General features: G+C 29.7%; 3 protein-coding genes, 1 long non-coding RNA gene and 2 other non-coding genes across 8 annotated transcripts; 3 read left to right on the top strand and 3 right to left on the bottom strand.

Annotated features, from left to right (window-relative positions):
- The first annotated feature begins 42,596 nt into the window (after window positions 1-42,596).
- On the top strand, window positions 42,597-42,675 carry LOC112292483 (small nucleolar RNA SNORD34). Its single transcript, XR_002972760.1, has one exon. It is a non-coding gene; the product is annotated as a small nucleolar RNA SNORD34 (small nucleolar RNA).
- A 1,556-nt stretch (window positions 42,676-44,231) lies between these two features.
- Window positions 44,232-45,945, bottom strand: LOC112291162 (60S ribosomal protein L17-like). Its single transcript, NM_001378776.1, has 7 exons — window positions 45,879-45,945; window positions 45,576-45,612; window positions 45,408-45,448; window positions 45,018-45,248; window positions 44,782-44,884; window positions 44,592-44,659; window positions 44,232-44,444 (listed from the first exon to the last, which is right to left on the bottom strand). The coding sequence occupies exons 1-7, from the start codon at window positions 45,879-45,881 to the stop codon at window positions 44,364-44,366; spliced, it is 564 nt and encodes a 187-aa protein (NP_001365705.1). The 5' UTR covers window positions 45,882-45,945; the 3' UTR covers window positions 44,232-44,363.
- A 1,770-nt stretch (window positions 45,946-47,715) lies between these two features.
- LOC112286874 (phospho-2-dehydro-3-deoxyheptonate aldolase 2, chloroplastic) lies at window positions 47,716-51,569 on the bottom strand. Of its 3 annotated transcripts, none has more exons than XM_024529222.3 (4): window positions 51,251-51,569; window positions 49,784-50,021; window positions 48,525-49,651; window positions 47,716-48,405 (listed from the first exon to the last, which is right to left on the bottom strand). In XM_024529222.3, the coding sequence occupies exons 2-4, from the start codon at window positions 49,974-49,976 to the stop codon at window positions 48,115-48,117; spliced, it is 1,611 nt and encodes a 536-aa protein (XP_024384990.1). In that variant the 5' UTR covers window positions 49,977-50,021; window positions 51,251-51,569; the 3' UTR covers window positions 47,716-48,114. The 3 variants fall into 3 exon arrangements, with proteins under 3 accessions (XP_024384990.1, XP_024385000.1, XP_073388317.1); XM_024529232.3 differs by having other exon boundaries at window positions 50,975-51,301; XM_073532216.2 differs by lacking the exon at window positions 51,251-51,569 and adding an exon at window positions 51,223-51,249.
- Window positions 51,570-52,199: 630 nt separating this feature from the next.
- On the top strand, window positions 52,200-52,923 carry LOC112286885 (uncharacterized). The gene is made up of 2 exons (XR_002971163.3): window positions 52,200-52,475; window positions 52,696-52,923. It is a non-coding gene; the product is annotated as an uncharacterized LOC112286885 (long non-coding RNA).
- An 11,493-nt stretch (window positions 52,924-64,416) lies between these two features.
- On the bottom strand, window positions 64,417-69,105 carry LOC112290675 (uncharacterized). The gene is made up of 13 exons (XM_073532214.2): window positions 69,030-69,105; window positions 68,818-68,894; window positions 68,399-68,508; window positions 68,134-68,226; window positions 67,898-67,962; window positions 67,540-67,594; window positions 67,373-67,453; window positions 66,810-66,916; window positions 66,482-66,624; window positions 65,966-66,150; window positions 65,777-65,865; window positions 65,359-65,458; window positions 64,417-65,112 (listed from the first exon to the last, which is right to left on the bottom strand). Exons 3-13 carry the CDS (start codon window positions 68,447-68,449, stop codon window positions 65,071-65,073), a joined length of 1,011 nt encoding a protein of 336 aa, XP_073388315.1. The 5' UTR covers window positions 68,450-68,508; window positions 68,818-68,894; window positions 69,030-69,105; the 3' UTR covers window positions 64,417-65,070.
- Window positions 69,106-70,289: 1,184 nt separating this feature from the next.
- Window positions 70,290-70,392, top strand: LOC112281657 (U6 spliceosomal RNA). The gene has a single exon (XR_016506509.1). It is a non-coding gene; the product is annotated as a U6 spliceosomal RNA (small nuclear RNA).
- Window positions 70,393-72,089: the final 1,697 nt, after the last annotated feature.

Raw genomic sequence — 72,089 nt, 5'->3', positions numbered from 1 at the left:
ACATATTTGATAGAAATTACTTTAAAAAAATTGAATCAATAATCAATGTTGATTTTATTGCTTGAAGATATAAATACTTTAGCATCAAAAATATTATTCTTTATTAATCAAAAGATATATATATATATATATATATATATATATATATATATATTTGATATAAGATAAAAATATTTTAAAATAGCATGTAATAAACCTTGTTGTTTTATAGATTGATAAATAATCTTTAAATCAAATCTTGATAAAAATATACTCCAATAGACTTGGCAACAATTTAAAATATGTATTGACATGAAATACTCAAGGTTCTTATCATTTGTATACAAAATTATTGAACTTGAGGCACCTTCTAAATAATGATGCCATTCTTAAAATGAATCCATGATTACAAAAAGCTCTTTGTTATGGATCTCATAGATAATCTTGACTACTGAAATTTCTTGGAATAAAAAGCTATTAGGTGGAGCTTATCATCTACTCCTATTTATGACAAAACAATACCTACAACAAAATTTGATGTGTCTATTTTCATAAAAAATACCTTGAAAAAATTGATGTGATATAAAATTGATGCAAAAATATATGTTGTCTTCAAGACTTCAAAAGATGCTTCAATTTCTTTGCTCTATTGAAGTTTATTTTTACATGTAAAACCTATAAGAAAAGCCACAATTTGAGAAAAATTCTTGATAATTTTTTTGAAATAATTGGCAAATTTTAAAAAGCATTGCACATCTCTTATTGTTTTTGAAATCTTCCAATCTATGATATTTTGGACCTTCTTTAGATCCATCATTAGACCTTTGTTGGAAATGATGTATCCTAAAAAGTCAACTTAAATAGTATAGAATATACACTTTTTCATCTTTGGTATATTATCTTGCATCTCTAAATTTTTGTAATATATATCAAATATGAAGTTCATATTCTTTTATATTTTTAGAGTAGATTAGAATATCATTTAAATAGCAAATAACAAAATCATCAAAAAACTCATAAATTTTTTTATTTATAAAATATTAAAAAATGATTGGTGTATTTGTGAATCTAAAATGTATGATATTATATTCAAAATATCCATACTTAGTTCAAAAAGTAGTCTTTTATTCATATCCTTCTTTGATGTAGACTAAGTTGTATACTTGTCAGAGACATACATATTTATCTTGATAATTATGTAGATAATAAGAATAGGTAGAAGTAAGTTAAAGTAGATAAATTTGATAATATCTTGTGGAAAAATTTCTAGAAGCTTCATAGATACTACTTTGCCTTTATACATATCTATAGATGATTGGTAGGTTGAAAATTTAGCCAATAAGGAGGCCACATGTCAACATGTTGACCACTTGTAGTACAAGTTAGACATATCACGTACACCTAAGAAACTTGCCTTGCAAATTAGACATGAGTCTTGTAAGTTGGACACGTATTAGAGGTCTTATAACATGTTGTCACATATTCCTTAGTTAAGTAATATATAAAAGCAAGAATGAAGCCTCCCTTACTTTTGTCAACTCCTTTCTTGGTTTTTAGTCTAGTTTCAAGAGTCTTATGTTTTTTAGTCTTTGGCAATAGCCATTCTAGTTCTTCCTTGAATATACATACTTTCTTCTATTTTGTCACTTTCCTTTTGATACAGATTCCACGACTTTATGCATCTTCTTCCAATTTGTGTCCTTGACAATACTTCTTGTAGATTTATTTTTGTATAGATCTTTGCTTGATTGAGTTGATCAAGAAATATTAAAATTAAAAGTAGAGAATACTTATTTTTGATATTGAACTTGTTAAATCTTCAATAATCTATGCATATTCATAAAGATCCATTATTTTTCTTTATAAATAGGATAGAAGCTCTTGCTAGAAATTTTAAATGGAGTACGATGTTTTTAGCTAATTTTTCATTATTATAATATTTTAATGTAATTAACTCATTTTACAATAAGCTGTAGGTTGGTCTAAATGGTGGTTGATCTCTTTCTTGAAAATCATTTGAATAATCATAAGATTGATGTTTTAAAAGAAAATTTATATTTTTTTTTCAAAAAAATCTTTAAAATCTTGATATTAGCTAAATATATTACTTAACATCTTTCTACTATTAGAAATAGATGTGGCATACATAACAAAAGATGATCTTTCTTTTGTAATATATATAAAAGTTATTATAGCTATTAGTAAGAGTTTAGATATATTAAACTTATGTATTTTTACTTAATTAAGCAGATTTTGGATTAAATTACTAAAAAAGTTACGATTATAAAAAATCTAATTTATTTGAAGGTTATATTTTTTTTAACCACAATATTTATGAAATAATTGGATTAGAGGAAGATTTTATAACATTAAATATTATGATTCTATTATGATCTTTAAATATTACATCTAAAAGAAAAAATTCACAGATAATATCTCTAAAAGATAATAAATGACCATTTATAACTTCTACATGTAGGGATTTAATTTTCTTAATTAAAGTTATTTCTTATTTTTTGATAAATTCTTCAATTATAAAATAAGTTGAGGCTCTTGAATCTAATAATGCAAAGACTTTGTAATTTTTAAGTCCTAAATATACATCTATTATAAAATAATTTGAAGGATTTAAGAAGAAAATAAGATCTTTGTTAAGTGTTGCATATAATTCCAGCCATACAATCTCTATTGTAACTAGAGAAATTCATTTTTTTGACATATTGACTTTTTTGGCAATTATACTCTTTATTTTGTAATCACATTGCTTCTTTGGAAAATTTTGAATAATTTACTTAGCTTCTCCATAATATAAGCAAAAATCTTCTTGACAATGTTGAGTCTTTTTTTACTCTGAGAAGACTTGAAAACATATTGTATCAATTTGCATTGATTTTGATATTGATGAATAAGTTTTTAAAAACTTGGGAGCTATCATTATTACTTGATTTGTTCTTCTTTAGCCAAGTCTTTATTCTTGATATCTTTCAAATAATCAATTGTTACATGCAATAGCTTGAGCTATAAAATATTTCAAAGATTTTACTTTTAATATTGTCAATTAGAAATCTTTGATATTATCTTTTAATCCATATTAAAATTGATTAATAAGGAATTTATTATTCTAATCTATATTGCAAGTGAGATTTTAGAATCAAACAACATATATGGTGGCTGATTGTGATCCTTATCATAAATATAAGAACTTAATTTCTTTTTAATCACTTTCTTTGAATATGGCCGTAAACACTTTTAAGAATGAATTCAAATCATAAAGAAGTTGTGAATCTTTTTCTATCAAAGGTGCAAACCAAAAGAGAGCACTTCTAAATAGAAGGGTGCTTATAAATTCAACTTGAGTAAATCTATTAGGATATTGGAAGAGATACAACCTTAATTAGAGCTTGACTTATTGCAAAAATCTTCAAAATTTTGATCTTCTTCCATGAAACTTCTCAAGCATACTGATCTTTATTTCTATTATACTTCTAAAAATAAAACTTCTTAAATTTGGTTGTAAGGTCAATCTACTTATTTCTTTCAACTACATAATTTTTTAATATAGATTTTGAACTTCTTCTACAAGCATAGGATTAGGATTTTTGTGGTTGGCACTAGTCATGTGTGAAATTTCTACCCTAAAAATGTTGACAAGTTTGTAAAGATCTATAATAGTTACAAATCTATTTTCACTTCTATTAAGTATAGCATCTTTGATTTTTTCTTCTATTTTAAATAACTTAACAAATCTATGAGTCAAATTAAAAGAAAATAATCTATAATTATTAATATCAAATTAAAATTTCTACAAAGAAAGATAAATTATTTTTCATAAGAAAAAAATTAGTGTTAAAAAATTAGATAATTTATTTAAAAGTGGATAATCTGCAACCTTCAAAATACAATAATATAAGTACAATGATCCACCTACTTCTAAAACAAGACAAGAATAACAAGTTAGAATTCTTGTCAAATTATTAAGTACATAAATCTCAAAAAAAAAAATCTCAATACATTCTTGTGTCACTCAAAAGAACTGAAAAATCACTCAAAAATGATAATATATTAAATTAGAATGGCTATTGCTAAGGACAAAAAGACTATAAAGTCTTGAAATAAGACTAAAGACTAGAAAGGCATTGATAAGAGTAAAAAAAGCTTCATTCTTGCTTCCATACATACTTTCTAATTAGGAGTTACATGGCAATATTTTATAGGATCTCCAACATATGTTGACTTTGTTAGATATATGTCTTAATTTGCAAGATAAGTTTTTTGTATGTATGCCACATAATTAGCTTCTTATTCTACAAGCTACCAATATATATGGCTTGTGCTTAATTTGTTGATGAAGTTTCTAACATATCAATCAACTACAAACACATGTAAAGTCAAAATCACATCTATAAAGCTTTTAAGAAGCTTTTTTGGAAGATGTTATAAAATCAATCTACTTTTATCTACTTTTATTTAATCATATAAGTAATAATTGGAGTAAAAATATATATATATATATATGACAGTTGTACATATTGGTAACTTGTGGTAGAAATTTTCTATGTGATGCATATATAAAACTTTTCTTATAAATTAGATATGTGTCTTGCAAGTTGATATCAAATACATGAATCTTCAAGAATTGAAGGATCAAAACACTCTTGTATCATTCAAAAAGACAACATAATCACTTAAAAATGATATAATATTAAATTAGAATGATTATTGCCAAAGACAAAAAGACTGAAGTCCAAAAAGGCATTGAAAAGAGTGAAGAAGGCTTCATCCTTGTCTCCATATATACTATCTAACTAAGAACTATGTGGCAATATTTTATAGGACATCCAACACGTGTTGACTTTACAAAACATATCTTAACTTACAAGGTAAGTTTTTATAGGTACGCCACATAGTTAACTTGTTCTATAAGCTATCAATATGTATGATACATAACTAATTTGTTGACCAATTTTCAGCCTATCAATCAACTACAAATATGTTTGAAATCAAAATTATGTCTATGAAGCTTCTAAGAAACATTTATAAAAAATATTATAAAATTCATCTACATTTATCTACTTCTACCTAATTATATAAATAATTATTGAATTAAATATGTATGTTTGTGATATTATCTTTTTTTTTAGACACAAGTTTCATAAGCAGTGGTCATCATCTTTCATAGATCTTATAACTTTTCATCTTAATATTGATAGATATTGTTGATAAATAGTCTCAACCTTCTTTATTGCATTTGCAAGATTCTTTACTGGCTTCCATATATATTCAATAATATCATATTTGCACTAATGAACTAGATATTTCAATCTATTTTGGTGGTGCCTTAAATTTAAGACTTCTTCTATTCTAAATTCTTGATAATTATCTACTTCTATAAGAAGAGGTGGTATTTGTCTTCATCTTGGGATATTCACTGTCTTATATGGCTAAAAAAGAGACACATCAAATATAGGATGGATCTTTATAGAATTTAGTAGATATAATTGATAAGCAAGAAGCTTGATTTTTTTATAAATAAAAAAAGATTTAAGCCTATAATATTCCAATTTGTCACCAAAGTGAATAGTCTTGATATTACAAAAAAGTAACCATACCTTGATACCTATATTGAATTATAGTTATTTTTTATAATAGGCATCAATATTGATCTTTTATCTTTTATGAACTTCCTTTAACTATGTTTTTATTGTTGAATATAGCTCTAATAAATGATTTGTCAAATCTTTTGCTACAAAATTATTAGCATTTAAAAATTCAAAAGTATCAAATTATGGATAATAATCATAATTAGTAAAGAATTTTTTTTATTAAATAGAAGAATATACCAAATTATTTTATTCAAACTTTGTAAATAGTAACAAAGTTTTCTAATCAACTTGATGATAGTTGATTGTATACCTCAAACACTCTTCTAGAATTTGATTCATCTATTTCATTTGTGTATTAATTTGAGGATGAAAGGCCAAAGAAAATTTTATATATATCTTCAATATCATGAAAGGAGTTCTTTAAAATCTTGATACAAATTTTGTCCTTATATCTAATATAATATTTTTTGAAAATCCATGATAACAATAGATGTTAAGAAAAAGTTTGGTTATTTCTTCTCTAAAATAGATTTTACACATGATACAAAATGTGCCATTTTATTGAAGTAATATATGATCATAAATATAATATCATATGAACTTGAATTTGAAAGATTTAGAATAAAATGTACAAAAATAAAAGACCATAGTTATTCTAATATAGGTATTATTGGAAAAATCCATAGGATCAATAACAAAGAAGTTTTCATCTTGAAAAAATATCACATGATTGCACAAAATCTTTTATAGCCTTTCACATTTATTGCCACCAAAAATCTCTAGATATAAGCTACAATATCTTGTTTTATTCAAAATATTAAGTTGCTAGAAAATCATGACATACTTGAAGAACATATAAATTTACTTTTCTTTTTGGAATATATAGGCAACCTTCAAAATAAAATAGGTTTTTTTTGAACTCAAACTTGAAAGTATCATGAGATTTAAAAGAAGCATTCTTAATATTATAAAAAAGAAGATCAAAGAACATACTTGATTGAATTTACTTGATAAATATTGAATTAATGGTCAAAGTTGATTTTATTACTCAAAAATGAAATTATTGAGGCTTCAAGTTGATTATTCTTTATTAATTAAAAGCCACACCTCTTTCTATTAATATAAGTTAAGAACGTTTAGAAAGTGTGTCTGACAAATCTTGTGATCTTAAAATCAAATTATTATAATAATATGCTCTAATAAGCTTGATAATAATTCAATACCTATGTTGACATGAAGTACTTGAGGTTCTTATGATCTATATATATAATAATTAAACTAAAAGCTATTCATAAAAATAATTTTATGATATGATGTTATTTATAAAAAGAATCTATAATTGTGTGAGTTATTAAATTGACTTATTAATTATTTTAGAATAAAAAGATTTATTTAGAGTATTTAGAATCACAATATATGGTGAATAGTATAAAAATATTTAGACAAATAGAAAATTAAAATATTAATTGTAGAATTAGAGTCTTAGTAAGTCTTGGAAGCAATTATCTTAGTTGGTTTAGTATTTTTTACATCTTATTGAGTATTGAGGATTATTTACTAAGGTCAATATTTATATTGGACTTCTTTCTATACATACTAATTATAAAAAAACTATAAATATTAGTTAGTAGTTAGAAGAAGCATGAGAAAGAATTTCATGTCTTTTTAGTTATTTATATAAGAAGTAGGATTTATAGTGGATTTAAATTGATTTTATAACTATAAAAAATCACCAAGATAGGAAATTATAGCTTTGAATTGATATTAGAATTATAAAATTATTATAGTAATTTTTAAATTTTATTTAGAATTTATTTAGAATTTTAAGGAATGTTTAGAGCAATTCTAAGATTTTGGTAAAAATGAGTTTTACCACTTCGGGAGCCATTATGAAGAAATGAAGCAAGATTTGAAGGCTGCTTTAGGTTCCTTGGCTAAGTAGGTATTTCTAAACCATTGGTGAAGTCAAAAAAAAATTTATTGGTTTTATTAGTAGAAAATAGGAGGACCAGCACCTAATATAATCTTTATAAAAAAAGAGGTCTACAAGTTCTATATGGATTGTAGCACCTTGAAAGTAGTTAGAAGGATAAGACTAAGGCCTTGTGGCCTCTCTTAGATACCCATATATACTACTTGTGAGCCTTGGTGAGGCTTAAACTCTTGATTTCTTAAGCAAGTTATCATTGAGATAAAATTTATTTACTTAATTTTATATTTATTTACTTATTATTTTTAAACCTTCATAACTTATTTATAGTAACTTAGATTTATATGTTTCTTATACCATTGGAAAGATAAAAAAATTTAATTTCTAAAAATATAATTTTTACTTTTATTTTTTACTTTTTAATGGATAAAAACTCAATAAACAGACTATGATTAGTTTTATAGTATACAATTACTTGTTTGCTCTTGTTTCACTTGTTTTTGTGTTTGCTTCTTTTATTCTTCTTTTTGCTACTTCTATTTCATACCACCAATTACAAGAAAATCTTAATTAAGGCCGTCTTGTAATTTGGATTGAGGAGTGAATTTTACACTCACAAATTGCAAAAAGTTTTTTATTATAGATTTTATAGTTGATCTCTATTGCTGATTTTTTTTGGAATAGAAAGCTATTGAATGGAATTTATCATTTACTTCTATTTGTGATAATATTACATACAAGATAAAATTTGATATATTTTTTTCTATAAAAAATGCCTTAAAAAATTCATTGCAATACAAGATTGGAATAGAAGTATTTTTTTTTTAAGCATCAAACAATACTTTGAATTCTTTATTTCACTCAAGTTTGTCTTTATAAGTTAAACATGTAAATGAGGCTATAACTTGAGAAAAGTTCTTAATAAAAATTTGGTAGTAATTGACAAAGACCAAAAAAAACATTACACATTTTTTATTGTTATTAGAATCTTCTAATTTATGTTAATTTGAATGTTCTTTGGATCCATAATTAGACCATTTTAAGAAATGATGTATTCTAGAAAGTTGACTTCATTAACGTAGAATACACACTTTTTCATCTTGGCATATAAACTTGCATCTTTAAATTTTTGTAATACATGACAAACATAAAATTTATATTTTTCTATCTTTTTAAAATAGATTAGAATATTTTAGGAATAAATGTATATATATATATATATATATATATATATATATATATATATATATATATATATATATGTATTCTAATATTTACTTATATGATTAATTAGAAGTAGATAAAAGTAGATTTATTTTATAATATTTTCTAAAGAAGCTTCATAGATGCTGCTTTGACTTTACATATGTTTGTAGTTGATTAATAGATTAGAAACTTGATGAACAAGTTAATCATGTATAGGTAGCTTGTGAAACAAGCTCAATATGTAGCATACCTATAAAAAACTTACCTTGCAAGTTAAGATATGTGCCTTACAAAGTTGACATGTTTTAGAGATCTTATAGGACATCGCCATGTAGTACTTAGTTAAGAATATAAATAGATGCAATAGTAAAATCTTTTTTAATCTTGTCAATACCTTTCTAATCTTTAGTCTTGTTTCAAGACTTTCTAGTCTTCTTCTCTTTGGCAATAGCCATTCTAGTTTAATATTAAATTATTTTTGAATAACTTTCTAATTTTTTTGAATAATACTAGAATTTATTAAGGATTCTTTTTTTTAAGATTTATATTCTTAATAATTTGATAAGAATTCTAGCTTATTTTTTTGGCTTGTTTTAGAAGTGAGTAGAATATTTCACTTCTATTATTGTATTTTAAAGATTGTAGATTATTTGCCTTTCAAAAAAATAATTTTGTTTTTTGAGACTAGTTTTTTTTTAAAAAAAGTGGATCATCTCTCTTTTTAGAAATTTTATTTGATATTAAAGGTTATAAATTATCCTCTTCTAATTTAACTTTTGAATTTATTTGAACTATTTATGGAAGAAAAGTTTATGGATACTACTCTTAATAGAAGTGAGAATAGAATTGTAACTATTGTAACTCTTCATAAGTTGTCAAATATGTAAAAACAAAAAAATTATATATTTTTAATGTGAATCATGGATGTACTATTCCTACACATATAAAAAAAGTTCAAAGTCTATACTAAAAAATTACATAGTTGAAGAAAGCAAGTAGATTGACCTTAGAACCAAATCTAAAAAGTTTTGTTTTTTCAAGTATGACAAGAACAAGGATTAGTATGCCTAAGAAGTTTGATAGAATAAGATCAAAATTTTGAGGATTTTTGCAATAAGTTAAACTTTATCTAAAATTGTATTCCTTCCAATATCTTGATGGATTTACTTAAGTTAGATTCATAAGTACATTTTTATCAAGAAGTGCTCTCTTTTAATTTGTACCTTTGATAGAAAAAGATTTGCAACTCTTTTATAATTTGAATTTATTCTTAAAAGTGTTTATAGCTTAATTTGGAGAAAGTAATCAAAAAAGAATAGTATAGAATAAGTTTTTATCTTTAGAATAAGGATTACAGTTAGCCATTATATATGCTGAATTCTAAAACCTTATTTGCAACATGGACTAGAATGACAAAGCCTTTATGAATTAATTTTAATATAGAATGAAGGATAATGTTAAAGATTTATTATTAAAAATATCAAAGGTAAAATCTTTGGAATAATTTATTGCTCAAGCTATTATATGTCTTAATTAATTATTTAAAAGATGTCAAGAACAAAGACTTAGTTGGAGAGGAACAAGTCAAATAATGATGGTATCTTTTAAGTTTTTAGAAACTTATATATCATGGCTAAAACCAATACAAATTGATATGGTATATTTTAAATTCCTTATAGAGCAGGAAAAGACTTGACGACATCAAGAAGGCTTATGCTTATATTGTGGAGAAGTTAAATACATTGCTTAATATTGTCAAAACAAACAACGCAACCACAAAATAAGAAGCATGGTTGCCAAAGAAGAAAATGTATTAAAAATAAGTTTCTCCAACTACAATAAAGACCATTGTTATATTGTAGTTTAACTATGATGTGAAAATATTGTCTTTATATGTTTGATATACAATTTATTAAGTAACATGGTAAGAGCCATGTTAATGGATTTTAATTGGTTATGAATGTAGTTAGATTATTACTTTAAAAAGAGGATGTTTAAAAGAATTACTATTAGAATTTATATAACTTTATTTTCTTTTAATAGTAGCTTTTAAGATTAATTTTGGTAGATAGTAACTTTTATATATTTAAAGTCATATTTATTAGACATTTGTGATCCTTGAAGTCTTATTTTGTTTCTTTTATTTAATATTTAGAGCATATATTATATAAATTTTATTAAAAATAAAATTAGAGAGGAATCTTGATAGCAAAAATAAAAGTTAAGGTATCAATATGGATGAATGGAAATGGATGATAAAAATCTCTATTCTTATTGGCCAAAAATCATGTCCAATGGCCTTCAAGGAGGTTGCCCAAGGCCTTATTAGGGATTAGAGTTACTCTTTAGAAGCAATTCAAACTTTAGAAGCTAAGATTAGCAAATTGAGGATTTTGGCTATGGTTTTAGTTAAAATTTTAAGTGATTTGGAGTTTTTATGAAGGAAATATAGATGCTTAAAGTTAAGGTGTTGATTTTTTATCTAATGTCATTTTTTTAGATATAATATGCATGTTCAAAAAGCAATGAAGGATCAGTGACTTGACTTGAGTTAAAGATTTTTTTTTTTTTTTTTTTTTTTTTTTTTAAACTATACTTATTGTATAGTGCATAATAAATTCTAAGTTGGAATGAAGGATATATTGGAGGTTGAAGTCAACACTTGCAATCTAAAGGTAGTAAATGCTCCAATTACTAGTAGTTGTATTTTAAGCTATATCTTGAGTAATTTGATAATATTTTGGCTAAATTTTTTCAAAAATATATATAGTCATGTTAATAAACTTTGTGCTTAAATTTTATAGCATTTGAATTTTGGATTTTTGAAATATGAAGAAAATAATGTTCAAGTACATGTAAGTTAGGATTTAGAGTTCTTGCTAGGATTTCTAAGATGCCAAAAGATTGGTAGCAAATTTATAGTTCATTTTTTTTGTAGTAAAATTTAAGAGTAATAGCTACATTATATAAAAATTTAAGAAAAACTAAATGATTAGATCAAAAGATACAAGATTGCAAATTTTGGAGAAAAAAAATCCTTTGTAGAGAATGTATATATATATTAAAAAGATTTTACTAAATTTTGAGCTTTTATACAAAATAAAGGAATTTTGTAGAAGCCAAGACTTTGCATGTAAGTAAAAAGTGGAATAAATCTTTTATTGGAGCTTAGCCAATAAGTCATAACATAACTAAATTCTCTACAATTAGTTACCCCGTTGATTCGTAAATTATAAATTATACCATACGACCCCATGCAACTAGAATCTTATGTAACTTCTTATAAAGGTCATATTCTCTCCTCAAATCCTTATTCTTGTTTTATAATAGAAGTTTATTTAAGACAAGAAAAAATACAAAGTCTTTACTTTGTTAGATTTAGGAGCCTTAACTTGTTTTTTAGACAAAAATTTTGTCAAAAAAGAAGAGAAATTATTAGTCAAGAAAATTAAATCTATATAAGTAGAAGTCATAGATGATCGTTTGCTATCTTCTAACGATATTATACATGAGACTGATCCTTTAGATATAGCAATTAAAGATCATAATAGCATAATAATATTTAATGCAATAAGATTTCTATCCAATTTGATTATTTTAAGATTATCTTGATTAACAAGTATAATCCTTAGATAGATTAGATTTCTTGTAATTTTAATTTTTTTGATAATTTAATCTAAAATCTTATTAGTTAAGTAGAAATATATAAGTTTAGTACATTCAAATTCTTACTCATAGGTATAAGAACTTTCATACATGATGTGAACTCTCAATTATGCTTTAAAATTTAAATTTTTATTATTTCCTTATTTTATGATAATTAAATAAATTAGATTAAGATTAATATAAGTAAAATTTAGTTTTATAAAATTTTTAGAATTACAACCTTTGATGGTATAAATCATAGCCTAATTCCTTAAATTAGATTAATTAGGATCAAAATAATAAGAATTAAAAAATTAGAATAGCAACTTAGTTAATTTTAATAATTTAGAGGTTGTTAGTCACTACTATGAGGGTTGACTAAAAGCCTATGAGTTCACCTACAATAATTTCATATGATTTAAAGTGAGTTCGAATTATAATTTTCTAAAAGATCTACTGAAGATTAGTAATGATAGTTTTGAGATTTCCTCCAAATTCAACAAATTCAAGTAGCATGGTAGTTCTTCTAATTAATAGAAGCCTTTTTAATGCAATGGTGGCACCGGATTCACCCCATGGAGTGAAGAAAACAAGATCAGCACCGTCTCCTTCAAAATACAAGTAGAGCAATGAAATTCTCATTTTAAAGAATTTTACAAGAATTGCCAAGATCCTTGTAGGTAAAAAATTTCATAAAAATTACAATTGAACATGAATTGAGGCATGTAGATAGTCTATCTTAGCTTAAAAAGGTGTTTTGAATACAATGGTGAAGTTATATTTATCAAAAATTACTTACAAGAGCCATCAGCCTTGATAACAAAATTGACTCTTAGATGAATGAAGGCCATAGATCTATATTAGGGATCTTAGAGATCAAAGGTGGAGATATAGCCACCCTTCTACAAGCCACCACTCAATTGTATAAGAGTAGCTTGGTTTTCCAAGCCCTCTCTCTCTCCTCTTTTGATGAAGGACAAAGCCATACCAAATTTTGATCTTGAATCCTAAACTTAATTTTTATTTTTATTTTTAATCTCATTTTGAATTTTGTGGTTGTATATATATGGATCTTTAGTAGTAAATAATAGTCATTGGATTTTTAAAATATAATTTATTGTGGTAGATAGCTCCCTCGGCCTCCCAAATATCCTAAGGATTCAAGAGGCTTGGATTTTCTTCAATTTGTTATTCAATTTTTAGATTTTTAATGTATTTTTTTTAATTATATCTTTTAGTATTAGCTTCCTAACAAGATAAAGGTTGCTTGATTTAGAGTAAGGAAAAAAATTTGGTGGAATTTTGAGTATATAGAGGTTGGTTGCCTTGGTAGTTTAGATCACCCACTTTTGAAAAAGCACTTCGTAGTGCTTCTTGATTGGATTATTGTGAAATTTTGAAATTAAGTGCATCATTAAGCTGAACTTCTAATGGAATAAATTTTACTAAATATGAGGATGAATTTAGTTTTTGATTAATTTTCAAGTGGAGAGAGGTTGTCTGCCATAATAATCTTAGTCACTCAACTTTGAAGGAACAATTTTAGTGGCTTAGTTATTAGATTGAATTTAATTTTATTAAAATACAAGCAACTTCAAGTTAACTTTGTAATAAGCTAAAAATCATCCAATTTTGAATTAATTAAAAATTTTGAAAAATTTTGGAATAGAAAGGATTTGCTGCCCTCAATTCTTAGGCATTATCAAGGTACCTTTGCTATTATCTCTCTTTAGCCCCACTTTTACTTTTATCATTATAATAATTTGTGACTTTCATATTTCAACTTTTATATTTTAATTTTTAATTTTTAACCTTTCATCTTATTTCTTTTATTTTTATCTTTAATTTTTAACTTTTATTTTTAAATTAATCTTTAAGATTTTTTACTTTTATTATAGATTAATAATAATAATTTGATTAATTACTTTTACCATTACTTTTTTAAGAGATAATAATTATTCTATCAATCTTCAAGAAGAAGCTCAATCACCATTTGGACCAATCTATAGCCTATCACAAAACAAGTTAGCTATACTCAAACAGTTTATTGATGAGAATTTGGCTAAGAATTTCATATGCCATTTTAAACCTCCAATTAGGCTCCTATCTTATTTGTGAAGAAAAAAGATAGATCTTTATAGATGTGTAGACTATTAAGGAATCAACAAGATCACCATCAAGAATAGGTATCCTCTATCTTTGATTTCAAGACTTTTTTATTAATTCAGTTAAAAAAAGATCTATAAAAAAAATAGATCTATGAGAAGCATATAATTTGGTATGCATTAAAAAAAAGATGAATAAAAAATTTAATTTTGAATCAAGTATGGATATTTTGAATATAATGTCATGCCTTTTAGAGTCATAAATACACTAGTTGCTTTTCAACATCTAATGAATGATGTCTTTTGTGAGTTTCTTGATGACTTTGTCATTTGTTATTTAGACAATATCTTAATCTATTCTAAGAATATAAAAGAACATGAAGTTCATGTTTGTTGTGTGTTATAAAAACTTAAAGATGCAAGATTATATGTCAAGTTAAAAAAGTATGTATTTCACACTAGTCAAGTTGACTTCCTACGATACATCATTTCTAACAAAGGACTAATGATGGATTCAAAGAAGGTCCAGACTATCATGGATTGGAAGATTTTAAGAATAGCAAAAGATGTGCAATATTTTTTAAGCTTTGCCAATTTCTATTGGATCTTCATCAAGAATTTTTCTTAAGTTGCAGCTCTTCTTATACGTTTGACTTATAAAGACAAACTTGAGTGAAATAAAGAAGCAAAATTATCATTTGATGCTTTAAAAAAGAATTTATTTCTACATCAATCTTATATTGTATTGACTTTTCTAAGGCATTATTTATGGAAATAGATGCTTTAGACTTTGCCTAAAATATAATATATTCACAAATAGGAGTAGATAATAAATTCTATCTTATAGCTTTTTATTCCAAATTTTTTTTAGCAATAGAGATTAACTATGAGATCCACAACAAAGAGCTCCTTATAATCATGGATTCATTTCAAGAATGACATCATTATTTAGAAGGTGCCTTGAATTCACTTATTTTATAAAAAATCACAAGAACCTCAAGAACTTTATGCCAATACATATTTTGAATTGTTGCTAAGCTTGTTGGAACATGTCTTTATTGAGATTTGATTTTAAGATCACTTATTGATCTAAAAAATAATAAGATTTATTGGACGTCTTTTCTAAATATTCTCATCGTGTATCAAAAAAAGAAAAGTATCTTTTGATTAATAAAGAATGATTTTCTTGAAGTCAGAGCATTTTCACCTTGAAGCAATAAAATCAACATTGACTATTGATTCAACTTTTATTAAGCAAATTCAATCAAGTATATTCTTTCATCTTCTTGTCCATGATATCAAGAATAATTCTTCTAAATCTCATGATGCTTTTAAGTTCAAGTTTAAAAACAACCTATTTTATTTCAAAGAATGATTATACATTCCAAAAAATGAGGCACGATTACATATTCTTCAAGCTTGTCATGACTTTTCAATAATTGGATATTTTGGATACAACAAGTATTTGAAGCTAATATTAAGAGATTTTTAGTAGTCTCAAATGTGAGAGGCAATCAAAGACTTTATATAATTATGTGATATTTTTTCAAGATCCAAAACTCCTTGTCATCAATCTTATGGACTTTTGTAGTCATTTCCTATTCTAGAACAACCATGGTCTTCCATTTTTATGGATTTTATTACGGATCTTTTAATCTTAGGCTCATATGATTCTATATTCATGATGGTAAGTCGTTTTACTAAGATGGCATATTTTATACCATGTATAAAATCTATCATAACTGAAGAAATGGCTAAGTTTTTTTTAACAACATCTATTGCTATCATCGATTATTCAAGGATATTATATCAGATAGGAGGACTCAATTTATATCAAGATTTTAGAAAATCATTTTTAATATTTTAAAAATTGATATAAAATTCTCTTTAGCTTTTCATCTTTAAATTAATAGACAAATTAAAGGAGTGAATTAAATTCTAGAGCAATATTTGAGATGTACCATCAATTATCATCAAAATGATTGGACAACGCTTTTACTATTGGTAAGGTTTATTTACAATAATTTTAAATACTCTTCTATTCAACAAACACTTTTTTTGCCAATTATGGTTATCATCCATGATTTGATACTTTTGACTTTTGAAAAGTTTATAATCTTACGACAAAAGATTTGACAAATCATTTGTCAAAGTTATATGCAACAGTGAAGGTGCAATTAAAAAGAGCTCAAGAAGAACAAAAGATTAATGCAAATGCTTATTGTAAGGAACAATCACAATTCAATATGGATAAAAAGATATAATTATTCTATTATAATATGAAGACTATTCATTCTTGTGACAAGTTGGATAATTATGGGCTTGGACCTTTTTCTATTTGTGAACAAATTAATCATGTTGCTTATTGATTATATCTACCAAAGTCTATGAATATCCACTCTCTATTTCATGTGTCTCTTCTTGAGCCATATAAGATAGTGAATATCTTGAAAAGAAAACAAATACTACTTCTTCTTATAAAAGTGGATAACAATCAAAAATTTAAGTTGGAAGAAATCTTAGATTCAAAGTACCGAAAAATTAAGTTGGAATATCTTATTCATTGATTTGGTTATGATATTAGTGAATATACATAGAAGCTAGTAAAAAATCTTGCAAATGCAACAAAGAGAATTGAGGCTTTTTATCAACAACATCCATCAAAATTAAGATAAAGAATAGTAAATCTTCACTATAAAAGAACTAAGATCCAAGAAAGATAGCATTCTACCTTCTATCCATATTTGTAGCTTCTAAGTATTTGTGACATTAAAGAAATAGAGAACTAACAACCAACAAATTCAATTTAAGAGCTTTCATTTATTAACTTATAAAAAAAGACATTGCAATTGTCACAACCTTCAAGATGATGTAATCAAGATAAAGATTGTCTAGAATAACATGTCCTACTTCAAAGAGAAAAAAAAAATCAAAGTTTGTGGCAAATACAATTTTCTGCATTTTAGATTTTTTTAACATATGAAGATCATTCCTTGTGGAACTTGTTCTTAGAAAGAGACGTAATACCATGGACATACATATTTATTCTAGTATTTATCTATATAATTAAATAGAAGTAGATAAAAATAGATTTATTTCATAATATTTTTTAAAGTAGCTTTCTAAAAGCTTCATAAATGACGCTTTGATATTACATGTATTTATAGTTGATTGATAGATTAGAAACTTGATCAATATATTAACCACAAGCCACACATGTTGGTAGCTTGTGAAACAAGATAATTATGTGGCATACATACAAAAAACTTAACTTGTAAGTTAAGACATGTGCCTATAAAGTCAGCACATATTGGAGGTCTTATAAAATATCACCATATAGCTTCTAATTAGAAAGTATATATAGAGACAAGATTGAAGCCTTCTTCACTCTTGTCAACATCTTTCTAGTCTTTAGTCTTATTTTAAGACTTTTTAGTCTTCTCATCTTTGGTAATAGCCATTCTAGTTTAATATCATATCATCTTTGAATAATTTTTTAGTTCTTTTGAATGACATAAGAGTGTATTAAGGATTTTTTTCTTGAAGATTTATATTCTTGAAAAAATATTATCTAAATAAAAAATAACAAAACCATCAAAAAATTCACAAAAAATATCAATCATAAGATGTTAAAAAGCAGTTAGTCTATTCATGAATCTAAAAGACATGATATTATATTCAAAATGTTCATACTTAGTTCAAAAATCATTCTTCCATTTATTTCTTTTTTTGATGTGGATTAGATTGTATGCTCTTCATAGATCTATTTTTATATAGATCTTTACTTGGTTGAATTAAACAAATCATCTTAAAATTAAAAGTAGGAAATACCTATTTTTAATGTTCATCTTGTTAAATTCTTGATAGTCTATACACATCCATAGCGATTCATTGTTTTTCTTCACAAATGAAATAGAAGATCCTACTAGACATTTTGAATGGCATATGAAGTTCTTAGACAAATTTTCATCAATATATTTCTTAAATGTAGCCAATCCATTCTATAATAAGTTATAGATTGGTTTAAATGGTGGTTGAATTCTTTCTTGTAAGTGAATTAAATAATCATATGATTAATAATTTGGAAGAATATTTCTATTACTCATTTCAAAAACATCTTAGAAATCTTAATACTAGTTAAGAATATCACTTGACATCTTTTTACCATAAAAAATAGGCATGGCATATATAAAAAAAGATGAGTTTTTTTTTTACTGCATGCATAAAAATTCTTGCAGCTAGAAATAAGAATTTGAACATACTAAACTTATATATTTTTACTTGGCTACCAAAATTTTAGTTTAAACTATAAGAAAAGTTAAGATTACCAAAAATTCTATCTATCTAAGCATTACATTTTTTAAAACATGATAATTCTAAAATAACTAGATTGAAGGAAGTTCTTATGACATTAAATATTATTATGCTATTATAATCTTTAATTGCTACATCTAAAAGAACAGTCTTATAGATAACATCTTCAAAAGACAACAAACAACCATCTATGACTTCTACATATATAGGTTCAATTTTCTTGACTAATAATATCTCTTATTTTTTAATAAAAGCTTTATGTATAAAAAAAAGTTAAGACTTTTAAATCTAATAAGACTAAGACTTTATGATTTTTTGATTCTAAATATACTTCTTTTATGAAACAAGGTGAAGGATCTGAGCAAAAAATAAGATCTTTATTAAGTGTAATATAAGATTTTAGCTCTACAATTCCTATTATAGCTAAAGAAACTTGTTTTTTGATATATCATATTTTTTGGTAACCATGCTCTTTATTTTGTGATTATATTGCTTCTTTGGATAATATTGAGTAATTTATTTGGATTTTCTATAGTATAGATAAAAATCTTTTTGATGATAATAAATCTTTTTTTATTTAGAAAGAAGTATAAAACATATCGTGTTAATTTACTTAGGCTTTGGCTTAAATGAATAAGCTTCTTAAAACTTCAAAGGTATTACCATGGCTTGACTTATACCTCTCTAATCAAATCTTTGTTTTTATTGTCTTTTATAGAATTGATTATTGTATACAATGCCTTGAGTAATAAATTACTTTAATAAATTTACTCTTGATACTATCAAAAATAAATCTTTGATATTATTTATCAATCTATATTAAAACTAATTGATAAGAGCTTTGTTATTTCAATCCATATCAAAAATAAGATTTTAGGATTTAGTAGCATATGTAGTGGTTAAACATGATCCTTGTCTTAGAAATACAAGCTTGATTTCTACTACTCTTTCTAGATTATTTTTTTCAAATGTAGTCATAAGCACTTCTAAGAATGAATTTAAATCATAAAGTAGTTGTGAATCTTTTTCCATCAAAGATATAAATCAAGAAAGAGCATTCTCAAAAAGAAGTATTCATATGAATCCAACTTGAATAAATTCATTAACATATTAAAAATAATACAATCTTAGATAGAGCTTTATTTGTTGTAGAAACCCTCAAAACTTTGATCTTATTCCATCAAACTTTTTTGGCATACTTATCCTTCCTTCCCTTATACTTATAGTAGCAAGGCTCTTCGGATTCAATTCTAAACTTAATCTACTTGCTTTACTTAATACACAACTTTTTAAGCATAAACTTTGAACTTCATTATTAACTTCTTCCATATGCATAGGAATAATACCTCCATGGTTCATATTAGAAATACATGAGGTTTCTACTCCTAGAGTATTAACAAGATCATGAAGATATAGAATAGTTACAAATCTATTCTCACTTCTACTGAGAAAAGTATTCATAATCTTCTTTTTATAGACAACTCAAAAAAAATTTAAAAATTAAATTAAAAAAGAATAATTTACAATCTATAATATCAAATAAAAATTTCTACAAAAAAAAGTAATATTAAAAAATTAAATTATTAATTTAAAGATGAGTAATTTATGACTATCAAAATATAATAATAGAAGTAGAATAATCCATTTGCTATCAAAAATATGAACATTAAAGAATTAAAAAGTCAATATACTCTTGTATCGCTCAAAAAGACTAAACAATCACTGAAAGGTGATATAATATTAAAGTATAAAGACTATTGTCAAAGAAAATAAGATTAAAAAGTCTTGAAAAAAAATGAAGGACTAAATAAGTATTTACAAGAGTAAAAAAGGCTTCACTTTTTTTTTATATATACTATCTAAGTAAAAGCTATGTGGTCATGTTTCATAAGACTTTCAATACATGTTAACTTGCTAGACATATGTCTTAACTTGTAAAGTAAGTTTTCTATATATGCACCATATAATTAGCTTATTCCACAAGTTACTAATATATATGGCATGTGGTTTACTTGTTGACCAAGTTCCTAACTTATCAATCAACTACAAACATATGTAAAGTCAAAATTATATCTAAGAAGCTTCTAAGAAGCTATTCTAAAAGATGTCATGAAATTAATATATATTTACTTATTTCTATCTAATCATATAGGTAATTATTGGATTAAATACATATATTTGTGACATTATCTTTTTTTTGAGACAAATTCTATTAAGAGCAGACATCATCTTTTATGGATCTTATTATTTTTATCTTGATTTTAATAGATATTATCAATAAAAAGCCTCAACCTTCTTTGTTATATTTGTAAGATTTTTTACAAGTTCTCATGTGCATTCACTAATATTGTATCCATGCCAATAAATAAAATATTTCAATCTATTTTAGCACCACCTTGAATCTAAGACTTCTTCCACCTCAAATTTTTTATCATTATTCACTTTTATAGAAAGAGGTAGCATTTGTCTTCTTTTTAAAATATCCATTGTCTTATATGGCTCAAAAAAAGATATATAGAATACAAGATGGATTTTTATAGATTTCTATAGATGTAATTAATAAGCAACAAAATTGACTTTTTGAAAAATAAAAAAAAGATCCAAGCCTATAATAATCCAACTCATTACAAGAATAAGTAATCTTAATATTATAATGAAGTAATCATATCTTGATAACTATCATATTATAAATGACATTCTTTGCAATTAGTATCTACATTGATTTTTTTTTTTTTGAGCTTCTTTTAATTAGGCCTTTATTATAGCATGTAGCACTAACAAATGATTTATCAAATCTTTTGTTATAGAATTATCAACTTTTGAAAAGTAAAAAATATCAAGTTTTGGATGGTAATTATAATTAGAAAAAAAATTAAATAAAAGAATATATCAAATTATTATACGAAAACTCTACTAATAGCAAAAAAAATTGTTCAATTATCTTGATGATAGTTGATGGTATATCTCAAATACTACTCTAGAACTTGATTCACCTATTCCATTTATCTTTCAATTTGAGAATGAAAAGCCAAAGAGAGATTTATATACATCTTTAAAATCTACAAGAAGATTCTCTAAAATCTTAATATAAATTGAATCTTCTTATCTAATATAATATCTTTGATTAATTTATTGAAGATCAACAAGATCTTACATAGTTGCTACTATATAGAATTAAATCATAGTAAGTTACTAGTAGTCAAAAGATAACAAAGAATTAAAAGATATTACTATAATAGTAGCTAAATTAAGAAAAATCTAGAATTTACTTGAATGTAGGAAAGAAGGATGAAAATAATTATAGATGAAGTTCATCTATAATTAATATAAATGCTATTTATAAATAAAGAATGTTTGAAGTGAGAGTCATCTTACTTTGTACTTCACTTTATGTACAACCTTATTGATGCTATATGTTGTGGCTTCTAACTTCTCTTTCTTCAATAGGTTATAGATCCACTCATATTTGCTTTTGAATTTTGAAGTTATACGAAGTCTTTATTGTTGTATGGAGTAGATCATGTTATTTTTGCTGGTGTTAAGATTTAGAATTTCTTAATTTTCAAATTCAAATCTAGATCTAGATCTTGGTTTGCTCGTATTTATTATTAACAGTATTTTGAATTTAGAATATACTTTATATCTTAAGATAATATAATAGAACACTTGTAATATGTTTTTTTACTAAGTTAGATCTTTAATGGACTAACTTTGTAGTTTCATGTATTCAAAAAGCTTAAAGTACATAAAAGACCTTTTATGATACCTAGAAGTGATTTAAAAGCATAAAAATGATATAAGAGTTGGAAATCTGGATTGAGACATTTATATAATTCATTGGACTGGTAGAAAGTCCTAGAAGTAAAGTTAAGAGTGTTGAGAGTGAAAACACTAATTTATTTATAAAGAGGGTATTTTGAGATTTTAAGGTAGCAACACCTTTTTGTTGATTTTGAGAGCTTTATTATTATTTTTTCTTTTAAATATAGCTTCAAATGATAGTGAAGGCTTGAGAGCAAATAAAAAGTTTAGAAGTAAAAATTTCTACCGTTGGAAGGTCAAAATGGAGCTTTTGTTGGCTTCTTTGGATTTATGGGACATTGTAGATGAAAGTGAAGAGTCTCCAAACATACATGTTGATACAAAAGAGAAGAAAGACTACAAATATCATAAAAAGAAGGCCTTTGGATTGATTGCATGTAATATTAATGAAGCCAACGTCTCTTATATTATCTTTTGTATAGGACTAACAGAAGCATGGAAGACTCTTTACAATATCTATGAAAGAAAGAATTTATCCAACATCATCTATATAAGGAAGAAGTTCTTTACTTATAAGATAGAAGAAGATAAAAACCTCATAACACACATCAATAAGATGAAGGGACTTGCAAAGCAACTTGCAATTATTAACAAGTCCTTAGAGGAGGCAAATGTTGTCACAACTCTACTCATGAGCTTGCCAAAATCCTACAACTATTTCATTGTAGCTTTGAAATCCATTAAGATGAAAGAACTCAAAATGGACTATGTGATAGCAAGACTTAGCCATGAAGTGACCAAAAAAAAAAAAAAAAAAAAAAAAAAAAAAAATCAAAGTGTAGATTCAACACTCTACTCACAATTAGACAAAAGCAAATATTCAAACGAATAAGGCAATGCCAAAACTTGCTTCATTTATAGCAAAGTATGACATTTTACTTTAAATTGCTACAAAAAAAAAAAAAAGATAAAAAATGAGAATGCAAATAGTATATAAGATGAGTTTGGAGGATAAGATTATGCATTTGTGGCAACAAACAAGACCTCTATGGCTGCCATGTCAAGATAGATAGTAGATTCACGTTGTTTTAAGCATATGATAACTTATAAGTATTCATTTGATACTTATAAAGCTATTTTAGCATCAAATATGATTTTGGCAGATAATAGTATATGTGAAGCTATTAGAATTGGTTTTATTATGAGGTCCAAACTTGATACAAAAGGTACAAAATGTATTTTTTTAGGATATTATAAAGGAACCAAGGCATTTAGACTAATGTGTTTGGACACCAAAAAGATCATCAAAAATTATGATGTTAAATTTTTAGAGTATGAGAATGCTTATGAGCACTTGGAGATGTATCCAAGTGGGAGTAATGGTGTGTTTGTAGTCACATCTTTGAATTCAATAAAAAAAACAAGAAGATGAAGACAATAAAGATGGTAGGGGTGTAAATAAAGATGGTGGGGGGTGTGAATAAAGATGAAGAGACAAAGAAGATGAAAAAGAAGGCCTTATGAATTCCTAAGATCAGTAATGAAGATGTTAAAGATTATAATGAGGATGATGATGATGATGATGAAGAGTATCAACTTTTAAGTAAGAAAAGATAAGCTTTAAAGAAGAAGAAGTTTCAAAGAGAGCTTGGAATAAAACAAGCTAAATCTTCTTTAAATGATAGAAGATATCTCTTGAAAAAAAAAATATATATATATATATATATATATATAGTGAATAATAAAAGAACCACATCTTTTTTTAAATTTGTGAAGAATATGCAAATATTATATTCCTTGCTCATCTGTTGTCTTTATGTGATGGTATAAATTTCCAAAATGTAATTAAATGAGAGAAGGCTATGAAAGAAAAATATCAATTCTTTATAAAAAATGATACATGAGAATTGGTACTTCTTCTAGCAAATCAATCTAGTGTTGATTGTATGTAGGTGTTTAAGACTAAAAGAAATGCAATATGTATGTTGATGAAGCACAAAGCAAGATTAATTCCCAAAAGTTATTCAGAAGTTTTTAGTATTGTCTTCAATGAGACTTATGTAGTTGTTGCCAAATTTACCACCATTATGACCATTGTAAGAATTAAAGGAGCAATAGACTTTGAAATGCACCAAATGGATGTGAAGATGGCTTTTTTGAATGAAAAATTATAAGAAGATATTTACATGGATGAACTTCAAGGATTTGCATAACAAGGCAAAGAACACCTTTTATGCAAGTTGAAAAAATCCTTGTAAGGATTGAAATAATCTCCAAAAATATGGTACCAATTGACTTATTTTTTGTCAATAAAAGATTTGGATGGAATGAAGCTAATTATTCATTATATGTGATAGAATCTAAAGAATTTTTTCTGATTAAAATCATCTATATTAATGATTTGATCATCTTGGTTAATAATATAAAAAAGATGGATTGAATGAAGACCATTTTTAAAAAGAACTGTGAGATGAGTGATTTGGGAGAACTCCACTATCACTTAAGAATGGAATTTGTATGAAATCATGATAATAAGACCATTACAATGAACCAAAGCAAGTATATTAAAGAAGTATTGAAATAATTCAATATGAAGGATTACAAATCCATTAGAATACCTTTGGACGCCAATTTAAAGTTGATAAAGCTCACGGATGAAGAGTATGTTTAGGTTAAAAGTAAAATATAAATTATTTTATATAAAGTAATAGTATGCTCACTTATATATGTAATAGTGGCTATAAAAGTAGATCTTATATTTAGTATGAGTGTTATGAACCAATACATGTCTAAGAGAGGACCTTTGCATTGGGCAATGATAAAAAAGATATTAAGGTATTTGAAAGATAAAAAGAACTTTAAATTGTGTTTTAGTAGTAAAAACATTAATTTTTAAGGTTATTGTAATGCAAATTGGGTTGGAGATGCAAATGATAGAAGATCCACAATATGATATATATTCTTTATTAAAGCCATTTTATGGAATTGTAAGAGATAATCTACAATTGCAAGATCAACTATGGAGGCTGAGTATATGGTAGCAAGTCATTATATAATGGAAGCATGTTGGATAAGATAAATCTTAGAAGACATTAGACTAGTGCAATTGGAAGCAATTCCAATAATGTCTAATAAGCAAGGATGTCCTATATTTACTAAGAATCCAAAGTACCATTCAAGAATAAAATACATTGATATTGAACATCATTTCATATAAGAGAAAATTAAAGATAGAGTAATTAGTATGAAGTATTGTGCTATAAAAGATATATTTGCTGATATTCTTACAAAAGTATTTGTAAAAGATAAATACCACGAGTTGATAGAAGTATTATGCTTAAAAGCCTTTTGATAATTAATAAAGTATGAGTGTTGAAGATCAGCAAGAGCTTGCATAGTTGCTACCACATAGAATTAAATCATAGTAAGTTGTTAATAGTCAAAAGATAATAAAAGATTAAAAGTTGTTACTATAGTTGCAGCTAGGATTTTAGGTGGTGACTAGGTTAAGAAGAATTTAGGATTTAATTGGATGTACGAAAGAAGGATGAAAATAATTGTATATGAAGTTTATTTATAATTGATGTAAATTCTAGTTGTAAATAAAGAGTGTTTGAAGTGAGTCATCTTACTCTACACTTTACTTTGTATGCAACCTTGCTGATGCTAAGTATTGTGGCTTCTAACTTCTTTTTCTTTAATACAATCTATGATAGCAATAGATATTGTCAAGAAAAAGCTTAGCCATTTTTTAACTTATGATAGATTTTATATATGATAAAAAATGTGCCATCTTGGTAATACAATCTAATATCATAAATTTAGAATCAAATGAACTTGAAATTATAAAATTCGTAATAAAATCCATAGAAACAAAAAACTATGATTGTTTTAAAATAGATAATAATTGAACAAGTCTATAAGATAATCACGAGTTTTGAATCTTAAACAAATATTTTATAATTGTATAAAGTCTTTAAATGCCTTTTACATTTGAGGACACCAAAAATCTCTCAATATTAGGTATAAAATCTTGTTGTACTTAAATATTTGGCTGTTAAAAAGTCATGATGAGCTTGAAGAACATCTAATCATGCTTTGTCTTTTAGAATGTATAATTGTCCTTCAAAATAGAACAGATTATTTTTAAATTTAAATTTAAAAGAATCATGAAAATTAAAAGAATTATTCTTAATATCATAAACAAGATGATGAAAGAACATACTTCACTGAATTTACTTAAAAAAGGTTGAATCAAAAATTAATGTTGATTTTATTACTTAAAGATATAAATACTTTGATTTTAAGAAAATTATTCTTTCTTGATTAAAAGATGTACTTTTTTGATATAAGATAAGAATATTTAAAAATAGTAACTATCAAATCTTATTATTTTTTGGATCAATAAGTTATCTTGAAATCAAATCTTGATTAAGACAAGTTTCAACAAACTTAACAACAAATCAAAATACATGTTGATATGAAGTATTTAAGGTTCTTGTGATTTATATATATGGTGTTTGAATTCAAGGTGCCTTCTAAATAATGATGTCATTCTTAAAATAAATCCATAATTACATAAAGCTCTTTATTATAAAACTCATAGTTGAACTTAATTACTAAAACAATTTTGGAATGAAAAGCTATGAAGTGGAGCTTGTCATTTGCTCCCATTTGTGTCAAAATAATACCTATAGCAAAGTTTGTTTCCATGAAGAATGCCTTAAAAAAATTGACTTGATACAAAATTGATGAAGAAATAAATGATATCTTTAAGGATTTAAAAGATGCTTTAGGTTCTTTTTTCCACTTAAGTTTTTCTTTACACATTAGATGTGATAGAAGAGTCACAACTTAAAAAAAAATTGATAAATTTTTTTAAAAATTATAATAATTTATTATAATAAAGATTCTAAAGATTCTATAATAATTGATAAATTTAAAAAATATTATACATCTTTGATTATTTTTAGAATCTTCTAATTTATAATAGCCTAGACCTTCTTTGGATCTATTATTAGTCCTTTATTGGAAAGGATATATCCTAAAAAATCAACTTGAGTGGTGGTAAATACACACTTTTTTATCTTAGAATATAATCTTGCATCTCTAAGTTTTTGTAATACACAAAAAATATGAAGTTCATATTCTTTTGTAGTCTTAGAATAGATTAGAATATTGTCTAAATAAAAGACAATAAAATCATCAAGAAACTCACAAAAAATATCATTCATGAAACATTAAAAAGTAGTTGGTATATTTGTGAGTCCAAAAGATATGACATTATATTCAAAATATTTATATCTAGTTCAAAAAGTAGTACTCTATTCATTTCTTTCTTTAATGTGGACCACATTGTATGCTCTTTATAGATCTATTTTTGTATAAATCTTTGCTTAATAAAATTGGTCAAAAAGTCTTGAAATTAGAGATAGGAGATATTTGTTCTTGACGGTGATCTTATTAAGTCTTTGATAGTTTATGCACATCTACAAAGATCCATTATTTTTCCTAATAAATAAGATAGGAGCTCTTACTAGAGATTTTAAATAGGGTATGAAGTTTTTAGCTAAGTTTTCATTAATATACTTCTTTAGTACAGCCAATTTATTTTGCAATAAGTTGTAGATTGGTCCAAATGATGGTTGAATTTTTTCTTACAAATCAATTGAATAATCATAGATTGAATGATGTCAAAGTATATTTACAGTTTTATATTCAAAAACATTGTAGAAATCTTAATACTAGCTAAGAATATCACAAAACATCTTTTTGTCATGAAAAGTAGATGTGGCATATATAGCAAATGATGACACTTCTTTTGTTGCAATAATATAAGTTTTTACACCTACTAGTAAAAATTTGGATATACTAGACTTATATATTTTTACTTAACTAATAAAATTTTGGATCAAACTACAAAAGAAATTAAAGTTATGAGAAATCCAATCTATTTAAGGATTATATTTTTTTAACAATAATAATCCTAAAATAACTAGATTGAAGAAAGATCTTATCATATTAAATATTATTATGTTATTATAATCTTTAATTGCTACATCTAAAAAAATAATCTCATAGATAACACCTCTTGAAGATAAAAAAATGACCATCTATGATATTTACATGTACAAATTTAGTTTTCTTGACTAATAATATTTTTAATTTTTTAATATAATTTTTATCTATAAAATAGGCTGAGGCTCTTGAATCTAACAAGGTTAAGACTTTGTGATTTTTTGGTCCTAAATAAACATCTATTTTGAAATAAGATAAAGGATCTAAGAAGATAATATAATCTTTATTAGGTATTATATAAGATTCCAACTGCATAGTCTCTATTGTAGCTAGATTTTTTTTTTTTTAACATATTATATTTTTTTAGCAACTATGCTCTTTAATTTTAGATTATATTATTTTTTTGAAAATCTCTTAAAAACTTTCTATCTAATTACAAAATTACAAATTCCCTAAGCCAAAAATATTAAAATATATATTTTTTATTTTAAAATATAATTAAAAAATAATAACAAAAAAGATTCTTATCTAATATATGTACAAAAATTCATGAAAAATAAGTTTGTACTAACCATAAGATCATAATTTTGATATTGATGCAATACTAAATTTTAAAAATAACTAAAAGACAAAATCTTAAAAACATCAATTTAGATCACATTTTAAAATATTTTAAAAGAATTTATAAATGTAGTCTTTTGAATAATAGTTAATTTAGAAGAAATATTTGAAACATGTCTAAAAATTTTATATATATACATAATATTATAATCTAGTAATAAATGGAAGTATAAAGAGTTGATTATTAATAGATTCATAAAAAAATAAAGCCGAATTCTAGTTGATTATACAAATACTAGAACTTCTTTCTTACAACAAATCATAAATTTTGTAATTATATTTTTATTTTATTAATTCAAATTTTTATGTGTGTGTGTATATATATATATATATTTTTTTATAATAATATATGTTCAAATATCTTTAAATTATTCTTCTTAAATAAAAAATGAAATAAGAGTAACAACTATAATATAGTTGGTAATCTCAAGCAAGCTTCTACTATAGTTAGAATCATTTTCAATATCATCAAAAATCATTAGTAATAAAGACGTAAAAAAGTAAATTAATTTCAAATTTTTACTTAAGAAATAAAAAATATGCTTTACAATCTTTGGCACCAATATTAATTGGTTATAAATGAATCCCAAAGTTCTAGTTATTGTATTCTTGAGAATCTCCATGCTTGGTTGTAATCTCAATGTAATGGCTTATTTTAAGTTTCTACATACTTCAAGGATCTATGATTGAAAGATACTTATAATTCATTTGTTTTTATCTATTAAGTATGTATAATTGATTTTATGCAATTAATTTACTAGGATTATATATACAAGTAGATATAGCCCTTTACACATTTTTTGCAGCATGATTGTGATCATTTTATTTTATTTGGATTTTCCACGATTTATGCACAAATCTTCTTAAAAAAGATAAGTCTTTTCTTTCTTAAAAAGATATTTAAAATGTATCTTTTTAATTTGCATACACTTTCACCCAAACAAGTAAGTTTTTGAAAACTTAAAAGATGTCGTTATGGCTTTACTTGTATTTCTCTAATTAAATCTATATTCCTAAAATCTTTCAAAGAATTGATTCTTGTATGTAATGACTTGAATAATAAATTACTTTAATAAGTTTATTCTTGATATTGTCAACAATAAATCTTTGACATTATTTGTTAATCCATATCAAAATTGATTGATAACAGCTTTGTCATTTGAATCTACATTACAAATAAGATTTTGAAATTTAACAACATATGTGATGACTGAATATGATCTTTATTATAGATATAGAAGCTTGACTTTTTTGCTATTCTTTATTCATCACTTTTTCTAAATATAGCCATAAATACTTTCAAAAGTAAATCCAAATTTTAGAATAGTTATGAATTTTTTTTTATCAAAGGTGTAAAATAAAAAAAAAGATAATTTTTTGATAGAAAAGCACCTATGAAAATAACTTAAGTAAATCTATTGGAATATTGAAAAAGATGTAAACTTAAACAAAACTTAGCTTATTATAAAAATCCTCAAAATTTTGATCTTATTCCATCAAACTTCTTGGGCATACTAATTATTGACCCTCTTATGCTTATAGAGGTAAGAATTTTTGAATTTTGTTATGAAATTAATCTATTTACTTTGTTCAATTACACAACTTCTTAACATAGGTTTTGAACTTTTTTTCATATATATAGAAATAGTACCTCCATGATTCATATTAGAAATATATGAAATTTCTATTTTTATATATTTGACAAGTTTGTAAAGATCTATAATAGTATTAAATTTATTTTTACTTTCATTGAGAGCACCATCTATAATCTTTCTTTCTATAGACAGCTCAAAGAAATTCAAAAAGTTAAATTAAAGGAAGGTAATTAGCAACCTCTAATATCAAATAAAAATTTCTAAAAAGAAGAATAATTCACTCTCTTTAAGTAAAAAAATTAGTGTTAAAAAAATAAATTATTTATTTAAAGATAGATAGTCTACAACCTTCAAAATACAATAATAGAAGTGAAATAATCTACTTACTTCTATAATAAGAAAAAAATAATTAGTTAATATTCTTATCCAATTTTCAAAGATATGAGCATCAAAGAACTAAAAGGTCGATTTACTCTTGTTTCACTTAAAAAGATTGAAAAATTACTCAAAAGTGATATAATATTAAACTAGAATGGTTGCTGCCAAAGATAAGAAAACTATAAAGTCTTAAAACAAGATTAAGGACTAAAAAGGTATTGATAAGAGTGAAGAAGGCTTCACTCTTGCCTCCATATATACTATCTAATTAAAAGCTATGTAGTGTCGTATTACATGTTGTCTTGATTAGGAATGCACCCTGCACCTAGCTGTAAAAGGTGAGCGTGTGTTTTACAAGTATCTAAGAAATCCTAATAGGTTTCATCTATACAAGAAGAATGTAATCTGAATTTTAATTCAAAAGAGCAAAAAAACGCTCTTCTTAGTAGCCTTAATCATACATAAATCCCAATTACCTTGTCACTTTCATATTTAAGTAATTTAGATTTTATTTTTAAGCCCCAATCCTAATTAGTGAGCTTTAACAAGCTGTAGCATCTAATCTGATCGTCTACATGATGTAAAATTTTGCATGCAATGGTCAATGTAAGTCTTCTATATGCTCAAGAATTTTTAGCCAAATTCAACTTACAGATTGTGAGAAAACCTCCAAAATTGCACTGATGTTATTTGGCTACCAACTTGAAAAGTGAAGCAAAAATCCTTGAAATGATTTCTCCTTCTCCAACTATTAACTTTAACTCAAAATTAGTGTACGACTTGATCTTTAATTCTTACAACACCATGCCAAATTTCACCTTGATGTGACTAATAGATCTCTGGATATCATAGAAACCCTATCCAACCCCAAATTACTAGCTGCTAAAACCCTCTTGTGCTAAAAACCACATATCTCAAAACCACATCATTAGATTATCACAAAATTTTGTATATACTTAGCACACTCAATAATCTAAATAATATCAAATTTTGAACTATAGATGCTATATCAATTGCACGAACTAGCCAAAATTGCTAGCCCTAATTATTTTATATAAAACCCAGATCACCAATACAAACCCTAACTTTGAACAATAATTTTTAAGTCCTCAAAAATCCTCCAAAAATAACCTTTATTTCTCTAGAAGGAACTTCAAGCTAACTTTCAAATCCTATCCTTCGATCTTTGAATGAAATCCTATTTTGCCCTAGGTCATTGTTTTTGTGGCCAAAGGTCTAATTTCAACCCTGTCTCACAAACGGTCAACCCTTGGATATCAATCTAACCTATCCTATAGACTTTTTAGTCCAATCCTACTCTCAACTTAACCCTAGTACCAACTATACTAATTATTTATGTCTTCTAACTTGATTTTATTAATTTGTGGTCTTTCTAAAGTAGTAGAAGAGTCTCTACAACCTAGAAGGTAAAATTACTAACTAACCTTCAATCTACTAACTATTAAGATAAGAAAATAACCTAAGAGGCTTTTATTAAAGCCATGTTTAGATACCTCAAATTATAATTGAACTAAGATAATTAGATATTAATTAGAAATTCAATTTAGATTATAATTTCACTATATAGTCGTATTACATCACAACAACAGCAATATTCTATAGGACCTGCAATATGTGTTGACTTTCCTAGATACATGTCTTAACTTGCAAGACAAGTTTTCTATATGTGTACCACATAGTTAGCTTATTCCACAAGCTTGTAATTAACTTTTTGATCAAGTTTTTAACTTATCAATTAACTATTTATATATATATATATATTTATACACATAAAATCACATCTATGAAGCTCTTAAGAAGCTTTTTTAGAAGATATTATGAAATTAATGTATATTTATCTATTTCTATCTAATCATATAGATTTTTATTGAATTAAATATATATGTCTATGACACTCACTTCTAAAATAATATAAAAATAATAAATTATTATTCTTATCAAAATATTAAAGATATGAATCTTGAAGAATTGAAAGATCAAGACACTCTTGTATTACTCAAAGATAATATAATATTAAATTAGAATGGCTATTATCAAAGACAAGAAGACTAAAAAGACTTGAAATAAGATTAAAGATTAGAAAGGTGTTGATAAGAATGAAAAAAATTTCATCCTTGGCTCTATATATATTATCTAATTAGGAGCTATGTAGCAATGTTCTATAGGACCTCCAACATATATTGATTTTACAAGACATATCTTAACTTAGAAGGTAAGTTTTTCATAGATGTATTATATAGTTAGCTTGTTCCACTAACTACTAATAAGTTTAATATGTGACTAACTTATTGACAAAGTTTCTAACCTACCAATATACTAAAAATACATATAAAATCAAAACCACATCTATTAAGCTTCTAGGAAGCTTTTTTAGAAGATATTATAAAATTAATCTATTTTTATTTACTTATATCTAATCATATAAGTAATTATTAGAATATATATATATATATATATATTTATAAAAATTGAATACGTGTTGGAGGTCTTATAAAATTTTGCTATATTGCTTCTAATTAGATAGTATATATCAAGGTTAGAATAAAGTCTTCTTTATTCTTGTCAATATCTTTTAGTCCTTAATCTTATTTCAAGAGTCTCAAATCTTTTTATCTTTGGCAATAGATATTCTAATTTTAATATTATATTATTTTTGAATAAATATATTTTTTTTTATTGATATAAGAATGTAATGAAATTATATTTATTTGAGATTCATATCTTTGATAGAGACATAAAAACTTCAGGAAGTAATTATTGCAAATAGAGATGTAGAGGTTGTCATTGTAATGTGGCTATGTATATGTATCCATGCCTTGTCATTACTATCTTGGTATTAAGTATGTTGAATTATGAAAGAAATAAGTTTGTGGTGCCTAAAATCAATACTTTGCAACAAGATTCTTTGTAAATTATGGTGTTTTGAATGTTTATAATTGCATGGCTGTACATTATAGAGTTCCATTCATTGTATTCAATTTTACTATATATAGTGGAATGATATACATTTTGGACCATGGTTGTAAATGGCCATTTCGTCCATTAATTTTGCTTCATGAACTATCATGCAATTTGGTCCTATAAGGCCATATATATTTTTATAAAATCAATCTTGGTATCTAAATCCATTTAATAAATTACTTATTTTCATAGACATATATATTTATTCTAATAATTATTTAGGTAGAAATAAGTAAAAATAGATTAATTTCATAATATCTTCTAAGGAAACTTTCTAGAAGCTTTAAAGATGCAATTTTGACTTTATATGGATTTACAATTGATTGATAGGTTAAAAACTTGATCAACAAGTTAGCCACGTATCACACATGTTAGTAGCTTGTTGTTGTATTATGTATTGTCTTATTTGGGAATGCATCAGGCACCTAATTGTGAAAGGTGAGCTTATGTTTCATAAGTATCCAAGAAACTCTAAAAGGTTTTACCTATATGATAAGAATATAATCCAAATTTCAATTCAAAAGTGCTAAAAAACACTCTTCTTAGTAGCTTCAATTATACAAAAACCTTAATTACCTTGTTACTTTCATATTTAAGCAATTTAGATTTTTCTTATAAGCCCTAACTCTAATTAGTGAGTTTTAACAAGCTGTAACTTTTAATCTGACTATCCACTTCATGTGAAATTTTTCATGTAATTGGAAGTATAAGTCTTCTATATGTCTAAGAAATTTCAGCCCAATCCAACTTATAAATTATGAGAAAATCTCCAAAAATTGCATTAATGTCACTTGGCTGCCAACTTGAAAGTTAATGCAAATGTTCCAGCAATGATTTTTCCTTCTCTAATCATTAACTTCAACTCAAAATTGGTGTATAGTTTAACCTTCAAGTCTTCCATCACCATGCAAAATTTTACCTTGATAGACCTCTAGATATCATAAAAATCCTATCCAACTCCAAACTACTAACTTCCAATATATTCTTGTATCAAAATCCAAATATCTCTCAATAGTACCATTGGATTATCACAAAATTTTACATATACTTAAAAAATCTAATTAACCAAGTATTATCAAAATTTGAATTGTAGATGTGATACCAATTTTATGAACTAGCCAAGAATGGTAGCCCTAATTTCATCGCATAAATCCTAAGTTGCTAATACAAATTCTAACTTTCAACAACAATTGCTAAGTTTCAAAAAATCCTACCAAAATTAGCCTTATATCTTTGAAAGAAGCTCTAACCTAGCTCTCAAATTCTAATCTTCGATCTTTGAATGAAAACCTATTTTTCCCTAGGCAGTCATTTTAGTGGCTAGAGGTCTAATTTCGACCTTGGCTCACAAATGGTCGACCCTCGGATATAGATCTAATCTATCTCAAGGATTTTTTAGCCCAACCTTATCTTCAACCTAATCCTAGTATCAATCATACTAATTATTTACCTCTTCTAACTTGATTTTATCAATTTATGGTCTTTCTAAAGTAGTAAAAGAGTCTCTACAGCCTAGAATGTAATAGTACTAACCGACCTTCAATCTACTAACTATTAAGATAAGAAAATAACTTAAGAGGCTTTTATAAAAGCCATGTTTAGATACCTTAAATTGTTATTAAAATAATATAATTAGATATTAATTAGAAATTTAATTTTGATTATAGTTTCACTATATAGTCGTATTATATCACAACATTGTAGAACAAGCTAACAATGTGACACTCATATAGAAAACTTACCTTATAAGTTAAGGCATTTGCCTTGCAAAACCAATAGGTATTGGAAGTCCTATAAGACATTGCCATATAGCTCCTAATTAGATAGTATATATAGAGGCAAAAATGAAGCCTTCTTCACTTTTATAAATATCTTTTTTATTTTTATACTAATTTTAAGACTTTATTCTTCTCTTATCTTTGGTAATATTTATTTTAGTTTAATATTATACTATCTTTGAGTGATTCCTTAGTCTTTTAAAGTAATACAAGGATATATTTATTATTTAATTTTTGGAGCTTCATATCTTTGATAGTTTAATAAGAATGCTAGTTCATTATTCTTCTCTTGTTTTAAAAGTGAGTAGAATATTTCACTTCTATTATTGTATTTTGAAGATTATAAACTATACATCTTTAAAAAAATAATTTAATTTTTTAACACTAATTTTTTCCTTAAAAAAAATGAATCACTTTTTTTTGTAGAAATTCTTATTTGGCATTAAAATTTATAAAATATCCTCTTTTAATTCAACTTTTAAATTTATTTGAATTATCTATAGAAAAAAAAATTATAAATACTATTCTTGACAAAAATGAGAATAGATTTGTAATTATTATAAATCTTTTTATTTTGTTACTATTCTCAAGATAGAAAAATCATGCATTATCAATATTAATCCTAGAAATACTATTCTTATATCTAAGAAAGAAGTCTAGAGTCTATGCCAAAAAGTTGGATAGTTGAAGGAAGCAAGTAAATCAACCTCACAACCAAATTCAAGAAGTCTTGCTTCAATAAGCATAAAAGAAGCTAGGATTATTATGTCTAAGAAATTTGATGTTATAAGATCAAAATTTTGAGGAATTTTGTAATAAATTAAGCTCTATTTAAGATTGCATCATTTCTAATACTTCAATGGATTTACTCAAATTATATTCATAAGTGCACTTCTATCTAGAAGTGCTTGCTTTTGATTTGTACCTTTGATGGAAAAAGATTCATGACTATTCTATAATTTGAATTCATTCTTTAAAGTATTTACAACTACATTTGAAGAAAGTAATTGCAAAAAAATAGTATAGACCAAGCTCATATCACTACAACAATGATTATTTTCAACTACCACATATACTAGTGAATTCTAAAAAATTTCTTGCGACATGGATTGAAATAAAAAAGCCCTTATTGATCAATTTTAATATGGATTAAACTATAGTATCAAAGATTTATTGTTGTCAATGTCCAAGTAGATTTACATGAGCAATTTATTACTCTAGCCATAGCATGTGACAATCAATTCTTTAAAAGATGCCAAGAATAAGGATTTGATTGAGGAAGTATAAATCCAATTATAGCAATATCTTCTAAGTTTTTGAAAGCTTATTTGTCTAGATCAAAGCTTATGCAAATTGACATATTACATTCTAAACCTCTTTCTAAGTAAAAAAAAAAAAAAAAAAAAAAAAAAAAAACTCATTGTTGCAAATAAGATTTGTACCTATATTATATAGATTCCAAGCATATTACTCAATATTATTCAAAGCAGCAACACAATTATAATATGAGAAGCATGGTTGCCAAAGAGGATGATATGTTAAAAAAACAAATTTCTCCAACTACAATAAGAATTGTATAGTTAGAATTTTATATAACATCAAGTAAAAGTCCTATTTTCTTTTTAGATCCTCCACCTAGTTTTACAATAGAAGTTTTTTTAGAACTAAAAAATTACAAAGTCTTAGCCTTATTAAATTCAAGAGCCTTAACATATTTTATAGACAAATTCTTTGTCAAAAAATAAGATATATCTTTAATTAAGAAAATCAAACCTGTCCATATAGAAGAAATAGACAGTCATTTATTATCTTTTGAAGACGTTATACATAAAATTGATCCTTTAGTTGTAACAACTAGTGGTCATAATAGTTTAATAATATTTAATATAATTAGATTTCTTTTTAATTCAATTATTTTAGAATTATTGTGGCTAGAAAAATATAATCTTTAAATTAACTAGATTTCTTAAAATCTTGATTTTTTTCCATAATTTAGCCAAAGATTCTACAAGAAAAGTAAAAAGCTATAAGACCAATACATCCAAATTATTATTGATATGTACAAGAGCTTTCATGTATGCTACAAAAGAAGGGTCAAGATTTATTATATATGCCTTACCTATTGTTGATTAAGAAAAGATCTCAAGTAAAATTCCAAGTCAATACCAAGATTATAAAGCATCCTTTGAAGCCTTGAAGACATCATTTATTTTTTTACCATTTTTATATCGAGTCAATTTTTCTAAGGTATTCTTCATAAAAATAGATGCATCAAACTTTGCTATAAGTGTCATTTAGTCACAAATGAGAGTAGATGACAAACTCCATTCATTAGCTTTTTATTCCAAAAAAATTTAGTAGCCAAGATTAAGCTTAAGGTCTACAATAAAGAATTTTTTACAATTATAGATTCATTTTAAGAATGTTATTATTATCTAGAAGGTACCTTGAGTCCAAATACTATTTATATGGATTATAAGAACTTCAAGTATTTTGTATCGACATATATTTTGAATCATCACTAAACTTGTTGGAGCATATATTTAAATCAAGGTGCCTTCTAGATAATGCAAGTTATAACTCAAAGTAGAGATATAGAGATAATTAGAGCTTCTTCAACATCTACACCAAATCATGTTACTTTTTCTATGATAGAATATTATTCAAGCATTTAAAAACCTATTATTACATTATCTAAAAAATTTAATGGCATAAGATTTAAATTTTAAAGATTCATCAATCAAGTATAATTGGTGATTGAACTTCAACTTAAAGATATCCTCTAAAATCACAAGTCAGATTTATTAGAATACTACTTTCAAATTCTGCTATATTATGGTTTTTATCTTTTCTTGAACAATGTGATCTAATACTTGATAAATAGGAAGCTACAATAAATCCTAAGATTAAAAGCTTGAATCTAGATTATTTCAGCTTTCTAAGTAATTATGCTTGATAGTTCTTGGAATAAGAGTAGAAGAAATAAAGGTTGAATATATAGGAGTCTGTTCAAATGGATAAAGACCATAATGAATGACAACCTAGATAGTTGATGGATAAAATCAATGATGACCAAGAAAAACAAAGGATTTAATTAAAGTAGGAATTAAAATTAGAATATCTTTTAGGATTTTAGAAAGAAGAATAAGGATTTTTGGGCTTATTCTAGGATGAATTGTAAGCTAAAATAAACCTCCACTAGTTGGAAGTTTATTTTAGTTTGCAATAAGTGAATTAACTATATAAATGTTAAAAACCATAGCTATTAATTAAATTCTAATCAAATCACTCTTATTCTTTTTGATTAATCTAAGCAATGAAGCCAAGACTCAATCACCAACTCACACTTATACTTAATAAGTCACTTGAAAAATTACACAAAATAAAAAATCCCTTTTAATATGATTTTTATTTTATTATTTTATTATTTTGGTTTAATTCTTATTTAATTGAAATTCATCTATTGACAAAAATTTATCCTTGAATAATAATTCATCCAAGTATGAGAATTCGTCTAATTAATTTTCATCAAATTTAAAAATTTCCATTCAACTTCAATTGTTCATTCCACTAACCTAATTTAATCCTAACCCTAATTCATCCATTATGAACTGATCTTAATTTGAAATTTTACTCCAAGGCTATCACTTTGGATGATTTTGCAGAAAAGTGGACATATTGAGAATCCGCTGGATTCCACTTCAAAATGAGAGGCTGCTGGTCTTCATCCGCGACAATTCAACAAGATCCAATTCTTGGAAGCAAGTTTCAAAATCCCCCAACTCCTAACAACGCTTAAGAATGCTACTCCAGGCGTTTAAATCTCTGCTTCTAGTGGCATATTAGAAAACACCATGCACCTCGAGTACTTCTTCGTTCCTTCTTGACCATTCAAACATGAGGTTTTCCTTGCCAGAATAAACAACCCTCACAATTCCCTTTTTTTTGTTTAAAAAAAAACACGTGGATCCATAAGCATGGCAAGCAAGTGAACTCTGCTTTGATTTCTAAAACCTTTGGCCTTGAATATCTAGCAACAATCCGTCACGACTACGCCAAAAAAGCAGAAGGCAAAATAACAAAAAAAAAAAAAAAAAAAAAAAAAAAAAATCGACCATCATGGCTGCATTGACGAGCTCCGTAATGCACCTTCAGCCACCACGCCCTTGTAACAGAAGCACAAAACAACTCCAGCTGCCCTGCTTGGGCATGCCGAGTCGTTAACAGAATACAAACAAGAGTTGAATTGGAGGAATAAAAAAAAACAGGGCGAAGTGATGCTGCACTGCAGCACTCCAACTGAGCACAAAACAAAAAAGGAAGATGAAAAAATACTACACCACAGTACCGCCACCACATAAAAGAACGGAAATTTTTTTCGGAGCGCCCAAAGTTCGTGAAGACGTGAAGAAAAAATCCCAAGAAAAAAAAAAAAAAAAAAAAAAAAAGTGAAGAATCCAGCCGCCAGACCCTTATTGACGAGGGGGCAACCTCTCGCCACTTTGATCATCTTTTAATCTAATTTTTTTCTTTTTCTTTTTCTTTTTCTTTTCTTCTATCTTGCTTTCCTTCTCTTCTCCTCTTTCTTTTTCTTCTTTTCTCCTTCTTTCTTTCTTCTATATTTTCTGATTTTTTCTTTCCTTCTCTACCTTTTTCTAATTTTATTTTTCTTTCCCTACTCTCTCCTACTAGTTGCTTACCTTCCTTCTCTTTCTTCTTCTTCTTTTTTATTTTTTATTTCTTTTTAATTCTTTTATAACTGACTGTATCCAGTTTCCATTTAGCTCCTAGCCCAATTAATCTTTTAATGACAAAATCTATCATAAAAGACCTCATAAATTTCTATTAGCTAAATTAAAGAGAAGATATGTAATTTAAAATCCTTTGTCAATACTACAAGAGATCCATTCTTGCAACTAACATCCTATTTTATTTTCTATTTTCTATTTATCTCAAAACTACTACACTAACTCACAAAATCTGTGATTTTAAGCACAATGAGTACATTTTTTGTACTGAATACTTAAGTGAGTCAATTCAGTGACTCACATGAGTGGAGGGAGGATTTTGACGAGGGGGAGGGGGATATATAACACACCATTCTTTTTGTACAATAACTAAACTTTTAATATGTGGATCGGGTGTTCCTGGTTTTTTAATAACTAGGAACAAGAGAGCAACATTGAGTGAAGATCAAGGGTTTGGGGGGGGGGGAGGGGAGGCACGGAGTCCGATATGGAAAGGCAGGTTATGGAAAGGAAGTTCGATAAAGTATAGGAGGGTACCTTTGAAAGAATTTTCTATGTAAATAATAATAATAATAACAAATAAAAACCATAACATAGAACCAATGTGATACTATCATTTTTTATAAGCCATAAATCCTACAAAAATCTCTATGAAAAATTTCAGGAAAACTTAAAAGGTTTTAAAATGTAAAAAAAAAAAAAACATGGAATGTTTTTTAGAATCTTTGCAAAAACACAAGGTCCAAAAAATAAAAAAATAAACAACACTAATTTGATTAAAAATAATAATCAATATTTTTTAGTAAATAATATTGATATGGTCTTATTAAACATATATTTAATGAAACAATTTGATGTTGTTGGCTGATGATATGGTCTTATTAAATACTCAACATCTTTTTATAATCATGTATTCCTGAATAAATTACAGACAACAAAGGTCCGTTTACTGTGTGATATCACAATCTGAACATTTTAGTTGATTTTACTTCCAAAATATACTAGTGAAAGAAACCAAAAAAGTAGGGGAAATAATAATAGTAACAAAAATTTATATGTGCAATAGGAATGACCTGGTTTACATTATTAAATTTTATTTTTGGCAATCAATTAAATAAAGGAATAATATGACAATTGGAAATGGAGAAGGTGATGGGACATAATAATTAAAGTCTATGCACATTTTTAATTAAATAAATATAAATATATATAAAAAATTACAAATTTACGGTATTGTATGCATCAAATAGCTCCTACAATTATAATTTTTTTCACTACATACAGAAAACTAAAATAAGTACATGTTTTAATTATAAAAAGGTAGGAGCATGTCTATTTTGAGTTGGACTGAAGTTTTTACTGTAAAAATTGTAATTTTATTCTTTCTCTTCTTCTGCTTTGTATTCATATATCTATTTGTGCACACGTCGTTCGGAAGTGATGCGCAGGCTGTACTGAAGTAGGGGGTGAAAGAAAACAGGAAGAGAACCCTAAAATGCCAAAAATGAATGGGAACGCGGAGCTCTCGAGAGCGCCAAGCCCTAATTTGAGACCAGGGGCGATAGCGGGGGCTATGAAAGCTGATTTCCCCTCACTGTCTCTATCACTCGTCCCATTCCGTCACGCTTCGGCGGATGCGCAGCTCTCTTACCCTCGCTAATTTTCTTCGTTCTGGTGTTTTCCAGTATTTCTGCCCCTCCCCCCTCTCTCTCTGCTTGGCTTAATGCGATGTGTAGCAGCTCACTGCGGCTACTGCCGACTAAAGCCACAGAGCTTCCACAATCTGTGAGGTCTTGTTTGAAGTGATTTAGGTTTATGGGTCGTATTTTCTGTTTCGATGAATTAGTTGTTGCTCTACGGTTGAGCAGGAAATGTCGAAGCCGCTTGCGCAGTAGCACTGGTTCTGAACAGTGGCTGATATTATTAGTTTGTGGTGGCCAATGATGATCACAAACTTACCTACATTGCCTGAATCATGTGATGTAATCTTATCTATAACCCTGAGGCCACCTTAGACACGGTAGTTTTATGCGACAATGGAACAAGAGTCGAAGGCAATGATGATCTAATCTTACCTATTTCACGATGGGCTCTATGCCTGAAATGAGTTGAGTTAATCTACTGAGTCTGTTTGTACACTTGTCGGATTCCCCATACACCTCGAAGGTCGAAATACATTGTTTTCTTAAATTTACGCCTTAAGTTCTAGGAAGATTGTACCCCGCTTCTCAATCTTGTCTAGTTATTTCTACTGATAGCTCTAATCTTGCATACAACCAACTCTCCACACCAAGAGTTCGTCAGTATGACTCTGAGCATACAGCCGTGCAAGACTACTTTCAGCACAACAGTGAAGAACGAACAGGTATGTGAAGGGAGTTTCACTGACTCTCTTGCAGCCTGGTACGTTTGAAATGCCTTCAGCATCGGGTTTCGGGGGTTTAAGGTTGCATATGCAGTTAGTAGGTCTAATTGCTGACTAGTCATTGATATGTGGTGGAGGAAGCGTCTTGGAGGGCGCCTTTCAAAAATGTCTTGCAGTATAGGGTACTGTGTACACGTGCCTATTTCACCATAACCAGATCAATATCTATCACAGTTTCAGAATTTTAGCAACATAATTGTTGAATACTTCACGCATCGAAAGCGAAATGCCGCTTTGGCTCCATTTTCGCACATTGAAGAACGGAAAAACTGCACTGAAATGAAACCCATCATTTTCACCAAAGGCAGTCACTGTACACGACAAATGCACTTCGCAACACAGTTCGCATACTCCCACTTCTCTATATCATTTCAGTTAGCAAATTTTTCAATTGTAAAATTATATTTGTGCATTCTCAACTGTAAAATTTACAAACTGACCATATGTATTTATTAGAATGTAAAATATATATTAAGTGCAAATAGCTTCCGTGAAGTACCTCTCTTCCAAATTTATTATTTATGCTATTAAACGCTTTTATTGACATAGTTAGACAATTCTCTACACTACTGCACAATTTTATAATCTTTTCTTCTACAAAATAATGTCTGATAAACATATTTTGTATGAAACCATATATTTTCAATAGCACCTGTTCCACACTTGGTATACATTAAACTATTGCTTATCAGCTGATTCCTTTCAAATTACGCCAACTTTTTAGCTGACATTACGCTCAACTTTTTAGCTTACATTCTTGATAAATTTAAGACAATAATACTAAAGATTGATAACAGTGCAGATATGTTCAAGTTCAAAAACAATATTCCAACATCTATCAATAACTCCTGTTCCCATTGCCATACCCATGTACACTATCAAAATTCTGAAGAGCCAGACCTGACTAACAACGGCAATATATCCTGATACTGGATTGCTAAATTATGGGTTCGAGTGCCGTTTTCAGAAACTACAGAAACCAGCTACAATTTATTCCGGCAAAGTACAGTAGTTACAAACATCACATTGCACCACTCCAAGTTCAGGATCACAGCGAGACAGAGACCTAGTCCTTGATGAAGTATTCAGCAAAAAGGATATTACCAAATACAAGGTACTCGTCAAAAGTGATGCAGGAAATCAAGTTGAAAAAACATCTCAAATCAGACCGCAAAATGAGTTGAGGCTCGGAAAACTTTACTAATCCAAGCTTGAGTAAAAAATTCGAGCACTCAAAAAATCGTGTTGTGGAACTATGATTACGAAAAAGCAATCTACGCAACCGTGGATGTAGCGCCACTGCGAAGACGTGCTTGCTTTTTCCTGTGAGCCTCTGGTGCAGCAGCTTCTTCTGCCTGCAAAGCCCGTAAAGAACCGGTTAATTTACAGTTCTGAATTATAAATAACTGTAAATTGTGAATTTACAGTCACGAAACAAAATCGAAAAACAGGACAGGAAACTATCTAAAACTTTTGCCATCTAATTTAGCATCTAAAATTACCTCTTTCTTCACTGGCGCTTCCTTCTCAGAAAGGATCAGCTCAATGTGGCAAGGAGAGGACATGTAAGCTGCAACACCCAATGGGCAACACCATCAATTTGTGACAACACGGGATTCACGTACGTGCCAAACATTACACAGGTTCCATAACGAATTACAACACAACAGTAGGAATGGAGTAGCCACTTACGGTTGATACGTCCGTGGGCACGGTAAGTACGTCTGCGCTGCTTCTGCGCCTGGTTAACTTGAATGTGAGAGACTACGAGAGTGTCTACATCAAGACCCTTCACCTACAAACGTCAGAGCATCACAATTAATCGCTAGATCAGTGCCTAAATCCCAAGCGGAAAGTGAGAATTTTACACATACAACTCTGAGCATGTGAGTTTTCCAGATGACCCAGAAATTGGCATTCAGGCGTACCTCTGCGTTGCTCTCGGCATTCTTCAGCAAACCAAGCAAGAAGGTAGCAGACTTCACGGGCCAACGCCCCTGTCCGTTGGAGTGGCGTGCCTTAGCCTGAGCAGTACGCCCAACGCCACCACAAAACCTGCGGAAGGGAATAGCTTGCTTGTGGGCACACACATCCTCAAGATACCGCTTGGCCTTCGCCAACTCCATATGCTTTATGGCTTGCGCTGCCTCCCTAGTGTTCTGCACCACCGTGGTAAATCCGACATAAGCTCCTTCCCACATGCAAAATACGCATAATTACAACCACGACTAATGCTCGAACTACGGATAAACTTTTTCCGGTTAAAGGACAGAAGATCCATTTCCCTATGCATTTGATTCTGAGATAGAGGTTGGTACCTTGAAGTGCACTCGCAAATCCGACCCTCTGGCCTTGCAGGCTGCGTTTGCATCGAACGAAATAAAATCAAAAGCAGTGGATACAATACCAGGCACAGATCGAGGAAAAATTTAAAAAAAAAAAAAAAAAAAAAGAAGAAGTACATGTGAATCACCAGAAAGACCTACCCTTGGTCGAATTATCCGGATCCCTCGCATACTTAACCTGATAGAACAAAACCACAAAACCAACACACTAAACCAATCAAAAACCCACAGAAGCCTCGACCACAAACCTCCTGACAGTCTCCCGCGACACCTCACAACCACCTAAACCCTAATTAGGGTCAAGACCTCAGACACGAACCTTGACCATCCAGGCAGTAGAGAATGAAGAGGTGGGTATCGAAGGAAACAAAATGATGATCTGCAAGGTGGGGGAGGGAGCATAATTTTTGGGTTCTCGGGGAATCGGGAGAGGAAATTACGCACCATTGTTGACGAGGGGGAAAGGGGGAGCAGCGCCTGGTCACGGCGAGGAGGATTGCGAAGCAAAAAGAAGTCACTCCTCGTTGGTCTGCACATTCATACCCCAGTTCTCGAATTTAGGGTTTCCTCCTCGCTCTAGGGTTTCACACCCCCCACCGCGCTCATAGGGTCTCCGGGTTTGGGATTAAAAGAGCCTGATTCCGTCCCTCGTTGCAGCATTGAACTGTGGCATTGATTCTGGGTGATATCTCACTGTTTATTACAAAGTAATGTACGTGAAAGTTTAAATGTTGTATGATGTTTGTGATATACTATCAAATTACGCAATTAAAAAAAAATGAGAGTCTGATCTAACCATTTAAAAATAAAATAAAATAACTTGTTATGTGAATTTGATGCATAGTGCATTTGATTCTCTTTTTCTAAAAAGATAAGTTTATAAAAACTAAATGATTAAGAAGTGAGAGATATGAATGCAGATATCTTTTTACAAAAGATATGAAAAATAACAGAACTCAATAACACGGATAGAAACATATGTTATACCAATAGAAGTCTACAAATAATTTGAAATATTTTCTTTGAATGTGTTGATAAGAAAATTTAGGCACTGAAGGTAATAATAATTTAGAAAAAATAAATAACTTTAAAAAATACATTAAGGAAATATGCAACAACATCATGATTTTTTTACAAAAGAACGTTTCAAACCTATCTTTCTAACTTAGAACATTTGGAGGTTATCATAATCACCAATTTTTAAAAATCAACTATTACTTAACACATCATTGATTCCAATATGTGATTATTTTTTTATTCTGTAGTTAATAACTAATTTTAATATTTTTAAACATAAAGTTTTTGCAAGTGTAATCAAGTGATTATGAAATGATTTACAATCACTCAAGTGTTATCATCTACATTCAATGCAACATTCTCCAGAGTTATTATAATTTTAGAAAAAATATATGGTTGTTGTTTATGTGCATGGTTTCATTTTTAATTATAAAATATAATATAATATTAATACATACCACATGTTACGAACCTTTTTAGTTAATAAGTTTATACTTTGCTACTAAACAGTCTTTACAAACTATTGATTAATTAAAACTAACAAGTTCTTTGTATTGATATTTTTACTATTTTTATTCTTATCTATTTTGAATGGTGTATATATATATATATTTTTTCAATATTCAAAGTAAAATTTGATATGTCTTTTTTCTCTTTCTTTTAAAATATTCGTTTTCATAAATTTGAAGTTCTACCAATGGGAGTAGTTTATATTACCAAAGGTATTTTATTAGGCTCTTAACAATGCTGTTCAAAATAAGTATCAACTAATTTTTTAAATTATGAACACTTTTATGAAGTGTAACATTTGTACAAAGAACAAGAACTTTGAAATCTTTATTGAACTAGCGAAGCAAACAAACAGAAAATCAAATACATCAGGAAATTTAATGACCTTATTCCAGCATTGCTGTCATACTGTTTTCAAAATTTGAGTTTTTTACTTTTTACTTTTATGTAAAAAGGCAACAAAAGCCATTCTCAACAGGAAGAAAGATTGTGTTAAAATAAGCATCATTAAAACATATTCCATAAATTTAGACCCCAAGAATCATAGTGATAAAGGATGTGTGCTAAATAAACAAGTAACCAAATAAGACAAAACATAGTCCGTGAAGCAAATGCCAACCTAATGTTTGACCTAAAAAGGAATCGACTCCACACTCTGAAAACATAGATTACTGACATAAGCATTTTCATCAACTGTTTTTTTGGGAAGAAAGCTTTAATTAAATCCGCATGGATGTATGTATGCACACTAGAATTTGTACCGAAACTGAATCAATGTGTATTCAATGTATTATTCTCAAAAAGTTGTTCTAAGAGAAATAAAAAAAGGTGCAGCACCCACAAAAGCCTCGAAAGCTCTCAGTTTTGTAATTACAAGCTAAGGTAAGATCCTACGCGCCTTCACAAACTGACTAAATTAAAAAAATAAAAAAATTATAACGCAACTTTAACTGCGTAGGGACGAACTCAAACCCTAATAAAAACCAGCAAAAATAATAACAATGGGGCCTCATGTTGCCACGCCGTAGCTGCTGCGGCGATGGATTGTGTGCACAGCAGGTGGTGCAAAATAATGCTCAGTCTCTTGTTGCCGCAACTGGATTCCCTCACTTCGGAGCTCAGAGGATAGACCCCAGATCTGGCAGATCGATGTCTAGAATCGGGTACCGAGCTGGGATGTGATGCTTTGCAGGAATGTGTTGCCGGAGCCTGCAAGTCGCCGTCTGCGAAGCCGCTCGGCGATGATGAAGGAGAGCTCTAGTGCTTGGGAAGCGTTCAGGCGTGGGTCGCAGTGCGTGTGGTAGCGCGAGCTCAGGTCGTCGTAGGTTAAGTTGTTCCCTCCGCCGACGCATTCCGTTACGTCTTGTCCTGTCATCTCTAGGTGGACCCCGCCGGCGTGGGTTCCTTCTTGTTCGTGGACGTCGAAGAATGCCTTTACTTCATCCTGATCAGTTCGCAGCATAGACGGTGTGAGGATTTGCGCATCATCGTGGGATGTGGCACAGATGGATTTGGACAAGTTGTGGAATAGGGAAGGGTTGTAGAGTGAAGCTGGGAACTTACCAGAATTGCGTCGAATGGGCGGGTTTTCAACCCCGAGGGCGCTTTGACAGTGTTCCCGTGCATCGGGTCGATCACCCAGGTGACGATGCATCCAGCTTGGCGAATCGCGCGCACAAGTGCTGGGAATTTCTCCCTGAGCTTGGTCGCGCCCATGCGCACGATCACTGTGAGCCTGCCGGGCTTGTTCTCGGGGTTCAGGATGTTGCAAAGCGTTACGAGGTCTTCAGGTTTCATTTTGTCGCTGACTTTGACACCTAAGGGGTTAGCAACGCCACGCAGAAACTCGATGTGGGCGCCGTCTAGCTGACGGGTTCGCTCACCAATCCAAAGCATATGCGCGGAGCAGTCGTACCATAGCCCAGAGGTTGAATCTTCTCGCGTCAGCGCTTGCTCGTAAGGTAGCAAGAGACACTCGTGCGAGGTCCAAAACTGGGTGGATGTCATGACGGGGTGATCAAGCGTAAGGCCGCAGGCGGCCATGAAGCCGAGAGCTTCATCCACGCGGTGCGCGAGCTCCCGGTACCAGTCGCCCTGCTCGCTGTCGGCTGCAAAATCGAGGTTCCAATGTGTGACGCGCTGCATGGCTGCGAACCCTCCTGTGGCAAAGGCTCTCAACAGGTTGAGTGTCGCGGCTGCCTGGCTGTATGCTCTTACCATGCGATCTGGGTCAGGAATGCGGGCCTCCAGCGTAGGCAGATCCGCGTTGATGTTGTCTCCTCTGTAACTAGGCAGCTCCACTCCATTCACATTTTCTGTGTCTGCGGACCGAGGTTTGGCGAACTGGCCCGCCATTCTGCCCACCTTCACAACTGGCATCTGTCCGCCGAACATGAGTACGGCGCCCATTTGCAAGAGCACCCGGAATGTGTCTCTAATGTTGTTCGCGTTGAATTCCTTGAAACTCTCGGCGCAGTCTCCACCTTGAAGGAGGAAAGCGTTGCCGAGTGCTGCTTCTCCGAGGCGTTCTTCTAAGCTGCGAGCCTCGCCGGCGAAAACGAGCGGGGGATAGTCCCTAAGGACCTTCTCCACTTCTGCAAGCTTCTCAGCGTCGGGATAATTCGGTTGCTGCAACGCCACCTTGTTCCTCCAGCTGGTTGGCGTCCAGCCCTTGGTTCCTGGCAATTCTTCTGCGAAAACAGAATTACACCAATCTGGTTTAATGGCCGCGACATAGATATCACTAGATGAGAGAGACTCACGCAACCACAAGTACATGAATAAGGGTGGTAAGAGGAAATTGCCCTCGGAGTAAGGCATACCTTTGGTTACATTCGCCTTCAGTGACTCCACAGCCTGCACAGCCTTGGCGATGCTGGCGTTAATGCCCCCGTTGGTGAGTGTGGCGCCGATATGCTTGTTCCTTTTCAATGAGGGGGTTTTGTTGGTGCCACTGTGAATGGAAGAGAGAGACTCCACCCTCGGAGTGACGAGAGATCGGCTGACGAGAGCCATGGCGAACGATGTCTGGGGGAGAGTAAAATCGATTTGAGCTGCGACCTGCACAATTACAATTGAATTCTCTTTGAGACACAATACACTCAACCCGATCACGGAAATGAGGACTTTCACAACAGCTCTCTCATCAGAATTGCGTTGCGTGAAACTGTACATGAACACGAACAATTTAACATCCAGGTTATCTACAGCGCAAAATCGATTGTGAAGCCCAACGGCTGCATCACAATTAATCATTTGGGCACTCTCAAAGAATTAGTTCCTTGAAACTAAACGGTTTCAAATCCACGGCAACTTATATTCAAGATCATGTGTGTGTGTGTGTGTACACATTTAAGATCGGAAAACCGGATTGTTAAACACTGTCAAGTACGAAAGAGAGGCCTCGATATTTCTCAAAAGACGCCAGAAATAGAACAAGATGAATACTGTATGGTTACAGACGTCACTTGTATGGAGTACATGAACAACATTTGGGGTCCACCCCACGGGCTGAAAAGGGACTGAGAATGCACAAATGTTCTACCAAAGGCGAAGGTAGACGGACGAATTGATTCTTTTTTTTAAAAAAAAAACAGCCTCTCGGATGACTTAGAATTTTGTCTAATAATTTCCGGCAATCGAAGTGCTTACTGAACCACGAATCTATGTTTCCACTATTGAACAGGTAGAATTATTCACTGGGTTTATCTGATTGCCATGCATTGTAATAATCCAAAGGCTTATCTCTCTACCTCTCTCATCTATCAGAGATCAATCCAATGGGCAATGCGGTTACGAAACGAACATTATCTGCGCTTCCCAGCGTCGATCGTTACAGTTACACCCTTAAAAACACTCAATCTTACTTCACAAAAGAGATGATAATAAAAAATAAAAAAAATACCAACAAATTCTAGCGGTAAGTATCCAGACGCCTCGCGTTTTCAACTGTTACTCGTTGCGATGCAAAGATATCGAAACACCTCCTCTGTCTACCTATCAAAGATACAAACCTTCTCAATCTCCAATGAACACGAACAAACATTGAACCACCCAAGTGGATCGTTTCGTGATAGCGCAGCCTCTGCACCGAGCCCTTAGTCGAGCCTTGTTCCAATCAGTCAGCTCAGTCGTTTCCACCACCTCAGACGCAATCGAGAACTTAAATCCTACCAGCTTCACAAGACCATCCAATTCCTCGGACTGCAGCAGACAATGCACAGCACTACAAGACCCCAAAAGATTGCCACATTTCCCATACCACAATCGACATGGGGCGTGATAGTTACCTCACGCGATGACTGCAGGTCCACAACCAGAGACTGCCCTACAAAACCACTGCCTGCTCAAATATCTTCCACCTTAATCACGACTGAAGGCCCTTAGCACGCAGCGTCTCGGGACAGAAACGGGAAGCTACAGACCCTGAAGCTCCGAATGCTTTTCTCGTGTGGGATCATTCAGACACAAACCCGTGGGTTGCTAATAAAACACCCATTCAACGCAGAGAAAGCAAAAAGGATATCTTTCTGGCACCCACGTTTCACTAGGAAGGTTTTAGGGCACGCGCTCCGGTGAATACTTCGTCAACGTCCATACCTTTATTTTACCAGCCCACCGGAACTGCAGTCATTCTAGTGAGCTTTCTGCGAAACTCTTTCAGGACTCTCTCTCAAAGCTAGCGGTACACACACGACTCATGCTACGTTTTCGTGAGTTTTCATCCACTGCTCCTCGCTTCCGCGTCGGTCAATAACCCGGTAACAGCAGCCAGCGAAGGTGGGGGGCGGGGGGAATAACATAGACAAACTCAAAACCTTGCGGTGAAATTAATGGGCTGATTCACAGCCTCGAAGGCATGGGTGGGTGAGGCGTTCATGAGCCGAATCATGAGTGAGAGATCATCCGACAAGCACCATCTTTTGCAATCAATGCCCAGGCCCTCACATGAATGCCATGCCCGGGCTTCGGCTACACTTAAACCAGTGCTTTTTACCGGTAAAAGCAGTGTCCAGACTGAAGCATACGCACACGGACCTGCCTTACAACGTGGCGTCGCGCCGCTGCCCCACTCACCGAGGCACCCTGTGCACGCCCTCCCCACGAACGCCTTGCCCGAATCATGGCAACACTCACGAGCAACCTCCTGCGTCCGAGATTCAACGCGCTCTCACTCACTCACCCACCGCTACCTTGACATACTCTCCTCCCTCCACTACCACCGCAAGAGCACCGCCACTATGTAGCTAAGTTCGATTCCTCTTGACGATGCTGATCATTTCAGCTTCAAGTGGATCGAACTCCCGTGCTCTCTCTCTCTCTCTCTCTCTCTCCCAATGTCGTCGACCGTCTGTTGCCTTTGGTGGTGTTGTGTGTGCATGTTTGGTCATGCTAGCTTTGTATTTGGCAACATCTCTTTCAAGTTGTGTGTTTGTGAAGCGTGTGCCAGTCTCATGAAGTTGGTATCATGCAAATGAGTTGGGTGGGACTCAGCAAAGCTCGACTGACAAACAGGTAGAATGTTCATGAATCCCGCACTGTTTGTTGATGTCCAAGTGATTAAAACTAGCTTTTGTGTATGAAGAGGGTAATTTATTTGGAGGAAGGAGAGGCGAATTTGGACTTGTTCATGGCCTACTAACTAGTCAGTTCATCATAAATATGTGGTTGGCGCTTCTTCGTTTGTTTCCAGAATTCTGACTGCCACTGAAGGATTTTGTGTAATGAATGGTAGGACACCTGGTTGGACTTTATGCGAAGCAATGTGACTGAAACTAAATTCTTATTTGTTGAGAGTAGAGGACCCACATGATTGGGTTCTCTAGAGGATTAAAAGCAACATTGTGTTGCCTTTGTCTGGAATTAATGGGAAGCACTTGTACAGCATTGTCTGGAGGAATATGTTGGATGGTTCAACTTTACTCAAACTGGAACTAATAAAGTGTGCGATTTTATGCTTTCACTAGTTTCACCTTTTGTTTCATTGTTTTGTTTTCAGGTTTTCTTTCAAGTTAAGAGATATATTTTGAAACACCAAAGAAGGAAATATGCAGATCTGTTTGTGTACAAAGTGAATCTAATGTGGTTTAGCAATCAAAATAGAATAAAATAAAATAAAACATTACAATATACTATTATTGTTGTATACTTGGCAATAAAAATTGTGTGCATGTAAAAGCATTAATATTAAAATTTTATTTAAAATCTGTCGTTGACGAGAAAATACTGTAAGTCTTTTTTCATAAAAAATAGAAAAAAATACCAATGGTAAGTCATTTAGTGAGAATATCATCAAAAAAAGAAATGTTCAAATTTATGTTCACAACAAATACATTAAATGTAATCCACTCTATGCAAGGAATTTTTATTTTACACTTGCATCTAAATGTTGAAGTTTGGGTAAAAAGATTACATATATATAATCAATTTTGTAACATTTCTATTTAAGCATTTTTATCTCAATAATAAGAAATTATCAATACAAAAAAGAGAGAGAATCAAAGTATGCAACATACAATTTCATATTATCCCAAAGAATTTAAGAAACTAACATATTCAATGAAATTGACTTGTAAATATTACACTCACATTTGTCTATTTTTTTTTAAAATTAAGTATTATCATTGTATAATAGTATTATGAATTTTAAAAATAATTTTCAGAAAAATGTAGTATATTATTCCTAAAATATTACAAAAAGATAATTAGGATATTACACATATAGAAATTATTGGACAACATTCTAAATGTGTGTAAAAGATTAAATACAAATCGATTTGTTTTTATTTATTTATTTTTAAATTAAAAATTTATTATACATGAAATAGACAAAGAGTTTTACCAAATAGAAAGCTAAAATCATTTCACAAATAACTTGAATTAGTGAAAATTCAAAGTGAATAAAGCATGGTCTTTTACAAGAATACCAAGTGGCACAAACAACAAACAAGTATATATATACATATATATATATATATATATATATATATATATGCCATGAAAAAAACATTGTAGAAGAAAGAAAATATAACTTGGCATCCAAAATTCATGTGTCATTTCAACATTTGGTAATGGTTCCACCTATGAATTGATTACTAATATTTTAGGTTTTTAAAAATACAATCAAGAAAGTCAATAAACATTGGTAATGCATGGCATCATATGATATAAGAATAAAAGAATGAGAAGAAAAAATGGAGATGTAGAGAATTCATGATGAAGTTTTGTATGAAAAATTATATAGAAAAACAACCAGCAATGTATGTGAATTTAGAGCATTTCCACATGTTGGTGCCAATAAGAACAATTGAGGGATAGATGCCATGGCAATCTTGATGCAATTCCCACCTACTTGGCATGGTGTCAAGGACAAGAATTCAAAGAAGGTATGTAAATGAATAAAAAAGAAATAAAAAAGAACTAAAAAATAGATATAAGAAAATAAATACATTTAATAAGAAATTGGAATGGCTATTAACAAAGACTAGGAAACTAAAGACTCTTAAAACTAGTCTAGAAGCAAGAAAGAAGTTGGCAAGAATAAAGAAAACTTTATTCTTGCTTCTATATATACTATCTACCTAAGAGCTATATGGCGATGTTTTATAAGATCTTTAATATGTATCCAATTTGTAAGACATGTATCTAACTTATAAGACAAGTTTCTTATATGTGCGCCAAATAGTTAGCTTGTTCTATAAGCTACTAACACATGACATGTAGCTAACTTGTTGGCCAATTGATTTACATATCAATTACTTATAAATATGGATAAAGCTGAAAATGCATTTATGAAGTTTTTAGAAAGCATTTCTATAAGCTATTATTAAATCAATTTATTTTTACTTATTTATAATTATTGATATTACCTAAATAACTATTAGAATGAATATATTAGTGTTATTGCCCCTCTTTTTAGGGATGAGTTCTATGGAGAGTAGTGATTACATATCGACAAAGTTCAAGATGTGAAAAATTATATTTAATGTATATTTTGATTGTTGTTTCTTTCAAAGATAGTTGATAGGTTTTTTGAGCTATCAATAACATCTCATTCCAAGACAAAAAAATCACCTACTTATTTAAACATTGTTGAGGCCTTTATAACTTCCTTCAAACAAAATATTAGTTATAATATATTTTGATGCCGAATTCAATCTAAGGTTTCTTCCATCTCAAACTCTTTATAATTATCCACTTCTATATAAGGCATTGATATTTTTCTTCTTTTTAAAATATTTATTATCTTATACAGCTTAACAAGAGCCATGTGAAATATAAGATGGATTTTCGTTAATTTTGATAGATATAATTAATAAGTAACTAGATTGTTTTGTTCACAAATAAGAAAATATCTAAGCCTTTAATAATCCAACTTATTACAAAGACAAATAATCTTGATATTGCAATGAAATAATCATACTTTATCATCTACATTGAATTATAATTTTTCCTTATAATAGGCATTCATGTTGATCTTTTTTTTGTTCTTGAACTTTCTTTAATTGTACCTTTATTATTAAATGTGCCTTGATGTTTAAAAAGTCAAAAGTATCCAATCATGGATAATAACTATAATTAACAAAAAAGTATTTATTAAATAAAAGTATATATCAAATTATTATACATAAATTCTATTAATGGCAAAAGAGTTGTCTAATTTTATTAATGATAGTTGATGGTATATTTCAATTATTACTTCAAAACTTAATTTACTTGTATAGTTTGTCTTATAGTTTGAAGATAAAAAACTATAGACAATTATATATTCATCTTTAATATTTAAAAAAAGATTTTTAAAAAAATTAATATAATTAAAAAAAAATTAATATAATTTTTTTTCCTTTTATTTAATATAATATCATTTGATAATCTATCATAGCAATAAATTTTATCAAAGAAAAGCTTAGCTATTTCTTCACCTCAAATAGTTTTTGTATATAATACAAAATATATCATTTTGGTGAAACAATTCATAATCACAAATATAGAGATATTTGAACTTGAATTTAGAAGATTTATTGTTGTATGGTAATATGAATATATAATAAAAAATAAAAATATGGATTTTATTATAGAAGAGTTTAATAAAATGATGTAGTAGAAATATAAGGATAAATAATAGAAAGGTAGTAAAAAATTTAGTCTTAATATTACCTTTTATAGAAAGGATTTCTATTTACTTTGTAGAGGCATAAATGAGCCAAATCAAAGTATATGAGATAAGAAATTAATATAGGAATATTTAAGAAAGAATTAACAATAGATTATAGCAAAAATTACCTCAAATTATTAAAAATTGATATTTAAGAAAAATTAGTTGTCAACTTGGATCAAAATCAAATCTTAAAACACAAAACCATGCACCAACAATGATTCTAGGATTCTTTTATAAAGCAAAGAATGGATTCTAAGAGCAAATAGGAGGAGAGATTTTTGAATATTAGTTTCATGTCATAAAAAATCAATATTAAAATTTTGAAGGATTTTCAAAGTTAATAATGTATTTAGTCTATTTAGATTTTGAGAAACAAAAGTAAGTTTACAAATTTCAATATTTTTTAAGTTTTATAGCATATTTATAAGTAAAAATTATATAATTTATTGTTGTACTTTTTAAAAATATATATAAAAATTTTGAGATCAATCGAGTAGTTAAATTGAAGCATATGAGGATTTTTGTGGATTATGGTCTCAAAAATTAGGATTTAGAGGACTCGTGAGGATTTCTAAGATATCTATCAATCTGCTAGTTGAATTGAAATACAACTATTTTATTCAAAGATCGTTAGCTTGATTTTTAAAAATTATGTAAATTTTAAAACATATTAAATAATAAAATTAAGAGATTGTGGCTTGAAAATATCAAAATGAAGGTTAGAAAAGAAGGCCAACTAATTCCCAAGAGGAGTTTTGGAATTATCGTCTATTAGATATGTGCGATCTTCAAATTTTTTGTGCTTGTTGCAAATTTAGTTGCTGCAAGGTATACAAATTTTGAGTCAAAATCAATAATTCAATCATTAATTATTAAATTTTTAATTTTCTATAAGATTTATTAAAATTTCATTTAATATTTAGGATTTCATTATTGATTGATTAGAACTTAGAATTTTGTTTGGATTTGATTAGGATTTGATTAGAATTTGGTTATGGTTTGTTTAGGATTTGATTAAGATTTGATCGGGATTTCATTGGCATTTAGCCTAAGATTTTGTGAAAGATCATTTGGATTTTAATTAAAATTAAATTAATATTTTATTAGAATTTATTTAGATTTTTTTAGAATTTCTATTTTTAATATTTAAAAGATATATTTATATATATTTAATTTTTTTTCTAATATTTCTATAATATTTTATTTATTTATTTAAAGGCTTATTTTTATATATTTTTAAGATTATTTTTTATTAAAAAAAATTAATTTATGACTTCATTGTATTTTTTTTTAACTTCTTTTAAATTTATTTTAGATTGGCATAAATTTTATTAGGATTACTAAAAATTACTTAAAGTTTATTTAAGACTCTATTGGACTTGGTAGGATTGTTGTTGTATTTATACTTATCTTCCACATCTAGATGCCTAATGCATTCTCAAGTAAGAACAGACGTAATACAACACCATAATAGCATCTATAGAAATAGAAGATCATGATTGTTTTAATATAAGCAATAGTTGGAGAAGTCCAAAAAATCAATGATGAGGAGTTTTTTTTATCTTGAATGATGTTGCATTTTTGTACAAAGTATTTTAGAACCTTCCACATTTGAGGCCACCAAAAATCTCTAGATATTAGCTAAAAGTCTTATTATATTCAAAATATCTTGCTACTGGAAAGTTATGACAAGCTTGAAGAACATCTAAACATACTACTTCTTTTAGAACATATAGACAACCTTTGAAATAAAGTAGATTATTCTTGAATTCAAACTTGGAAGTATTATGAGACTTATAAGAAGTTTGCCTAATATTATGAACAAGAAGCTTAAAGAACATATTTGATTGAATTTGCTTCACAAAGATTAAATTAATAATCAATATTGATTTTATTGCTTAAAGATGATATTGCTTGGACTTTAAGATGACCATTCTTTGTTGATTTAAAGTTATATATCATTCTTTTGGTGCAAGATAAGAAAGTATTGAAAGTATGTTTGATAAATCTTATTACTTTCTAGATTGATATGTGATCTTAAAATCAAATCTTGATAATGACATGTTCCAATGAGCCTAATAAAAATTCAATATAGATATTAATATGAAGTATTTAAGATTTTTGTTATTCATATATATAGAGATTAGACTAAAAGTGCCTTTTAGATAATGATGCAATTCTTAAAAAGAATCTATAATTAAAAAAAAATTCTTTATTGTAGATTTTGTAGTTAATATTTATTATTTAAAACTTCCTAGAAATTAAAGCTAGTGGGTGGAGTTTGCTTTCTACTCCTATTTGTGATAATATCACAACTAAGGTAAAATCTAATACATTTGTTTCTATAAAAAAATACTTTGGAGAAGTTGATATGATATAAGATTGGTGCAAAAATAAATTCTTTTTTTAAAGCATCAAATATTGTTTTGGCTTCTTTATCCTATACATATTTTTTTTTACAAGATATATATAAGTGGAGCTGCAACTTGAAAAAAATTCTTGATAAAGATTTAGTAGTAATTAACAAAGCTCAAAAAATATTTTATATTTCTTATTATTTTTGAAATCTTTTAACTTATGATAGTTTGGATCTTCTTGGGATCCAACATGATGCCTTTGTTGGAAATGATGTACTTAAAAAAGTCAACTTAAATAGTGTCAAATACACACTTTTCTATCTTGGCATATAATCATGCATTCTCTAAAAAAATTTAATACACAAAAAACATGAAGTTCATATTCTTATGTGTTCTTAGAATAAATTAGAATGTTGTTTAAATAATATATGACAAAACCATCAAGAAATTCTCTAAAAGTATCATTTATAAGATATTAAAAAAGAGTTATTATATATATGAGTCTTAAAGACATGACATTATATTTGAAATGTCCATATCTATTCAAAAGGCAGTCTTTTATATATCTCCTTCTTAGATAGAGACCACGTAGTATGTTTTTTGTAAATCTATTTTTATATAGATCTTTATTTAATTGAATTAGTTAAAAATTTCTAAAATTAGAAATAAAAGTTACTTATTATTAATGGTGATCTTATTAAATCCTTGATAGCCTATACACATATGTAAAGATCCATCTTTTTTCTTCACAAATAAGATAAGAGCTCATACTAGAAGTTTTGAACATCATATGAAGTTCTTAGCTATGTTCTTGTCAATGTATTCTTTTTATTACAACCTATGTATTATATAATAAGCTATAGATTGGTTTGAATGGCATTTGAATTCTTTCTTAAAGATCAATTGAAAAATAATAGGATCAATGCTTTGCAAGAATATCTATATTCTTCTTTTAAAAAATGTCATAAAAATCTTGATATTGGCTAGGAATACCACTTCATGTCTTTCTACTATCAAAAATGTATGTGGCATATATAACAAAAGATGACTCTTTTTTTGTCACATGCATGAAAGTAATCACATCTACTAATAATAATTTCAATGTATTAGACTTATATATTTCTATTTAACTAATAAAGTTTTAAATTAAACTATAAAAATATTCAAGATTAAAATAAATATAATCTATGTAAGGATTATAATTTTTTAATCACAATAATCCTAAAATAATTAGATTGGAATGAAATCTTATTATATTAAATATTACTATTATATTATTATCTTTAATTGCTAGATTTAAAGAAATAGTCTCATAGATAATATCTCTAGAAGATAACAAATGATCATCTATGACTTTTACATATACGGATTTAGTTTTTTTGATTAAAGATATTTCTTATTTTTTCACAAAGTCTTTGTCTATAAAACAAGCTGAGGCTTTTGAATCTAATAATGCAAATATTTTGTAATTTTTACATCTTAAATACATATCTATTGTAAAATAAGGTGAAAGATTTGACTAAAAAATAAGACCTTTACTTGATATTACATATGATTCTAATGGCATAATTTTTAATGTAGTTAGAGACGCTTGTTTTCTAACACATTATCTTATTTGACAATAGTGCTCTTCATTTTGCGATTGCATTGCTTCTTTGGAAAATAATTAGTATGCTTAATTTTTCCATAATATAAGCATAAAGTTTCTTCACAACTTGAAATCTTTTTCTAATTAGTGAGAGGTTTAAAATATATTTTATTACTTTATATTGATTTTAGCCTTGTTGAATAAGTTTTTGAAAATTTTGGAGCTACTATCATTACTTGACTTGTTTTTTTTCAACCAAATTTTTGTTCTTGATGCCTTTCAAATAATCGATTATTACATGTAATAGCTTGAGCAATAAATTATTGGAAAGAATTTACTTTTGACATTGTCAATGACAAATCTTTGATATTTTCTTTTAATCCATATTAAAAATTGATTGGTAAGGGCTTTGTCATTCTAACCCATGTCATAAGCAAGGCTTTGAAATTTAGTAGTATATGTGGTAGTTGACTATGATCCTTGTTGTAAAGATAAGAATTTAATCTCTGCTACTCTTTCTTGAGTACTTTCTATAAATATGGTCATAAATACTTCTAAGAATAAATTAAAATTATTAAAGGATTATAAATTTTTTTCCATCAAAGGTTCAAACTAAGAAAAAGTAATTTCAAATAAAAGGGGTCTATAAATCCAACTTGAATATATCTATCAAGGTATTAGAAATGATGCAACCTTAAATAGAGTTTGATTTATTGTAAAAATCCTTGAAATTTTGATCTTGTTCCACCAAAATTTTCAAGCGTACTAATTTTTTCTTTCCTTGTATTTATGGAAGCAAGACTTCTTGGATTTGATTGTGAAGTTGATCTATTTTCTTCTTTCAACTACATAATTTTTTGGTGTAAATTCTAGACTTCTTCCATAGGCATAAGAATAGTGCTTCTATGGTTGGCATTGATAATGTGTGAAATTTCTTCTCTAAAAGTCTTGACAAGCTTGTAAAGATATGTGATAATTACAGATCTATTCTCATTTTTATCAAGTGTAGCATCCATGATTCTTTTTTCTATTTCAAATAACTTAATAAATCCACAAATCAAATAAAAGAAGATAATTTGTAATCTTTAATGTCAAATAAAAAGTTTCACAAAGAAAGATGATTTGATCTCTTTAAGGATAAAATCAATGTTTAGAAAACAAAAATTTTTAGTTTGTAGGTAAGTAGTCTACAATGTTTAAAATATAACAATAGAAATACGGTAATCTATTCACTTCTAAAAGAAAAGACAAGAACAATGAATTAACACTCTTGTCAATTTTTCAATGAAAAGAATTCAAAGAAGACATGTAAATGAGTGAAGAATGAATCAAAGAGATGAAAAATTAGAAATAAGAAAGTAAATATATTTAATAAAAAATTGGATTGGCTATTGCCAAAGAGTAAGAAGCTAGAGACTCTTAAAACTAGACTAAAAGCAAGAAAGGAATTGGCAAGAATAAAGAAGGCTTTATTTTTGTCTCTATATATACTATTTACATAAGATCTATGTTGCAATGTTCTACATGACCTCTAATATGTGTTCACTTTGCAAGACATATGTCTAATTTACAAGACAAGTTTCTTATATGTATGCCATGTAGTTAGCTTGTTCTAAAAGCTATAAATATTTACGACATATAATTAAATTATTGACCAAGTTTCTAACCTATTAATCACCTATAGACATATTTAAAGTGAAAACACATCTATGAAGCTTCTAAAAAATTTCTCTTTAAGATATTATCAAGTTAATTTATTTTTATTTAATTTTATCTATTGATATTATCTAAATAAATATATCTATGATACAAGATGGCCAAGAATAGCCAAATCTAATGCCACTTATTGTCTCCCTTTTCTCTCTTTATATTGGTTCTTTGGTTATTTTTATTTATTTATTTATTTTCCTCGAAAAAACCCCTTTTGTAGAAAAAAGTGGCTTCTACCAACTATCACACTTTACAGCAGGTAGAAACCAAGCTTAGTGCCACCTGCATGCCTCACCTTTGCTCTGCCGGTGCCCTACTTGAAGTCCCATCCCTTGCAAGAAGGAGCCATTTTTCATGGCAAGCTGCTAAAGAAATGCCTCATTTTGTTGTGCCAATGTTAGAGTCATGATAGAACTTATTCTAAGATTCATGCAGTTTGATTGGTTATTAGTAACACCAATGGCCATGCTCTTAGCGGATTGAGTACTCTTAGGTTGAGTTTCTTTCTTAATTCATGTCTTATCTTACTTTCACTAAACATGCATTCTTTCTAACTTTTTATAAATAGATTGATGTTGAGTTCATTTAAAGAGGAGATTATGACTCCATTTTCAAAAAAATTTGCAGAATAGGTTCTCAACTTGCACTTTATTATTTTTACTTCATCCATGCATGTTTGTATACATAAATGTCTAATTGTTGTTTCAGATTTTGTGACCAGTTTATTTTTAGTGAGAAGCAACAAATTGTTGGAAGTTTCTAAAATATTGGTAGGATAGATTAAGGATTTGGGATTTAAAATAAAAATATTAAAAAAATACACATACAAAATTATTTATAAATATTGAAAAAGAATTGTAAATTAAATGTTTAATAAAATGTTTTGGTGTGAAGAGCCATCAGAATTTTTTGTTCATCTGGTACCTTGTACTAGTTAGAAACCTCTTCCACTTACTCTATTTATTTTGATGAATAACTTCTTAATATTATGCCTTCATGATTGAAACACCTTTATTCATGAGAAGAGAATACTAAAAAAATAGTAATTTTTTTGTAAAAAGATGAAGAAGAAGGGTAAAAGACAAAAGAAAAGAAAAGAAAAAACAAAAACAAAGGAGTGCAAGAGTGGGGAAAACTGGTATGTGTTCAAAACAAAGCAATGGATTCAGTTCTAGGAGAGACAATGAGATTTTTCATGAAAAAATACCAACCAATATAGTGTGCAAAATTTAATTAAAAGTTTGATTATGATTTCAGGGGGGAGTGTTGGTGATGGGTGTACAGCAATTATGATTTACAAAAGTTTCCATAAGTAATAAATGCTTTACCCCATACCATAATAAAATTTAAATGGTAAGAACCAAAATTTGATCCATGTCTGAAGTCAAAGAATAGCTGGTTAATTTTCCTTGGCTGTTGCCTTAGTGTAGTGCACACACACACACACACACACACACACATATATATATATATATATATATATATTCATATGCATACACACACACACATGTTAACTAAGAAATAAACAAAAGACCATTTTTTCCTTCTCCTTCTCAAGTTCACATGGCACAGATGCTGTACAAAGACTAGGCACTCACTGTCAAACCAGCTGCTGATCTAAGGAACACTTGCCTCACAAAGCCCTATACATGAGATTTGTCTACAGCCATTGATGACAGTCAGTGGGGTAACTTGTAGCCCCCCCCCCCCACTTCCCCTCCTTCAGGTTGGTTAGACAGTACTCATAGGGGGGTGGCTACAGCCTGCCATCGATGGGGATGATGATTCTAGGACATCAAACATGACAATCTGCAACTAGCTTTGACTATGGCCTAACATGTTAAAAAGGAAATGAAGAGGAAGGATTGCAAATTCTAAAAAGGAAACCCCAAAGACCAGCACACTATAAGGTCCATTCAGATAGTTCTAGTTTTGGGTTTCTATTATGCAATTTTAATACCAAGTCAACTAGTAATTAGAATCCTTGATGAGTAATTATGTGTCTGAATTGGAACTGTGAGCATGGATTAGTTTGTAAAGTAAAGAGTATTATCTACAATAATGTGGAGGAAATAATGTTGCTCATGAACTAAATGTGTCATGATCTCACAAGGCTCACATGTTGAACACTTAACTTCAAATGTAACAATAACTTGCAGATGCAATAACACATGCATTTCATGTGCTTTGATATGCCATAGGCCCACTTCCTGAAAAACAGACAAATCTCTAGTCTCCAAAAATTTGGAAATACGAAACGTTTAACACCCAGTAACAACCATGCTTGCTCTTCAAAATGTTGATGTCAGCATCATGTCTGGTTTTGAAGTAACACAGAAGAAGCAAAACTCCCAGGAAAACATCTCTTCGTTATAAGTTTGAGGACCAAATTCAATTGTCAAGCCAGCGTATGTTGAAAAAGAGATATTAACGTGCCAGAGAATAGACACTCCAGGACCACATCACAAATGGCATTCTTGTGTCATAAGTACTGTATTGTTCCTCAAGGTACAATACTTTCGAAGGGCTCCATTAGCAACAAAAAATGCACAAACTTCACTTTCAGGTGACAATGACTTGAGATCAATATACTACATGTCTGAAAAGTCCAATATTAACCATCTCACAAATAACCAAACGAACTCAAGAAAGGGTGAATACCGATAAAAAGCGACAGGGGAAGTCCACAGGAAAACTTTTGGAAGAGTACTAAATTAATACACTGCAAAAACTTGAGGGCTTAAATCAATCTGAGTGTTGCGCTTGAACCTGCAACAATGGAGTCGTATTCCAGTTTTTTGAAACTTAGCACCTAACCAATATAAGTCCTGGAAGGGAAATATGGTCAGCTTCTGTTCCAGCAACGTGTGCATTTGCTCTCTGATCTTGGATCCTTCTAGTAACTCGCTGGGATTTGATCGTTCTTTGCACCTCTCAAGGTTAAAGGTTTGGATTAGAGCAGCGAAGAAAACTGAACTAGCTTCCAAAGCCGATAAAGAGCTGAATTGCATTCGACTAAAATTTCAGACTTATCAGCATGATGAAGTTCATCATATCTGCTAATTCATACTCACATTTAGTGCGAATATCGGCGAGTGATAGAAACCCACTTCATGTCTCGTCACCAAAATATCAGCTACTTCCTGTATCAACCTGAAAAGTCCAGTTCAGGTGTATGGGCAGATAACCTCCAGTACCCAGCACCAGATGGTAGACGAACAAAAGTTTGATATACAGTGCGTGTCTTTTGCACACACATAGTATCTTGCAAACTTTTGGATCAGCGAAGACTGTGAATCAAATTCGCATAAGCCTCAATGGCAGAGTCTCATTCGCTGACTGAAATAAAAACAAAGCAACAGTGGGATCAGGACCAGTACAAAGAGTTGCATTAGCCTTGACATTTTAGAGACAAACAGTAATTTCAACAAATTCTACATCAATCATCTTCGTACTACGAACAAAAATGGTGCAAGGAGTACATCCAATGCAGTCAAAGTACTGGATACATCCATGCAATCAAAGAAGCCTTTCAACATGTCTGAAAGTTCATATCCGCTAAAGGTCACGGTGAGATTTAAGTACCACCATCTTAGTTGCGTTTGGATCATACAAGAGGGCGTGCCTTGACAATCCTACTTCGAATGTGACAACGATTGACAGTTCAAACTCCAAAGAGAACGCCCTGCAAGAAGAAGTGGAGTATTACTTGACAATGTATAGATTTTAATATTTGACTTTATTTTTCCGTAAATGTCTGCTCTTGCAATTAAATGTAACGTCTTTGTATGGGTGAGAAGTGACAATTAAACAATACTTGGGGCAGAGCAAGTTTATATATACATTAGCAGGGCTACATACAAGAAGCTTAAAGTCTACCCTGCACTTGATTTTTTTTAAAATGACGCGCTCATCATTTAAGCACGATCGTGGTCCAGTACAAATGAGTTATCAAACCAACTCTATCCCTGAGGTCATTAAAACCGCAAACAAAATCACTAACCCGGTAGCCAATGTGGGGCATGTTAAAAGGCGAGGAAGGACCATGTAGATAGGCACTGCAAGCCCTCGACAAACATCACCATCTGCCACCTAGTTTTAACAACCAAAGATGGAAGTTAGAACCTCTGCTGTCTATTTTATTTGTCTGGTAATGTTTCCATTCTGCAATAAATCACGAAATGAGACGTGCCTGAGTGCTCTGAATCTCCGAGGTCTCAGTGGCAGTTCTGTCACTGGCAGCAACTGATTCCACCCGTAGGAGCTGAAGGTCGATTGAGCTTATGGGAACACATGAATGCTCGACTGTCAACTCACCCGTAACATACTCGGACAAAGAGCACTGAGTAACAACACGTCCAGTGATTTTAAAGCCTCCTAAAGCCACAATATTCAACAATCAGGTCAGCTAACAGTAGCTTGTACAATGAGGGACATCACGCACAAATAATGGGGGTATATCTTTAAGCATTAGAAAAAAAGAAAAAGAAGAAGAAAAGAAAACGAAGACGCCATCTTCAAACACCCAGACAAGAAAGATAGCTGCATACTTAATTTCTTTACAATACTACAGAAACGTGATAAGGTTTAGATATAATAAACTATACTATGGAGGTTTTATATGTAAACGTAGACTCCGTGTATAACAAACGCGACAGAAGAAGAATCTCTGATCAGGCAAAGCACCAGATACAATGACAAGATTTACCTGACCGAAGGACTGGAGAAATCATGTGTTTCTGTGTGTCGTGGGTGATGTAGAAATTTACTGTTGTTGATTCAATGAGTCCTCTGGGTATTTGTTCTGCAATAATCTTACCACTTTCTAAGCAACAATAACACCTCGCGGAGCTGCAATACTTCGCAACATATAGTTAACTCAAGCCAATCTTAATGCATTTACCAACACAGCCTATTGTCGCATATAAAGTAACCAAACGACGAAAATAGCAGTGTAGAGAAATAGTTCAGACTCAAAAAAAGTCATGAACTAAGACTGTTCGGTAAATTTACCAAGCAGCAAACCGAAATTATACCAGGCTGATGAAAAGCATATACCGTTTCGTTCTTCCACCATAAATTCTATCATTGATGACATCTGTTTTTGAAGATATCCTCTGATAAGTTCAGCTGTAAGCAGATACTGTTTCCCACCCAAAATTCAATGTGTTAACGACCTAATTGAGTACAGTTCATGAGTCAAAACTAAACGCCATGTTGATTTTCAGTAAAAAACTCAGTTAATAGCACTTGGATATAGCGAAGTAGGAAGAAGATCAAGGTACGCTCAAGAAATCCTGAAGCCTATAGGACAATTCTTAGGCTGGTCCACAAGATTCTTTGAGTATACTTGTAAAAATCAATATGGCTGACCTTTGTACACTCTTAAGTCAAAACAACCGCGTCATGGTGAAGGCCGTATAGATAAAATTGCGGTTGCTCGCATCTATTGGCAGCAAGTTTCACATCACATCAAACCAAAAAAGCGAGAGCCCCAACAAACATGTAACTGTCGTTGGCACCTGATTTGCCAACTAGATAAAACATACATAAACACTGCAGAGGATCGAAATCCGTGTGAAAGGTACAGAAACTGAACCTGGATATTAATGTAGGCTCCATGAAAGGATTCGAACAGCTTGCCTCCTTTGGGTGTTTCCAAGGAAATGGCAAAAGGAATCTGAATCATACACAAAGATTAAAATTGACTCACATTAAAAAAATAGATTCAGAACATGAAAAAACCGACAATTAGCTGAAACTCACCTCTGTCTCTCCACGTGGAAGTTTTCCAGGAGCTTGAATATCCACAACCTTATGCCTGCGAATGACAATGAAATTAGGTTGGATGATATTCAGGTAGTAAATCAAACCATTAGGGGAAAAAAAGGAGGAAGGAAACATGCACAATGTTTTCTGTAACAATAATGGCAGAATAACATGAAGCATATGAAGATGCTGAAGTTGCTGCCTTACTGCAAGACGGCAGAAGACTAATTGGCATGCTTTCCAACATAGTACTAGCATCTCTTCTTAAAGCCTCTGGACTTATTCCTTGCCAGAGACTATATATTGCGCTTCAAGACTATATTTGTTAGGAATGTAAAGTGGTTTTGATACTCACATGAGCTCAATAGGTTTAACAGATTTATAAAGGGCCTCAAAAACTCCCACCTGTCTGGGACTCAGCTACACATACGAGATAATCCACATACCATCAGAAGTAAATAGCTTCTGACCTTCATAGATTAACAAGTCACTTTCTCCACAAAGCTATCCTACTTGACATCCTTCCGTGGTAAAATTATCAAACCTAGATGTTCACAAGACCAATTACGATAGTGAGAGTGCGTGAACTACCTGCAACATGATGTGTCCTACAGCAGTTAAACGGACACCCTGGTGTGAAACACTTGAGGGAGTATCGACGATTATCGTTCCACCGATTACATCCTGCAAGGCAATTCGCAAACTCGAGAGAAAAGTCAGCGTATCAAACGGAAAGTTTATAAACTTCGTGTCACTTCGTCATTAAGGTTCAAGAATCGCAAGATCGATCGCTCCTGCACATTCCTAACAAGAAACTTTAGGAAAATTTTCTTAGAGAAAAAGAATTAGTACATACAGGTGGTCTGTAAACGCGATCCACTCGATTCAGTTTAATCACCACAGACATCTTCGCATATTCTGCTTTATAATACACTACTCTGCTTGAACCATCCCAGAACTCCTGCACTGAATCAAATAAATATGGATAGTAGAAAACAAACATCGAACCATTGAATCTAGTAACACTCTCGTTAATAACAAAAGTAATTAATTGCGGTAAAACAGCATTCGATGATGTGAACAAAAAAATGCACATACATCACCATTGAACATTGAGAGCAAGCTCTACGCGTACAGGTTTCCATGGTTAACAACTAGGTCACTGAAATTGACGGCACACGATTTACAACCAAAAGAGCAGATGAATTCAGCCATTCAAATGCTGATTGAATTATTAGATAAAGACCAGGAAATTCACTGAAGAAATTCCCGAACCTGTAAACAAAAACAGCTCACACCAATCCAGCGAAAGAGCTTTAAGTCCAGACTCCGGGATGCGCAAGTTAAGAAAACTATGAGCAATTCGGACCAGGAAAAAAAATACAGGATTAGAGTCTAAAAATCGAAACGAATTTTCCGTTATAAAGACTAAGAGGCCTTCCGAAAAGACAACGAGCGGATGGATCCAGACAATATCAGGAACGTACCTTGTAATGCGGTGATTGAAGCAAAGAGCAGCGGTCCCCCATAGCTTGCACGCAGTGGGAATTGGACATGGTCTTCGAAGACGCGGTCACCGAAAACCGTCAGTGACGTCAACATCCACAATGGCGAGAGTCCTCGACTCAATTAGGTCCGGTGTGGATGAATGAATCAACGGATTATTTTCGTTGAAAGAATAATAATTCTTATTCCCTCTAGAAATTCAAATTTTAAAGGACTAAAACTTAAATTTTATTGTGTTAAGGATCTTAGCACAAATAGTGTGATTAATTTTTTGGAATACTTTGGCAAGTACGAGTTACACAACCAATCAACTTTATCTATGGCTCTTCTAAACACCAATTTGTCAAAAAATGCTTTCTATATTCAAACCCACAATGTTAAAGTTACTAACATTTATGCGTACATTCGCTTTACAAAAAACTGGTGTGACCATAATTGCTGATAAGAGATTCCATGTCCACCCACGCCCGCGAAATCTGTTTCGGAGCATCGTCGGCGACGTCAAATGCGCAGCCTGTGACATATTGGATACTCCTCGGTTGTGAAGGAGTGGGCATGTTCTGGACGCCTGGATCAACGAAATTTTAACCAGTGTGGGGTTGTGGGTTGTTATATGTCACGCATTTGCTACAATAGCAGTCTGTCATGAAGTATCTTGTAAGCGGAGCGGAGGCGCGTGAGGTGAAGCAGCAGGGGGGTGGGGGGTTGGAAGCGTGAGTGGAGGGGCAGGTGCGTGGCGGCGAGCGAAGGCCACCGAGAATGAATGAATGTACAGTTGTTGCGAGGGGATTGCGAGGTCGAAATCAGAAGCGTTGCGTGTGTGTGAGTGTTTGTGTGCTGGGGGGCTGGGGGGCTGGGGTGCGGTGGCAGCGATGGATGAGGCATGGGACGACGCCCGGTTCTCCACTCCAAAGCTTCGATTGAATGTCCATTGAAGCAGACGTGTTGCGACAGGTTAGCGACGATGGGTGTAGATGTGATGTGATGTGATGGTGTGGTTCTTCCACGGCGGCGTCCTTGCGGTGGCGGAGAAGGGGATATCCCGAAGGAGCGGCAGCGGGAGAGCACAAGCAGAAAGGGTGCAGTGAGTGAGTGGGTCCAGCTGGGTGGCTGGCCGAGTGGACGCGACCGGGTTTCGAGGGGGGGGGGGAGAAAAGGGATGGAGCGAGGGATATAACCCACATGGAATGGAGGTGGGTGTGAAGGCGGGTATATAGGAAGGTGGAGGACTTACAACCCATGTCTCTTCGGAGACATCTGATAAAATTGGAACGATACAGAGAAGATTAGCATGGCCCCTGCGCAAGGATGACACGCACAAATCGAGAAATGGTCCAAATTTTTTTCCTCTCTCGACTGCTTTTGACTGCTGTTTTTTTTTTTTTCTTTCTTTCTCTCTTTTTTTTTTCTTTTTCTCTCTCCTCCTCTCTGGACTGCTTCAGTTCAGGGTTGCATAACCAACTGAAAGAAATTTGGTTGGTGGACAATCTAAGTGACAGAGATCTCTTACAAGTAACTCCTCAGTAGACAATAGAAGGACTTTGCATGTTGTTAATATTTTTGAACTAGAACGTATACATGAATGAATTGGTCTTTAGCAAGATGCACTTTTCATGTTGATAGAATGGAATTTTAAATACTCGTCAAATTTGAGAATGTAAAATTCCTTGCAAAGTGCACTAAGGAAGCTCTTGGATTTGCATGATCCCCCATGTTGACTGGTTTATGAGACCAAAGTTTAGAACATGTGAAATATAATGATGCTATCAATCTATTAACTTTTAGTTCAAATAGTCTAATAATAGTATTTTTTAATTCAATATATATTTTAAATTTGAATTCTACTAGTTCTACTAATAACTAAAAGTTTTTTTTCTACTTTTCTTTTGTGTGCAATTTAATCTTGCTTTTTGTTATTTTAGTCTCTACTTGAAAATAATAAAAATAATAGCTTAATTTGTATATTGTTTCAATTCTTAAAATAATATATTAAAAAATTCAATCAACAATTATCAATAGTTAATGATACTTTCAGAATTTTAATCTTAAGGACTTTTAGTATATATTCCTTTATTGTCAATAGATATTATTATTTGAAACACATTGTCATGTCTTTTGGACTTAAAAATGATTCAATTATCTTTGAACATCTAATAAATAATATATTTTGTAAACTTGTAGTTTTTTTTTTTAAAAAAAAATAAGGAATAGTCGTATTATTTTATAAGTATATGGAAGATAATAAAAAAATATTCTTGTATCTTTTTATTTCAATATTTGTAATAGATTTTAAACTTTCATAAATTATAAAGAATTATTGTGATAAAATATGAAGAAGTATATTGCTAGAATAGAAGTAGAAATTTGTTAAGAAATGAGAACTAAAACTACTTGGAAAATGAGCTTGAAGCTTGACTTCTTATACTATTAGTCCAATGTCTAAGCACAAATACTTTCTAGTGTGAATACACAAATAAGTAGTCTAGTCAACAATGTCCAATTTACAAGTAGATACTTGTCTTATTTGGCCATGTGATGGTTTGGTAGGCTATGGTGGCTAAATGGTATTACTACCAACAAATGGTGGCTAACTAGTATTACCACCAATAAATGGCAGCTACAACTTGTCAACAAACAAAGTAGTGTCAACCGCCCATTGTACATTATATCTAATAGGAATTACACATTCTATTAACACTTCTGCTTAATGACATATTAGACTAACTCAATTTGATGATATCCATCATCTCCTTGAATTTACAATGTTTCTTACAAGTTAGACCTTAAGTCAAAATATCCGCAACTATGTCTTGAGTTTTGCAAAAAACCAAGTTGATGTCGTAACTTTTTATTTTTTCATAAATAAAGTAATGTTGAATTTTAATATGCTTAGTATAAGCATGGAATGTAAGATTCTGTGAAAGAAAAATATAACTTTAGTTATTTCTAAAAATATTTAAAAGACTATTTTATAAATATCCAATGTCTTTATAAAAAATCCTTGAAGCCAAATTGCTTCCTTTGTAGCATGAATAGTTGCC

Source organism: Physcomitrium patens, chromosome 1 (assembly GCF_059467195.1).
Source record: "Physcomitrium patens ecotype Gransden chromosome 1, ASM5946719v1, whole genome shotgun sequence".
NCBI lineage: Eukaryota > Viridiplantae > Streptophyta > Bryopsida > Funariales > Funariaceae > Physcomitrium > Physcomitrium patens.
The sequence above is the reverse complement of the archived record's forward strand: the minus strand, read 5'-3'. Positions and strand labels throughout refer to the sequence as shown.

Excerpts from the sequence above, each read along its gene's own strand:
- LOC112291162 (NM_001378776.1), bottom strand. Across the intron at positions 44,885-45,017 it reads ATGCCGAGAGCAACGCAGAG|GTGAAGGGTCTTGATGTAGA; the intron begins GTACGCCTGAAT and ends TGACGTTTGTAG. Across the intron at positions 44,660-44,781 it reads TGCCCACGGACGTATCAACC|CTTACATGTCCTCTCCTTGC; the intron begins GTAAGTGGCTAC and ends TGGGTGTTGCAG.
- LOC112290675 (XM_073532214.2), bottom strand. The coding sequence starts at position 68,449 with ATGTCTGTGGTGATTAAACTGAATCGAGTGGATCGCGTTTACAGACCA. Across the intron at positions 68,227-68,398 it reads ATCGCGTTTACAGACCACCT|GATGTAATCGGTGGAACGAT; the intron begins GTATGTACTAAT and ends ATTGCCTTGCAG. Across the intron at positions 66,625-66,809 it reads ATATGCTTTTCATCAGCCTG|CTCCGCGAGGTGTTATTGTT; the intron begins GTATAATTTCGG and ends GAAGTATTGCAG.
- LOC112286874 (XM_073532216.2), bottom strand. Across the intron at positions 49,652-49,783 it reads GAAGGCGAATGTAACCAAAG|AAGAATTGCCAGGAACCAAG; the intron begins GTATGCCTTACT and ends CTGTTTTCGCAG. Across the intron at positions 48,406-48,524 it reads GCCCATTCGACGCAATTCTG|GATGAAGTAAAGGCATTCTT; the intron begins GTAAGTTCCCAG and ends CGAACTGATCAG.